This window comes from Chenopodium album, chromosome 17, assembly GCF_948465745.1.
Source record: "Chenopodium album chromosome 17, dcCheAlbu1.1, whole genome shotgun sequence".
Taxonomy (NCBI): domain Eukaryota; kingdom Viridiplantae; phylum Streptophyta; class Magnoliopsida; order Caryophyllales; family Amaranthaceae; genus Chenopodium; species Chenopodium album.
The window spans coordinates 22,294,796-22,366,884 of NC_137850.1; the positions used below are offsets into that span (position 1 = coordinate 22,294,796).

Consider the following 72,089-nt stretch of genomic DNA (forward strand, 5'->3'; position numbering starts at 1 on the left):
TCCTTGAAGTCAGGAGGTGGTATAGACTCTAGAACCATCTTTGAGGTACTCTCCCCATAGACGGCGCCAAATGTTTTGGGTGTTTTTGTCCCTCGGGAGAGTTACGACTCGAAGACTTGTCTGGTAGCGCCTGTACCTGCAAAATAACGGAGACTCCGGGGGGTTGGAGCTCCACCTCTGACGATCAAGTTAGAACGTGCAGGAGAGAGTAAAAAGTGTGGTTTTCGAGATCAGGTGATTTCTCTGATGTAAGAGAATGTTAGGAATATTGTAATAAATGTATATGTTCCATAAATGGGGGAAATCTCCCTATTTATAGGGTCATTGGGAAAAGTGTGCCCTTACGTAGGTCATATGACCTAGATTTTGTGGGTTGCCCCCGTTTTGGCGGCTTTTTGGGAATTGGCCCCTTGAAGGTCGTCATTCCTTCTCTTGACAGTGGATTCCACGTGTCATTCTGCTATTGGCCCCATTTGGACCAATTCTGGGTGGACACGTGTCCTGTTTTAACTTGACCACGTGGCGGGGTAAATTTCCACAAAACAATTGCGAGTGTGGTCTTAGCTCAGATTTTCTTCCGCGATGAGTCGGACTCATCAAAACCCAGCAGTGGTATCAGAGCCTTGCTCATTTATTTTTATTATCACATTTTTCAAGGTATTTTTATTGCTTAATTTTTCTAGTTTTATGTTGATAATTAGATTAGTAGCTCGGTTTTATTAATTTTAACCTCGTATTAAAGTTGTCTTCAGCCCAGAACCTAGATTTACGCCAAAAATAGTGAATTTTGGGTGGGAAAGGTGTTCTTTTTTATTTGGCCACTTTGCACTCAATAACCACAAGGTCATCATGCGGCCGGCGGACTTTGCCCTGGTCCTTCTTAGTGATGACAACTTTTGGGAAGGCGGTGGTGCCAGACGCCTGTCCCTCTTTAACAGAATTGACCGTCTTTCTCAAATGGTCCTTGGTGCCCCGCATGGTCGGGACACCTCCAGCGAATCCGCCTGCTATAGAGTAGACCAGCTCCTCATCGGTGTCAGAACTACCAGCAGACTGGGGATTCTTTTTAGAGGACTGCCCCGGATTCACTTTGGAAGTCACTTTGGATTTCACATAGGACTTCAACACTCCTTTGTCGGCTAGACGGTCAAGCGTCCGCTTGAGGCTATAACAGTTGTTAGTGTCATGGCCGACATCCTCATGGTAGTAGTAGTGTTTATTTTTGTTCCAATTTTCAGAGGAACCTTTCATTGGATTCGGCTTCTCTAAGGTCAACCGATCCTTTATCTCCATGTGGATGGACTAGTTGTCCTTGTTAAACTCGTACCTTGGAACGTACGGTTTAAATTCTTTCTTCTTTTTCTGGGCTGGCTTACCAGGGTTATCAACCGCCCAAATCTCTTTTTTCCTTTTTCTCTCTTCAGGCTTTTGAGTCGGTGTAGCAAGCCGACTCTCCTTCTCCTTGTTAGAACTTTTAGAGTCCGACTGCTTATTTGAGGAGCAGAGTTCGGTCGCCTGTATATAGGCTTCCGCCTCCATCAGGGCTCCTTGAAGGGTAAAGATTTTTTTGCGGACGAGGTCGAACTTAAAAGTCGATCCATCCTTCAGATTCCTTGAAGAAGCCTGTATAGGCTACCTCGTCAGACAACCCTTGAATCTAGATTCTCACCAGATTGAACCGCTTGACGTAGGAGCGCAATCCTTCTCTATCTCCCTGCTGCACATTGCTCAAGTCGAGGCTTGTCTTCTTTGAAGGGATATTCATAGAGAATTTCAAAGCAAACAAGAACGCAAGCGTCATAAAGCTATTTATGCATCTAGCTAGCAGGTTGTCGAACCACTGTTGGGCTATGCCCTTTAGGGTAGCTGGGAAGCAGCGACACCAAGTGGCATCATCCAACCCCTGTAGATACATAAGGTGGGTGTATGCCAGAAGATGATCTTCTAGGTTGGAGGTACCATCATAGGTTCCTACTAACACATTCTTAACCTTGGCCGGTTGTTCGGCCTCGGCTATCTCCCTAGAGAAGCGCAGAGGGTTGTTCTCCAAGGCTTTGCAGCCGAAGCTGCCAGTCCATAGGCAGGTAATTGTATGCCACCTGTCCTCCGAAGAAGGCAGGCTGGATGTAGGGCAAAATAGGCGGCCTGTATAATGGCTAGGACACATACTGTGCTGAATTGATTACATGGGGACCCGTGTGGACGGAGAGGCCGCCTAATGAAGTCCCACGTACAGATTGTGAATTCCTCACCGAGGTATTCTTGAAGCTATCTGGGTGAGTCGACGTGGATGCCGACTCAGATAGTTGCTGGTTCTTCTTTTGCTCAATGCAATGTCGAGCATCAGAATAGGTCTTTTTGCTGCCGTCTAGCTGCACATACCGGATGGCCTTTTTCTTTTCCGCTTCTGGAAAAAGGAGTTTGGAGAGATCAACCAGGGGCCGAGCCTTCTCCTTCGTAGCAGGGTGAGGGGTAGGTTGTCGGTCCTTGACTGACTTTGCTTTCTCAGCTTAAGCTGGCTTTTTGGTCGACTGCTCCTTTCTAGGAGCAGCCATCCTCTTAGTGATCAATTCCTTGATTTCACCCTTGAAACTTGTCATGAATTTCATGAGCTCGTCTCGGGTGACTGGGGCTGATCTTGCCGCCTGCGTCTGATCAGACGGCTGTCCAGGGGGCTTGCTTGTACCCGCCTGGTCACTGTTCTACTCGCGTGTGTCATTGGGGCCGATGCGTTTAGTGAAATCAGGGGCCATATAGGTTTTGACTTCATAGTTGCCATCAGAGTCATGGTCCGCACGGACCTCTCCATCAACTGGAGGTCTGTTGGTCTCTAGAGGCGATACAAGTTCTTGTAAAACCATCTTCGAGGTACTCTCTCCACATACGGCGCTAAATGTTTCAGGTGCTTTTGTGTCCCTTGGGAGAGTTACTACTCGAAGACTGGATCCAACGAAGCCGCCTGTACCTGCAAAACCACGAAGCTCCGGATTTTCGGAGGTCCGCCTCTGAAGGTTAAGTTAGTACGGATTCGGAGTAAAACGTGCGGAAAGTAAATATCTTCTCGGATTCCGAGATCAGGTGTTCTCTGTTTTCGAGAGTAATAAATGATGTAATGACTAAGATGTGCCCCAATAAATGGGGAAATCTCCCTATTTATAACCTAGAAAGGTTTGCCCTGTCCTAGGGTTTGATGACCTAGGATTTAAGGCAGTGCCGTTTTCCAGCAGCCTTGGGATTTGGGCCTAGAAGGCTGCTAATTCCATAGGCCATATCTGCTTGCCACGTGTCGGCTCCTGAGAGGTCCATTTGGAGGCCCTCCCAGGTGACACGTGGCGAGCTCTCATTATGCCATGTGGCGGGGTAGAGATACCCAAATCACATTTGTTTTATGTTTATTTTTTAATTTTTGATTTATTGTTATTATTTCTAATTACAAAAATAAATAGCTGCTAACCATTGTGAAGGTTGTACGTAGCATAGATGTTGTAGCTTATTTTAAGTAAGAAAATAATGATGTGGCAATTGCTAGCTACAAACACATATAGCTAGCCATTGTGCATGCTCTTGGTAACACAATAGTGAGATTAATATGCATTAAATGGGTGTTTGGCGCCTAACTTATATCTCCCGCTAAGCTTTTCTTAATGGCGCTAATAGGGGTGAACATGGTCTAGTTTGGTGCTGTTTGAGTCCAAACCAAACCAAACTACAAAATATGGTTTTGTCAAATTTTCAAATCAAACCACAGTAGTATTGAAACCGGATCAAACCAAACCGTAATAATACAGTTTGGTGCGGTTTGGTTTGCGGTTTATGTTGAGATGACATTTTTTTCTTATAAAATTGCTTAATAATACTTCATTAACTTATACTAAAGTTTAAATAATTAGCCAAATGGATTAAACTGTATTAAAATTTACAATAGAAATAACGATTATAATTTATTTTTTATTTTTTTAATATATAATAATTATTTTTATTTATTTAAAAATTATATTAATATTAAAATGCGGTTTATTGGTTTACGGATTGGTTTGGTTTATAATTTTTGAAAACCAAACCAAACCGTAAACTGTATTTACAAAAAATTCCAAACCAAACCATATTTTTATAAACCGTAAACCAAACTAAACCGCTAAAATATGGTTTGGTCTGGTTTGGTTATGGTTTAGACCAAACTCTGTATAGCCCTAGGCGCCAAAGCTCAAATAGCCCCCCCCCCCCACCCCCCCCCCCCCCCCCCAATTTTCCTTCTCTGTTTTTTGGTTAGCAGTGATGGCGACTTAGCTTCTTATTGGAAGTTTATGTTTACCCCACATAAACCAAGTTTATGTATAGCATCTCTCCTTTCAATATTACGTAAAAAGTACTTACGAGAATTAAGTGGGATTAATAAACATTATCTATGTAATTTTGGCTTTGCCTATGGTATTCTCTCAGTAGTTAGATATTTATAATATTAATTAGAGGTTAAAGTCAATACATTAATCAATCTTTACCTTATTGAGAAACCAATATTTAAAAAAAAAATAAAAATTTTGTGTCATCAAGTTCAAAACATAAATTATTTGGATGTGAACAATTTGTTTTTTTTAAATATATTTGTGATAAAAAAATGGTCAGAATGTAAGGAATACAAAGTTGTACTTACTAAATTTCAAGCCTTGCTGTAAAATACAGTGTTTCACTTGACTTAATGATTGGTGTAATTCCATTTACTCATCTTCATGAATTAATGATGAAATTAAATCCGAACTTGCACTAGGTCTTGAACTATCAGAATTAAATTTTTTTGTAAATTAAGTGGGAAACAAACTCGACCACTCTATCATAATGAGTTTTGTAAGCAGTATAATATAATTCATATATTTTGATAATGCTAGTCCCATTTACGTATATCGATGCAAATTTTTGATCGCAAATATCTTTAATCTTACCCTCGCAAAAATTATAAAATTTAGATATTAATAATGTACTCATCGAAATGAATAAAACTAGATCTTATATGACTACGTTTGTTCATATATATATAGAGAAATTTAGAAGATTTCCTCTAATTTTTAATAATCAAAAGATTCTAAATAAGAGTAACATACAAAAACGAAGGGAGTAATATGAAACGAGTTTAGGAAACCCAAACAGCGAAGAGGATAATTTTGGCCCACAAATTAAGCCCAAAAGATAACTCCTTTGCCATATAAAGTGGTATCAACTCTGATCCTTGAATCTAGAACTCACATCAGTCACAAATTCATTCCAATCTACTGTAGTTCTAGTGGCCAGATAGTTAGACACCCAATTTTCAGTCGTGTTTAGAGAAGCTAAATCATGATTTTGATCATCTAGATTTTTACATATATAATTAAATCAAAATATTTAAAGCACTTCTTAATCCACACTCTAGGGTTACCACCATCAAAGTTCAGGATTATACCCCAATTAAGGCCGAAATACTCGTTCATCAGATCTAAGTGTAGGCACACAATCCTTCATTAGCTGCGTCATCCTCATGAGATCCTCAAACTTTTGGTTAGATGATGTAGTATTATGAGCTTCGAATTTTTGTTCCCTGCTAACCTAGCTTCCTTCTTATTTACTCGGGTAGTGACGGTAGAAGCCAGAATGTGTTGTAGCAGAGTTGAGCAACGGTGACTGTGATACCACTGATAAGGTTGCTTTCATTATCTCGTTTCTGATTATAGAAACCTAGAGAAATGATGATAGAGGAGAAGAAGAGAGACCGGAAGAAGAAGAGTAACAGATTAGAGAGAGAAAGAAGAGAGAAGATAGAGAGAGATATAGAGATAGGTTCAATGTAATTAATTTCTTAATCTTCAATTACAGCTTAAGCAGTATTAATATGCTTGATCACACTTCATTACTGCCACACAAGCTCTAACAGGAAAGACTCCCTCTCTAACAAACTGAAAAAACGACAAAATTGCAAAATTAACAAGCTTAACAAACGTTTCCCGCCAAAAACAACGAAATTGCAATGCTCTTTTTAATGCTCTTATTTTTCATCTATAACATACTATTGATGTATCAATTTAATTTGGCTGAATTGTATCTGCTTATCCGGACACCACATAAACTAAGTCCACGTGTATCCTTTCTCAAGAACAAGATATACCAAATTTTTATTTATGTTTCATTGCTTATGGATATGTGCACCACAGGCATCAATAGCATAATTAACATGGCACAATAAAGTACTTTATCTATTATTTTTTGATTATCTCTAAATTTGAAATTTTTTTTGGGCGAAAAATGATCAGTGTAAAAATTAAAAATGACATAGGGGATAACTTATTGGTTGGCACTATAAATGCATGAACCATATATAAGACATATGCTAATCATTATCAATGCATAAAGTATATCAATCTTTGTACAAACAGCATATATTCCCTTTGACATTGAGATCGATTGTAACCATTAATTGATATTCTTCATCTTTTAACAATTCCCTACCTTTTTATTTTGCTTTTTTTTTTTTTTCTCTTTTTTCAATCTACAAATAGTCAAATACTCTCTTATATGTTATGACCCTCTCACCCAAACTAAACACGTATAGTTTCTAGGAAGAAAATCATGAAGATTCACTCAACTCCTACAAACTCCGGCAATCCCTACATCAAAAGCAGTCCGGCCTCGCCGCCTATAACAGCTGCAAACACCCTGACCTCCCTAGGCCAAATGCTCGAGTCTGGAACCAAAAAGGTCGAGAGTTTCGCTGGTAACCTATTCAACCACTTTCGAACCGGGCCTGGTATTACAACCGTCGCTGCATCCCGGTTAGATCATGCAGCATGGTTCGTAGTCAGGGGCGGGTCTGAGCATGTTTTTCAAAAGGAATTCGGACATATTCCTGGTGAAAATCTTAAAAAGTCACACGCCTGTTATTTGTCCATAACGGGAGGACCCATATTGGGGACTCTATTCGTGTCAAATATACGAGTCGGATTCAAGAGTGACGGTCCGGTTTGGACTGGCCCGGGTTGTGGACCGGGCCAGTGGGTGTACTATAAAATTGTCATATTTGTCAATCAAATTGAGGCTGTTAATTCGGTTACAAACCATACAAACACGATCGAGAAATATATTGAAATTGTTACAAAAGATGGGCATGAGTTTTGGTTCATGGGATTTATTTTGTATGAGAAGGCTATTAGCAATTTGAACGAGGTCTTACACAACTGTAACAATGAATTTGTTAGAGTTTGTTGAATGATTGTTGCAGTTTGAAGAGGAAAACTACTAAGCAGTTCATATAATATAATCTCTATGTTCTGTATCTATCAAAAATTTTAACATTTGATTTATATTCAAATCAGCTCACACTATTATCATTGTAAGTTTACTTCATAGTGTATTTATAGTACAATGATCATTTTAGTAACTTTTCTTCTGCATCACACTGTTTATATAAAATCCTTAGTTATTGTTTGATCAAAACACACCACTTTAACACATAGTTTAAGGAAAATACTCCCTGATGTTTAAAAAATGCACCATATATATACCCTTTAAAACTTTCATACACCGTGTACTTCGGAGGTTTGTAAAATATATGCATCAAATACCCCTAGATTCGTAACAATTGTTAATTTTGTTAGATTGAAATTCCCTAAGCATCAAATTCTATTAATTATTATGGTATAATAATACTGTAATACTAAAACATTTATTTATCAAGTAAACTATTAATAAAGTAAATTCTAAAACCCCGAATTTTAGGATTTAGAATGATCAATAGAGTTCAAATTTTGGTGTAATTTATGTTTTCAAGAAGTTTTATAGCATATATACAATGTATTAATAGGGAGTTGATGTGTGGGCATGGTTTTAGTCTGATAAGTCAATGATATGTGCATTTGTTAAATGATTAGGGTATTTGGTGCATTTTTTTTACGAATATCAAGGATACATGATGCATTTGAAAGTTTTCAGTAGACACGGTGTATTTTTCTAAACCTTATGAATACATGAAACTATTTTCCTTTTAAAAAGTTCTTAATTTTGACTTTTGCGATATTCATGCATCCCAACCGATGCTTATTATGCTTTATAAATAAGAACTATTATTTCTGTCTATTGCAGCAAAAAAGTCAATTTTACCCGTTTCATATTGTAACCTTTGCTCGATTACCCTCATCCATCTCATTTTGTGATCTTTGAGAAAGAGGTTGACTGAGACTTCGCTTTTGAGTAGCATCATTGCATCAACAAACATTTATTTATTCATTTTTTTTGTATACTAAATTGAAGCTAAGAAAATAATTTAGCTTTGTAATATCTAATTCTACATGAACACCAGTTTTGAAATATTTATGACCTTGTTCACTTTTAACTTATTTTTAATTACTTGTTACTCATAATTGTCAAAAATTGAGATTAGATATCAAAGCATTTAATTATCATTTGTTATTGATATATATCTTTAATTACGTCTTAAACAATATAAGAATATTACTCCCTTTATGTTTTAATAAGTGTTACACTTATCAAATGCGACCGTATTTAAAAAGTGTTACACTTCCTTATTTGGATAAAAGCTAAACTTTAATACTCCCTCCATTTCACTTTGTTAGTCCCCTTTGGAATCATTCACTTAAAATAAGAAGAGGAGGAATCTTAGTAATTTGGAATTTGATTACATATTTGTAATTAATGTTTTGTCTTTTTCCTATTTTATTTGTTTTATATATGGAAATTGGTTGTAATTAAGCCTATAATAAATCTTGATTAGAATAATTTGCCATGTTATCAATCCATTAGCACATATATTAACCAATTAAAATCATTTGACTCTTTAAACACCCAATTAGATTACTTATTATTCACATATTATAAAAATAATTCACCCTATAAAAATAATTTATTCCATATGGGTATATCATTTTGAAATGCCTAAAATAGTATATGGGACTAACAAAGTGAAACGGAGGGAGTATTATATCTCTCCCCTCTCATGGTCCCCACTCAAAACCACTAATACCTTTTTATTATTTCTTTTCTCTCACATTCATTTCTTTTCGTACATTATTAGCCCCACTATCTTTGTTTTACAATTTTTAATTCTCTAACTACCCCACTTACCTTTTATTTTATTTAAGTCAATTAAATTGCCTAAAATTGTTTAGGGTATACCCCTAATACGTGGTCCAATCCCATAGAGACACGTGGCCCAAATTAAAAGGAAATATGTGTCCTTATGAAAAGATGACACGTGGAAACCCTAAAAGGAGCACCTGAAAAAGAGAGTAAAGGGCCTCCTGATCAGTAGGCCCAAACCCGAGAAAGCCGCAAAACGGCGCCCCCTATGACACGTGCCTTCTCCTGATTGTGCCGCCAATCAAAGCACAGAATTCTAAGGTAGTAACCCTAAGGGGGCACAATTCCCCACCTCTATAAATACCCTGATCATTTATGATGGGGGGTGGATTGTGACATAACATTAAAAAGAGCATTAAGAGCTCCAACTTCTCTCTACTTTCTCTCTCTAGCTTTTCCGTTTTCCGGTTACTAACTTGGTCGTTGGAGGGGAATATTCCGGTAAACGGAATATTCGTTATTTTGCAGGTGTCCGAGTCTATTTGTCCGAAGCGTGACTAGTATCCCAGGGAATCACAAAAAATCCCGAAACATTTGGCGCCGTTTGTGGGGATACTCGTCCGTTATGGAATTAGATGGTCAGACACCTAACTCCTGCCATGTCTAGACGGACATGTAAAGAATTTGATTACAACAATCAATACCAGTGATCCTCTGACTGCCTCTTTCCATGAGGCCGAGGATCCTCTAATGACTGCTGGTTCTCTCCAGGTTTCCTTTAGCAAACTCCGAAGAGAGCTTGAGAGTAAGATGCCTTCTACTTCTAGGCAACAGCCCAGGAGAGAAGGAGAAGGCCCTTAGAGGAAAGCTTAGAGCAAGGCGGCCAATGCCGAAGATCCCCATTTCGCCGACCTAGACGGTCACCGAGGGTGCCACGGACGAATGTGTCTACGCTCCTTGAGAAAACAAAGTCGGCTGGGGGCAGACCAGACAGCCTTAGAAGGATGTAACTAAGCCGTCTCGGCGTTGGAAAGATGCGAGAGATTACATTCGGCACAAGCAGCGTAAGCAAGAAGCCTATTCGAACACCGCTTCCACTCCAACCATGCCGGATGATTTCTCAAACCACACCTTTTCCAAGCATACCAACTCGGCCAGGACCAGCAGAAGTCAAGCTCATTGTACCCAAACTCCAATTCCAGTTGTTCAATCGCTTCAGTATCAAATGCCCTAGAATTTTAATGCAATTCTGCCACCTAATCCCCTTGTCTACGGATAGTACGGGCAATATGGCCAGCCGTACGACCAGGCAGCATACCTGGCCGGACCGGCCGCATAACCTCAGCCCATTGATTGGCAAATGTGCTTGTTAAATCTTGGTGATAAGCCACCTCTGTTTTTCTCAAGAAATTCTCAACTCTCCTCAACCAGCGAAGGCGAAGAGTGTAATTGTGGGTGCCTATGATGGTACGGGGTACTCAGAAGAGCATGTCACCTCGTACAGAAATCTGATGTATTTAAAAATTGTGGATGATGTCACTTGGTGCAGATGCTTCCCAGTCACCCTTAAGGGCGTGGCGTAGGATTTTAATAGTCTGTCAGCCGGATGGATCAATTGCTTTACAACTCTTAGTTTGTTGTTTGTTGGAAACTTCTCCTACAACATACCTCCCCGGAAGACTAGTCTTAACTTGGCAACTATCGTCCAAGGAAAGTACGAGGGGTTATGTTCGTACGTCCAGAGGTTCAATTAAGAGAAAGCCCAAATTCATAATTTGTCGGATGAAATGGCCTACTCAGAGTTTCTTCGGGGATTAAGGCATAATGGTTTTAAGTTTGACTTTGTCAGAAAAAAGGTTCGGACATATGTAGGTGTTCTACGGGAAGCCGAAGCCTATAATAAGGCGGCTGATTTTTGTTCACTTACAAAAGCAGAAGTACCGGCCAAGGAGGCTGAGAAGAAGCAATCTACTCAGCAAGACTCGGCCGGTAAAAAGAAAGAAGGAAACAACAAAAGAAAAGAGGTCTGGGTGGGCGACTGCCGACAGAGGAAATCGAAGAAAGTTAAGACGTACGAACCCCAGTACGATTTTAACAAAGACTATTATTCAATTTTGATGGAAATCAAAGACAAGTTCGAGTTTGAGAAGACTCGGCCATTGAGAGGATCGGCCAAGTACAGAAACAAGAACAAGTACTGTCAATACCACAAAGATGTGGGGCATGGCACGAACGACTGTAACAACTTGAAAAGGTTGCTACATAAGCTGGCCGAGAAGGGCATGATCAACTCGTACGTCATGAAGTCTAAGAAGAATGATAAAGAAAAAGATGATGGAAATAGCACTAATTTAGGGTTCGTGGCCGTTATATCAGGCGGCTTTGCCGCAGGCGGCCTGACCATGAAAGTAATTAAGCAAGATGTTTAGAAGTTTGAGAATGTGATGCATACTGAAGGGGTGAAGGAGGAACCTTTCCCGGAATTGACGGTTTGCGAGTCATACCGAGGCAAGATTAAAGCCCCTCATAATGATCTTATGGTATTCATCATGAAGGTTGCCAACCTGAAGGTCGGCCGAGTGCTAGTAGATACTGGCAGCTCGTCCGACATAATCAGTCTGGGATGTTTGAAAAACTTGAAATTTCCAGAAGACGCCCTCTAGGATATTCCTCATTCGCTTGTTGGATTTGGGGGGAGTATTATCCACCGGGTCGGACGAATTGACGTTCCTGTCCAATTCGGGAAGAAGAGAGAAGGAAGGGATGTGGTTGTCCGCTTCCTAGTGGTCAAAGAGCCTTCAGGCTACAATGTTATCCTCAGTCGCCCCACTTTAACAACAGCTAAGGCAGTAATTATCCCCCATCTGATCCTGATGAAGTTTAAGCGGACTGACGAGAAGATTGGTTCCATTCATGCAAACCAAAAAATGGCAAAGGAATGTGATCAACTAGCCGTGAATCCAACTGCTTGTGGATGAGGAAAATCGTCCAAGCCAAACTCAGAAGAAGGGTCACTCCAACCATACCAGGTCGGCCAGAAACGCAAGTCGATCAAAAGAGAGCATGCATAGCAGTTAATGACCGTCAGCCGGCTAGAAGAGTTGAGGCCACAACCGGCCGGCGATCATAATGACGTAGTGCTTGACCCCAACCAGCTTGATCGGACGGTCAAAGTGGGCATTATGGCTATGGGTTTGCTTGGAGATGACTTAGTAAAATTGTTGAGAGAATTCAAAGATGTGTTTGTGTTCGAAGTCTAATAAATGTCAGGCATCAGTCCAGATCTGGCCGTTCACAAGTTGGCCGTGAACCCGACTTTTAAGCCTGTCCGGTAGAAAAGAGAAATCATGGAGAAAAGAGGAATCAGGTAGCTGCAGCAGAAGTAAAGAAGCTGCTGGACGTAGGTTTCATTTGGCAATGTTTCTACCCTTATTGGGTAGCAAATGTGAGAATGTGCGTGGATTATACTGACCTCAATAAGGCATGTCCTAAGGATAGCTTTCCCTTGCCTAAAATCGACCGACTAGTTGATTTAACGGCCAGACATGCCGAGTGGACAGAGGAGGCCAAGGAAGCCTTCGTACAATTAAAGAATCATCTGCATACCCTTCCTCGGCTTGTCAGTCCACTCAAGGACGAGAAACTATACATGTACCTTGTAATTTCATATCACTCTTTAAGTGCTTTCCTACTTGTTGAGAGAGACGACCATCAGATTCCCGTGTTTTTCATAAGCCATGTCTTGTATAATGCTGAGTTGAGGTACCCACCCATTGAAAAATTTGGGCTGGCAATGTTTATGGCATCGAAAAATCTATGGCCATACTTCCTTGCTCATTCAATTGTGGTCTACACAGACCAACAACTGAAGAAGCCGTTCACGACATTGGAGGCTAGTGGCCGGATGCTTAAATGGGCCATAGAATTGAGAGGTTTTGACAACACGTTCGATCCTAGAAAAACAACCAAGGGACAAATCTTTGCTGATTTTTTGGCTGAAATGACACGGCCGGACCTACAGCCGGCAGGGGATCAGATATGGAAAGTTTTTGTGGATGGAAGTGCAACAGCAACAGGATGTGTCGCTGGTATCATTTGTCAATCTCCAGAAGGAGATAAAATTGAGTACTCATTGAGATTTCAGTTTCAATCCTCCAATAACGAGGCCGAGTATGAAGCCCTTCTTGGCGGCCTTAGAATGTGTAAGGCGGCCGAGGCAACAAAAATTGATGCTAGTTCAGACTCCCAGCTGATAGTCAGCCAAGTAAATGGCGATTACGAAGCCAGGGATCCGGCTATGATGAAGTATCTTCAGATGGTGAAAGAAGAGGCCAAGAGCCTAGAACATTTCACGCTACAATAAGTTCCCCGGTCGGAGAATCACCAGGCCGACGCATTCTTCAAACTGGCTTCCTTAGCATCATGTGATACTCCCAGATCAATGTTTTGGGAAGTCAAAGAAAAGAGGAGTATTGATGTTGAGCCTATGCGAATCATTTACAGAAGCTCTACCTGGTTGGATGGGGTGATCTCCTATTTGAAGGATGGAACACTCTCGGACGACCCAAAAGAGAGTTGGCTGATGAAGAGGAAAGCGGCCTGGTTCGAAATGATGGACAGGGAATTGTTCAAAAAAGCTTTTATGAAACCATACTTGAAATGGATCACGTCAGAAAGGGGGCATGATGTGCTGGACGACCTCCATCAAGGACAATGCGGTTCGCACATTGGAGGATAAGCCTTAGCTGAGAAAGTGACCCATCTGGGGTATTACTGGCCGAGTATAAATTCGGACGCCATGGAAATGGTGAAAAGATGGGACAAGTGCCAGAGATTCGCAACCTTCATCCAGCGCTTGGAAAATAGCTTATCGTCCATAAGCAGTCCACTTCCCTTTGCAAAATGGGGAATTGATATCTTGGGGTCGTATACCCCTGCAACTGGACAGAGTCAGTGTGTGTTAGTAGCTGCGGACTACTTCACGAAAAGGGTCGAATCTGAGGTCGTCCGTGGAATCAAATATCATCACTTGTTTTGGTGTGCAACAGTTAATGGTGTTCGACAATGGACCATAATTTGAAACCGACCAACTCAAAAACTGGTTAAGTTACCAGGTTTCACACATTGTTTGCCTTAGTCGGACGCCCACAGGCCAACGGCCAGGTTGAAGCTTATAACAAGATGATCTCCAACAGCATCAAGCGCAAGCTTGAGAAAGCAGGTGGCCTATGGGCTGATGAGTTGGTCAATGTGTTATGGTCCATTCGTACCACTGCGAAAAGTTCAACAGGGGAAACCCCATTTTTTCTGGTTTATTGTGCTGAAGCCGTGCTCCCAATTGAGATGTACGAGCCTACTTTCCGAGTAATGTTATATGATGAATCGGCCAAGTGGGAGGCCTTAAATACCGCCCTGGACTTTCTTCCATAAGCTTTAAGGGAAATGCGGCGATTAGGCACAAAATTATCGTCTAAGAATGACGAGGGCATATAATCGCAAAGTGTTTAAGCGGCCGTTGAAGATGGGGGTTTTGGTCTTGAGAAAGATGGAAGCGGTAAATCGAGCCAACGAAGACGGAAAACTAACTCCAAAATGGAAAGGGCCCTACCGAATCAAAGAAGAAGTGCGGGATGGTACTTACCGTCTCGAAGCCTTAGATGGTCGTCCTATTACTCGTACATGGAATACGGACAACCTGAAAAAATATCATGTTTTGAATTTCCTAGCCAAAAGTTGTATATTCAACTAGGCCTTAACGGCCGAGCAATGTAACTAGGTGTCACGGTCCGGGTGTTTTGACACCGAATTGTGCGGCGCTCTCGAGTCGGATAGTGACAAGAACGCAAGGCTAGAGCGGAACGGGTACGTGGGCACACAGCAACACGGGCCAAGGGTATTTCAATAAGGCACGCGTCTACAACGGGTGCGAGGTCGGGGCTTGTGACGGCCGATATTTCGAAGCGGGCACAAATGGGACCGATAAGACGGGGCGTCTTTTGTGGTTCTTGGTTTGGAGGAAATACTTTAAAACAAGGTAAGCACAATATTTATAAAGTCTTAAAACAACAAACAAGTCTTAAAGCAAGATGCAACTGGGTAAGGAGCTTAGATTGATTCAACCATTCACTCCTTAAAGAGCTTTATATTTATTGCATAGAGAAATACAAGTGAACACTAAAACTACAATAACAGAATAATTCTCCCTAGAGTCTAGAAATTAAAAAGAAAGGACTTAGAAGGTAAAACAAGGAAAAGGGAAGGGGATACATAGAGAAAGAGGCGGATTCTAACATCCTCCCCCACTTAAGCTGTCGACGACCTCGTCGACTTACAAAGCAAAAACATGCAATATCAATCCTCTGTTGTTGGAGTGGTCCTTGTCCTGGTTCTGATGTTGGCGTGGTTTCTGGTGTTGCGGTTGCTGTCCTCTTGATCTGGGGGATAGGGCTTGAGACGACTAACGTGGAAGACAGGGTGTATCTTCATCCACGCTGGGGGTTCAACCTTGTAAGCATTCTTCCCAATCCGTTTAGTAATGCAGATGGGGCCTTCATATTTCCTGATTAATCTACGATCTCTCCCTCTGAGGAACTTCAGCTGCTCCGGTAGGACCTTCACCATTACCATGTCCCCTACATCAAACTCTTGTGGCCTTCTGTTTTGATCAGCCCACTTCTTCATTCTTCTTGCTGCCCGCTCCAGGTAAGCGCGAGCAACTTCCATGTTTTGTTGCCACTCTTTCTTAAACTCTTGGGCTTCCCGACTTCTCCCTTCTTCTAATGTTGTTATGGTGTAAGGTAAGAGAGGTTGTTGGCTCATCACCAACTCAAACGGACTTCTGTTGAATGCGGAGCTCTTTTTGGCGTTGAAGCAGAGTTGAGCAATGTCAAGAAGTTTCACCCAGTCTTTCTGATTGGCGCTGACGAAATGCCTCAAGTATTCTTCTAAGAGCCCGTTGAATCTCTCTGTTTGCCCATCAGATTGGGGGTGGTGACTTGATGACATGTTTAAGTTCGACCCCATTAGCTTGAATAACTTTGTCCAAAATATGCTCGTGAATCTTGTATCTCTATCGCTGACGATGCTTTAAGGCAAACCCCAATACTTCACAATGTGTTTGAAAAATAGCGCCGCTGTCTCTTCAGCACCGCAAGCCTTTTACACGGGGGTGAAGGTAGCATACTTTGAAAACCTGACGATCACCACCATTATAACCGAATATTGATCCACCTTAGGTAGACCACTTATAAAATCCATAGATAAACTCTCCCACGAACGCGTCGGAACGGGTAGAGGGTCTAAAAGGCCTCCAGGCTTCTGGCGATCAACTTTGTCCTGTTGACAAACCAAGTAGGTTCGGGTGTAGTTGATGACGTCTTCCTTCATTGCTGGCCAATAATACCCCATGGACAGCAAGCTTAATGTCCTCTGTCAACCGGGGTGTCCGGCCCATAAGGTATCGTGGCATTCTTTCAAAAGCATCCTCCGCAGGCCTCCCGTCTTTGGTATGAATAGCTTGTTGCCTTTGGTGTAGATGAGGTCACCGTCCATCCAGAAGCATCTTGTCTTCCCTTCTTCAATCAACCCATTGATGGTGCTCGTTATGGGATCTTCGGGGAGGTGTTGTTTAACCTGTTCCTTTACTGATGTCGAAACATTGCTGGCGGCCAGAGGGGACAACTTCTACACTGAAGCCAAGTCAGCCCGCCGACTCAAAGCATCCGCTACTCGATTACTGGCTCCTGTTCCTTAGTTAAACTCCATTTAAATCAGCGAGCACTTCCTGCCATCGTGCTTGCTTCCCTGTTAGCTTTGGTTGGGTAAGGAAGTGGTTTGCTGCAGTATTGTCTGTTCGAACAAGAAACTTGGCTCCTAGCAGATAGTGCCTCCACCCTCTCAAGTAGTGGACAATAGAAAGAAGTTCCTTTTCTTGAGCAGCATATCTTTTCTCGGCTCCGCTTAGCTTTCGGCTCTCATAAGCGACCGAGTGGCCTTCCTGTAGAAGGACCCCACCTAGCGCAAAATTTGATGCATCAGTCTCAACTTCAAATGGTTTGTTGGTGTTTGGAAGAGTTAGGATAGGCTCCTTCGTCATCCTTAAGCTTGAGAAAAGCTCCATGCTGCTCGTCTGCCCAACTCCATTTTCTGTCCTTCTTCAACAAATCTGTGAGGGGACTTGCGATTGTCAAATATCCCTATATGAAACGATGATAGTAATTAGCTAGTCCCAAGAAAGATCTTAACTCTGAAACATTCTTTAGTGCTTGTCAATCGCTGATAGCTTTGATTTTCTTCAAATCCATTCTGATACGCCCTCAGCCGACAAAATGTCCAAGGAAGCTCACTTCTTTTTGCGCAAACGCGCATTTCTCCCGCTTCACGAATAAATGATGTTCTCTTAATTTCAAAAATACTTTCCTCAAGTGATCCAGGTGGTCTTCAAGGGTGCGGCTAAAGATCACAATGTCATCCAAGTATACCACTACAAATTTATCACGGTACTCATGGAAGACTTGGTTCATCAACGTGCAGAATGTTGCTGGAGCGTTAGTCAACCCAAACGGCATAACCAACCGTTCAAAAGCTCCATATCTGGTGAAGCAGGTCGTCTTCTATTCGTCTCCTTGGGGAATTCGAACTTGATGATAACCCGACCAAAGATCTAGTTTGGTGAAATAGATAGCATTACCCAGTTGGTCGAATAGATCGGCCACCAAAGGTATGGGGTAATGATTCCTCACCGTCAGCTTGTTTAAAGCCCGTTAGTCGATGCATAATCTCAAGCTCCTATCTTGTTTCTTCTAGAATAGAACTGGTGCACCAAAGGGGGCTCTAAAGGGTCGGATGAACCCAGATTCGAGTAACTCATCCAACTGTCTACGCAGTTCCGCTAATTCGGGAGGTGCGATTCGGTAAGGGCTCCGCGTAGGAGGTCTAGCTTCGAGCACCAACTCTATGGTATGATCGATGGTTCTCCGAGGAGGGAGTGTTTTCGGGAGCTCTTTAGGGAGGAGGTCGGCAAACTCTTCGAGTAACCTTTCCATGGAAAGAGGAAGTTCTGTCGCCATCTCATCTTCCTTCATCGAGAGAGTTGCAAGGAATGTTGGCTCATTCCTCTTCATTCCCTTCTTGGGTTGCATCGCTGACAAGAGGGGTCCTTTCTGACCTTTCCCCGCTTCAACTTGTGAGCATGTTCGTAAGAGACAAGGATGGGTGCCGGCAACAAGTAAGGAGCCCAGGTGGAGCATCGGAACAGCTTTGCTAGCATGGAGGAAATCCATTCCTAACACCATCTTGAAATCATCCATTGCCGCCACGATGAAGTCGAGTAAACCACTCTAGTCTCCAATTTTGGCTTTCACGTTCGTTAGGTACCGTAGATCGAGCGAGCTTCCGCAGTGATTGTTTTCATACGACCCCCGCCGTGTACTACTTTCAATCCCAGCCAGCTAGCAATGTCTTTGGTGACAAAGTTGTGGGTGGCTCTAGTGTCGACCATAGCTTGAACTTTTTTTCCATTAATCAACACTTCTACGTACATCAATTCATTCGGGGGGTGCTTAGCTTCTGACGTGACTGAACTCAGTCTTGAGGGTTCCTCTTCTTCATTCTCATCTTCCTCCTTACTTCCTACTTTCTCATGATCGCATGACATCGAGGAGAGTTTCTTCTGAAGTTTGTCGATTTCTCCTTTGTGGCGGCACTCAAACCATTTGTGAGGCCCGCGACAAAGTATACAAGTGAGGGGCTTATTCCACGAGGTGGAGTTGGAGGTTGCACCTTTGATGGCCGACGCGAACGCTCCATTTCTTCGAGAGTTATCTCCCCCACTTTTGTATCTGCTTCCCACACTGTTAGAACTTACTTAAGAGTTCTCGGTGCTGCTCTTTGGGGTACTTGATGCTGACCCGTTAGCTCCTTTTTTCTAGTTTAATCCCTTATCCGACGAGTAGTCCATCAACCTTTCAACTGCGGCTATGTCCCCGACAAGGTGTCTATCTTCTGGCGCCAAATCTCTCTCTGGGCCCAATCCTTCAATCCCCGAACAAAGTTAAACAACCGGTTCGTCTCGGATATGTCGTGGATCTCCAACATGCATGCAGAATATTCCTTCACATACTCCTGAATAGAGTTTTTGTGTTGCAAGGTTGCCAACTTGGTATGGGCCACGAATTCAGTGTTCTCCGAGTAAAATTGGGCTATGAGTTCCTTCTTTAGATCCTCCCAAGTATCTACCGACATCCTCTTTGCTTGTATGTCGGCATACTTGGTTCGCCACCAGAGTTTTGCGTCGTCCACCAAGTACATTGTGGCCGTGTCGACCTTAAGATCATCTTCTAATTGGCATATGCGGAAGTATTGTTCCATATCGAAGATGAAATTATCGACTTCTTTTGAGTCTCTCGTGCCATTAAAGGTCCGAGGTTTAGGAGGTTTTATTTTACTTCCACTCCCCCCGAGTCCTCTTTGAGCACGCATCAAGGTAGCACGTTTGTCCTAAGCTTCGTCCGCTACTCCTTGAACGAAATTGAGTTGCTCCGTCAACCCATCCACCGTTAACGCAACTCTCTCCAATTGCTCAGCTTGTTGTATCTCTATATCTTTGAGCTTAGGTACTCATTCTTCGAGTATAGCCTAATTTTCTGACTTGCATTCAAGACAGTCAATTCTTTCTTCCCACGTATCAGCATGTTCAGGCATCATCATGCTTGGCGTCTCTAAGATGAGCCTTGGCTCTGATACCAACTATCACGGTCCGGGTGTTTTGACACCAAATCGTGCGACGCGCTCAAGTCGGATAGTGACAAGAACGCAAGCCTAGAGCGGAACGGGAACGTGGGCATACGGCAACACGGACCAAGGGTATTTCGATAAGGCACACGTCTACAACGGGTGCGAGGTCGGGGCTTGTGACGGCCGATATTTCGAAGCAAGCACAAGCGGAATCGACAAGGCCGGGCGACTTTTGAGGTTCTTGGTTTGGAGGGGATGCTTTAAAACAAGGTAAGCACAATATCTATAAAGGATTAAAACAACACACAAGTCTTAAAGCAAGATGCAACTGGGTAAGGAGCTTAGATTGATTCAACCATTCACTCCTTAAAGAGCTTTATATTGATTTCATAGAGACATACAAGTGAACACTAAAACTAAAGTAACACAATAATTCTCCCTAGAGTCTAGAAATTAAAAAGAAAGGACTTAGAAGGTAAAACATAAGGAAAATACAAGGAAAGGGAAGAGGATACATAGAGAAAGAGGCGGAATCTAACACTAGGCCTTAATGGCCGAGCAATGTAATTAAGTCGTATGGCCACAAGCAATGTAAAATTTGACATTATTAATGAAAAGTCAAGCATTGATATTTAAATTCTTGCCATTTATTGAGTACGTTTACATTGTTAAGCTGAAAAGCCGAATGCAAATAACAATAAGCTGGCTTGCAGCAATGCTGCTCGGCCACCAAAATTAAACATAACAGCCGCCCGAAAAGAGAAACTAGTGCTACTTGCAACATAGCAGCTCGGTTGCCTCTAAAAATAAAGGGGCATAAGGGGGTGGCCGAGTAAAAATTCACCAAAAGCATACCAAAGTTGAACAACTCGGTCACACCCACTCGTCACACCCACTCGAATGCCTAAGTACTGATATGTCTATTTTATATAGTAATTTACCCCCGTCCTTTGGTCATATTTAGGAGTATTTTTGGCTCTTTAAAGCCACTTTTATTGCTAATGTGCGCTTTATAGTGTTTTCGTAGTTTTGGTAGCATTTTTTAGGAAGTTGCACCTTTGGAGCATTTTCCCGGGATTATCTGGAGCATCTACGAGCATTAGAGGAGTACGACCATCTCTTGTAGCCCAAGGCCGGTTAGAGTCATCAAACCTGTGATTAAGGGCTCGGCATATGAGAAGACGAGGTTATAGATTGAGTATTCAAGCCCCTTAGAGGAAATTTGGATTGGGTTAAGTATCACGGCCCAATCATTAGTCTATTTGAAGCCCAAAGCATTCGCCCGTCCGAGTAGGGCCTCGCCCGAAGGCGCGCCCGACCAGGTGGGGCAAAAGAGGAAAAAGGGCATGCTTCACCCTGTCTCGCGCCAGACCAGGCGCGAGAGAAGCGTCCCTGATGAAAAAGGCAGGCCCAATCGGGCGCGTGTTTCTGCAGGAAGATTAAGTATCGGTTTACTTTGTTTTAGCTTAAGATTTTCTAGCTTAGTATAAGTAAGTTTTTGTTAAGTGAGTTGAGGACGACTTCTCACTCTCTTTCTCTCTCTAACTTTTCTCTCTCCCCCCTTTATAAAACTCTTAGTATTACTTTCTCTCTTGTTTCTCTCTCTCTACAACTCTTGATTTAATTCAATTCATTATTTCCGTTAACTTTGGTAACAATTTCTTCCCTTTTTATTTCAATAATTTATTTGTTTTTTTCATCATGTTTTGCTTAATTGCTTTGATTAGTTTAGATTTAATTATGTGTGAGTAGATTTTTATTCTAGGGTTGTGGGGATCCATAAATAATATGAAGGGGTAATTTATTGTTATTGATTGTCAATGCTTGATTAAATTCCTATTGATTGTTTTAATGTTATGCAATTAGATTAGGCCTGGTTTAATTGTATGAGTTAAGCAATATTGATTCGAGATTCAAGAGATGAGAATTGATGTTTAGGCTTAGTTTCAATAGGCAGATTAATTTATAAATGGTTAAGTCAAGATTCGAGAGATGTGATTTAATACCGGTAGGTTAACTCTGTGATTGTAATACGTAGCGAAAGCCCTTTATGATTTGATTAATTGATGCATTGATGATTGATTGTTATGTTTTACCCTGGAGTATTATTTATTGATGAACCTATGCCCTAGGTCTTTTATTCATTGATTCTCCCTATTCTTAATTCTTTTAGTTTCCGTTAATAACAACTATTTGGTTACTCAATAATTTAGATTATTTAATTTAATTAGGAATAAATTGACTCGTTTCCCTGTGGTTCGACCCTTCTTCCCTATCTGCATAGTTAGAAGACTTAGGAATTATTTTTTACTACGTGATACGACTTTATCCTGTCAAAATTGGCGTCATTGCCGGGGAAACGATTTTATTTTTATTTCTGATTGTTTTTGTAGTCTAGATTATCCTCTTTCATCCCAGAGAACGTGAGTTCTTTGGGACAGTTCTCATATTTGTCGTCTAGTTCTTTGTTTATGCCCAGGTGTTTCAGATTAGGTTATATCTCATTCGATCCTGAGATTGAGCGTTCTTTTCATAGACAAAAGAATTTGAACAAGCAAATACAGGCAGGTTCTAGGGGTGATATTCCTAAAGACCCTCCATCTAATTTTAGTGATTCGGAAGTTTCTTCAGAACTAGAATCAAAGATGACAGGAAATCCACCTAAAAAGCTCAGCGATTATTCACAGCCGTCCCTGACGGATTTTCCCCACCTTTCTCCAGCTCCAGATCTTGAGGGAAGACAATTCGAGATCAAACCCCAGTTCATAACGATGATTGAAAGGAAGCAGTTTAGTGGAGCTAAGGGTGAAGACCCAAATCTTCATATTGCCGATTTCTGTCAATATTGCAACACTATTAAACAAACTGGGTTACACAGGACCAAATCAGGGAGATTCTTTTTCCCATTTCTTTATGTGGAAAAGCTAAACTGTGGTTTAATGGTTTGAATAGAACTGCACTTGGTATTACTGACTGGAAACTCTTGCTTTAAATTTATATAATAAATATTACCCTGCAGAAAGAACAGCTTTACTAAGGAGTTTAATTCAAAACTTTGCCCAAGATCCAGATGAAACTCTATATGAGGCTTGGGAAAGGTTCAAGGATCTGCAGAGAGAGTGCCCCCACCATAATTTAGCACAGTGGCAGTTGATCCAAGCTTTATACAATGGGATTGGAAATTCATCTAAAACAATTTTAGATTCCGCAACTAGTGGGAAATTTATGAATCTTAATGTTGACGATGCAGGTCATGTTATCAAAGATATGGCAATTCACAATTCCCAATATGGGAATCCAAGAGGTTTTTCTAACAAGGGGAAACATAGAGTTGATTCTGTATCCTTTGTGCAGGCTCAATTAACCTCTATTTGTTAGAAATTAGATAATCTTAGTACTGATAATGTAGCTAATGTTTCTGCTATTAATAATAATTCTAATAATGCTTTTTGTGAAAAGTGTGGAATTGTAGGTCATTGGGAATAAGATTGTAGGAGTTCCGTGGAGCAAGTTAATGCCTTTCAAGCCTATAGGCAGAATGACCCATACTCCAACACATATAATCTTGGGCTCTGGAACCATCCTTATCTTTCTTACCGGAGTACCAATGTGCAAAACCCTCTACCCCCACAAAAATCACAACAACAAGCACCACAACAACCACGGCAGAAATATTACCACCCCAACTCTAGCCAGAAAAATACTCCTCCACCTACTGACCCTGCCTTGTCAGAAATTAGAGCGATGCTAGGAAATATGCAAAAGCACATGGAGAGTAGGGATGCTCAAATTGACTCGATCTTAGCTCATAATAAAATCAAGGATAATCAAATTGCGCAGATTTCCTCTACTCTACAAGCTCGTCAACAGGGAGCCCTACCATCGCAGCCAGTAAAACCTACAGATCAAGATTTTGCAATTACCCTGAGGAGTGGTTTACACTATGATGAGCCTCCTATGCCCAGAGATGATGAACCTGTTTTAATGAAAATTGTTAATACTGATTTTGTTATATCTAATGATTTTAACGCTAGCCCTGTAGGGCTCCAGGGTAGTACTAATATTTCTGATGCTACATTGGAGGGTACAACTCCAGGGAAGGTTGCAACTCAAGAAAAGAGTGGCGATGTTCAAAAACTAGTTATCAAACTACTATTCCACAATAGACAACTGAAGATTAAATTGGATAAGCAGATTGGTAAGTTTCTGGAGATGGTGAAAAATTTACATGTAACAGTTCCTTTCACAGAGTTAATTACACAAATTCCTGCGTATGCTAAGTTCATGAAAGAAATATTAATGAGGTAGAGACAGTCGCTTTTACTGCGGAATGTAGTGCCATACTACAAAATAAATCTCCACCTAAACTAAAAGATCTGGGTAGTTTCTCTACTCCTTGTCATATTGGCAATCTAATGATTGATAATGCATTATGTGATTTGGGTGCTAGTGTTAGTGTTATTCCATCGTCTGTGTGCTCTAAGCTAAATATGGGTAATATAAAAGCTACCAATATTACTCTACATATGGCCGACCGTTCTTTTAAATACCCTTTAGGTGTTTTAGAACATGTTCCTGTTAGAGTAGGTAAATTTTATATACCTGTTGATTTTGTTGTTCTTGATATGGAGGAAGATTTGTAAACTCCAATTATTCTGGGTAGACCATTCCTTCATACTGCAAGAGCAATTATAGATGTGAAAAGTGGTAAAATGACACTATCAGTAGGGGATGATAATATTATTTTTAATTTGAATAATGCCCCTAAATGCCCCATGATAGAGGAGAAGTGTTTTAGCATTAATGTGGTTGATAATAATTGTTCTAATAAGCCCCAAGCTCTTGATAAAGATCCCTTGGAGGCGGTATCTTGTGTTGCATCTTCTACAGGAAAAACTAATACATGGAAAGAGGAAGTGGATGCAATAGAAAGAGCTCTATATTGTGAAGGGCTTGGTTTTGAAGATGAGAAAGTGGAGAAAAGTGAGCAGGTTGTGACAACAGAGCTCGTAATGAGAGTCCTACCTGATCGAGTGACAATAGCTAAGTGAAGTGAAGAACCAAGGCAAATTAAGGCCAAAGAGGTGTCCCTTGCAAGTAGTATTGAAGAATCCCCAGTTCAAACCATGGACGCATCACCCGACCGAGCGCGAGGGGAAGAAAAATTGTGGCCTAAATTCCGCCCGACCAGGCGACCATCCGCCCGACCGGGCGCAAGGAGAGGTCCGTATACGACAAATTTTTCCCGACCGGGCGATATGGCGCACAACCGGGTGCGTGAAGGAGCTAATCGAGGACACAAAATCGCCCGATCGGGCGAGGAACCACCTGATCGGGCGCGAGGTTAGCAACTTTGTCCCTGTTTTTCGCCCGAACAGGCGAAGGGCCGCCGGACCGGGCGCACCCCTCCTTTCCTCCCGTTCTGTTTTTCTTCTTTCTTTTCCTTTTTCTTTCTTTTTTTTCTTTTCTTTTTATCTTTTTCCCTCTTCACCTTTTCTCTTTCTAAAACAGGTGGCGCTTAGCCATACTAGGCTAATCCCTGAGTCAATGAGGACATTGTCTGATCTTGGCTAGGGGGAGATTTTTGGATATTGGTATCTTTCTTCTTCTTTTTCTTTTATTGGTTTTTTTTTTGTGTGCTTATTATAGTTTATATTTCTTTTTAGTATAGATTTTATTACTTTGAAAAAATTGAAAAAATACAAAAAAATTGAAAAAATAAAATACAAAGATACATTCCAACGAATGATAAATCATGCTTCCCTGAGCCCCATACTTAAAAATTGTTTTTATTCTTGGTATATTATGATGAGTATTGTGGATAGGTTAGCTATGATTTGATGTTTGATTGCATTGGACGCCTTAACATAAGTCAATTTTGTCCAACTACTTGTGAATATAGTGCTTGACTAGTTGATTTGGTAAGGAATTGTGTGTTAGTTCCTGGTATGTCATTGAATTTGAGTATTGATTTGCAACTTTGAGTAATATTTGTATGACTCATTATTATGCACATTGAGGAGGACGAAGGCATTTGTTCTTTTAGGTAGCATTCAGAATAATTTAGATACATTTGTTCCCTTCTTGCTACCCATGTTGTTACCTTGACTATTTGTTGTTTATTAGCCACATTACAAGCCGATTTTTGCCCCATTGGTTACTAGTCCCAAGCTTGGCTTGGGGGAGCTATTAGTGAGTGACGTGAGGGAGTTTGTAGTGTGCTTATTATTTGCACAATTTGGGTGGTTATGAGAAGTTGTTTGTTCTTGATTGTGGTTTATTTTTTACGATTATGTGATGAGTGTCATTTATGGCACTCATTTGTTCTCTTTTAGGGTGATTTTAGATTGCTTTTATAGCTCTTTTCATTCCTTTTTCCTTAGTTTTGTTCTTTATTTCTTTAGTTTGTACTTTCCTTAGTTGATTTTCTATTTTCGTGTATTTCTTGGTTTATTTTGTCTTTTTCCCTTTTATTTATTTGTTTTCTTTCATTTTCAGGTTAAGATCGTTGTCCAAGGATTCCCGAGGTTTCTTCCCGGGTTTTGCATTGATTGGGATGCTTAGTGTCTTCCATTTGAAACCCAAGTATGGAGATGTGCAAGTTCCAAGTTTCCTTAGGCCGTGCATTCAATCCGTGGGGGAATCAATTTTGGTGTTGAACCCACCGTCAAGGTGTTTAGAATCTTCCATGCTCCGTGTTCATCAAGCACACCAAGTGGAGCGCACGAGGACCGTCAAATTGAAGGGGAAGAGAGTTGTCCTGCTCCCAGGTGCGGGCGCGCGCGATAATGGCGCGGCCGCGCAGTGTAATGGCGCGGCCGCGCGGTGCTATGGCGCGGCCGCTCCTGTTGCTCCCCCTGTTCCATACCCTCTTTTGCGCGGCCGCGCATCTTCTTGAAGAAGGCCGTGCCTGTACGAGTCTATTTTGGACGATCTAACCAACTTCTCTTTGTTAGCTTTACTATATATAGATTTTTCTTCTATTTTTAAAGAGAGAATGGATTAAGGAATTCATTAGAGAAGAATTTTAGAGAGAGAAACTCATGGTTGATGATTGATGATTGATTCTAACCACATTTCCTTTGATTTCATCAAAGTTTGTAAGGATTTCTTTTACTTTAATGCAATCTTTAGCTTTTGATTTCAATTGTTTTGTTGATTGTTCAAGTTTATTGATTAGTTGATTGAATTTATTTGATTGAAATGATGATGATGATGATGAATTTGTTGATTTACTTAGTTTTGATTTCGATTTCTTCCATGGATAGTGAGTATTTTACTTGCTAGGGATGCGGTGAAGCATGTTTGAGTGATGGATCATAGCTAATTGGGGGTTTTTAATTGATTTAGCATTGTGATTAAATTGGTTGATTGATTTTGTGCATGTGTGTGATTAGTTAAAGAGTAGCTAACTTTAATTGTCATACTAGATTGCATTGTGTGCCTACATTGATACGGACCATTGATTTGTAGCTCGCATTTGTCGATTGATCTTGGTTAGTGACGTTCCTAGTTAGAGTCTTTCGTAGTTGGCGCTAGCTAGACCTCTAGGAGATAGCTTGTTGAGATTTTTTGATTGCATTGTCTATCTTCCCTCGCAATTCTCGAATTAATTTATCTCCAACCCGATTAGTGTGTGTCCATTGCAAGTACATGTGGATCCTAAATCCCTAGTGTCTTGATATATTGATTTACTTGGTTTGATTAGTTGAATTAGATTACCTACACCACCATCTTACCTTTTGAAGTAGCTTGACATTGGCCGTAGCAAATTTCCCCCCATTCCTAGTGGTTCGATCGAACTTGCCCTATTACTAGGTGTAGGTTTGGTTATAAATTTAGTTTGATTGGAGGAATTTTAGTTTCCAACGACCTAGAATCCACCCTCCATCAAAATGGCACCGTTGCCGGGGAACGGTGTAGTTGTTTGCTATTGTTGTTGAGTTTATTTCATTTTATCTCAAAATACAAAAAGATTTTTCTCTTTTAGGCTGCACTTGTGGCCGTGCTACTAATTTTTTCCTTTGAGATTGTGTGCAAGTGAACATGGGAGAAGTTCCAAGGGTTGCTTTGAAGGAGTTGGGAACTCTCGGTGCAAATAGGTATGAGAGCGGTATTACTCCATCAACAACTCCAGAGAGTGACTTTGAAATAAGGCCAGCAATGATCACTTTGATAGAGAGGCGATAATTTAGTGGGGCCAAGCATGAAAGCCCACTAAATCATCTCAAGGAGTTCGAAAAGTATTGCAACACTATCAAAGTGAATGGAATTTCCCAAGAATTCATCCGCCTCAAGCTTTTTCCCTTTTCCCTCATAGGGCGTGCCTTGGAATGGCTAGATAAGGAGGTCAAGCCGAATTCTCTAAGGACATGGGACGAAGTGACCAAGGAATTTCTATCCCGTTTCTTTCCTCAAAAGAAAACGGCGGAGGCTAGAGTTTTGATTCAAAGTTTTAAGCAAAGGACTAGTGAAAGCCTCTATGAAGCATAGGAGAGGTACAAAGAGTATCAAAGAGAATGTCCTCACCATGGAATTCCGACTTACCAAATCATTTAAATCTTTAATTGTGGTTTGATTCCTTAAGGGAAGTCCAGCCTTGATGCCGGAGGCCCAATCATGAACAAGACGGAGGAAGAAGTTGTGGACGTGATAGACGATGTAGTAAGGCATTACATGAATTGGAAAGAGGGTGAGAAAGAGTCAACAAGCAAGAGTAGCTCGGTTGATCAACTTAGTGCCATCAATAAATTATCCACACAAATTTTGGACCTAGGGAAAGAGGTGACTTCTATCAAGACTAAGCTTGAGAATGCTTCTTCACAAGCACCAATTCTTCCCTCCCAAATTAAGGGGAGAGGTACACCTCCTTACCCTAACTCTCTTACCTCTTCTTGTTGCATGATTAGTGAATGTTAGGTTTGTGATTTATGTGGATTGAATGATCATGACGCTTGTATTTGCCCTAATGCTTCTTATGATGGATGTGATGACTATGATGGGAATAGGAACTATCATCACCAAGGAAATTTTGACAACTATAATCAAGGGAGTGGTTATAGGAACCAAGGAAACCAAGGTTTCTGTGGTAACTATAACAACCAAGGTTATAGTGGTCAAAATCACGGCCAAGGATATGGGAATCATAACCAAGGTTATGGTAACCATAATCAAAGTTATGGCCAAAATCAAGGTAGGGGTAATTTGAGTATCCAAAGTGGGGGAAATTTTCAAAACAATGCTCAAAGAGGTCCCCCACCCGGATTTACTCCAAAGACCCAAGGCCAAGGTGATAATTCCTATGTTCAACTATCTTATTCTATGAGTAGTTTAGAGAATGTCATGGAAAATCAAATCAAGGTGTTGAATGCTCACATATCGTCTAGTGACAAAAGGTTTAATGACATGATGACTCATAGTAAGATGTTAGAGAACCAAATTTCTTGATTGGCCAATATTTTGATAGAGCATGCTAGCCCCTCTCCTTTACCCTCACAAGGGATTGATCCTAAGGAACTGGTCTATTCTATCACCACTGAAGTGGTAAGGTCCTTGATGAAAGTGCTTCTAAGAAGAGTAAGGAGGGTGAAAAGGAGAGTGATTCGAGCGAGGGGAATAAGCATGATGAGTCTAGCAAGATGAGTAAGAGTTCTAATGAGGAGACAAAGGAGAAAGAGAGGAAGCAAGATGAGGTTTTCAAACCGAAACTTCCCTACCCCCAAAAGTTCAATAGGCACAAATTGGATGAACAATTTGGGAAATTTATCGAGATGCTTAGGAAAATTCATCTTCTATTCCTTTCACCGATGTTTTGGAACAAATGCCAAACTATTCTAAATTTCTTAAGGAAATCTTGAGCGGTAAGAGAGATTGCAATGTGGTTGAACCGGTGAGTTTGGGGGAATGTTGTAGTGCCCTTATCCATAGTGACTTACCCCAAAAGTTGAAAGACCCCGAGAATTTCTCCATCCCTTGCAATATTAATGGTAAATTGTTCCAAAATGCCCTTGTGATCTTGGTGATAGTGTTAGCATCATGCCTTATTCCATCTTCAAGAAACTTAAGTTAGGTGAGCTCCTTCCAACCAACATGACCTTTCAATTAGCCGACCGTTCTATTAAGTTCCCAAAGGGTAGAGTTGAGGATGTCCCCCTCAAGATAGGAGAGTTCACTATCCCCGTTGACTTCATTGTGCTAGAGATTGCGGAAGATGACAACATTCCTAGCATTCTAGGGAGGCCATTCTTAGAAACTTCGGGTGCTTTGATAGATGTGAAAGGTGGTATGATTACTTTGTGTGTTGGTAATGATAAGGAAAGTTTTAAGCTCAAGTCGATGCATGAGTCTCTATCATATGTGCAAGGAATTATGTGCATAAATTCATTGCCTTCGAATGTTAATGATTCCATGTTTGAGTCTTCTACTAATGATATGCTTGTAGCTTGTGATGATGTTCCTAAAAGTATTGAAAGCAAGGTTGTTAGTGAAGAAGACAAGGACCCCTCAAAGCTTGAGAATGAGTTTGAAATGCCTTCTTGGTTTGAGCTTTCTATAAAGGATGACGAAAATAGTTCTTCAAGTGGTGAACGTGTGGATCTCAAAGCTCCAAGGAAGAAGAAATCAAGGAAGAAAAAGAGATTTTCCAAGAAATATAAAAGGAAGTTGAAGCCTAAAAGGTTTGATCCGGTTTCTATGATTCAAGATGACATGGCTCATGATGTGATTTTTCCCAAGCTTTGCAATGATTTTACCCTCTCCACCACTTTGGACAAGGTGGTGTTCTTTGACCCTCCATGATTTGGAAGAAGGGTCGAGCTAAGGACCTTAAGCAAGCGCTTCCCGGGAGGCAACCCGGTTTTTCTAACCCTTTTCTTTTTATTTCTATTTTTCTTAATTTTCTTTCTTTTGTTTTCCTTTCTTTCACTTGTATTCTATTTGGATTGATAGGTTAAATTCATGGGAATTGGATTATTTCAAGCGAGCATGAGCAATGGAAAGGTGTTTCGTGTTTTTGATGAGAATATGTTCGATTTTATCGAATTTTGAGGTGAAAGGGTAAGATACCTCGAGATTGAGTTGATTAAGATTTCCGACAATTTTGGTGAATATTGAAGGTTTCAAGAGGTTTGAGTTGAATTAAGGTAAAGGAGAAATTGATGTGCAAGTGCGCTCTCGTGCTTGCGTTCTCGTGAATTTTAATCATGAACAAGTGATTTTAGAAAAAAAAAAATTATGTGATTTTTGGTGATTTTTGGTCTGCCCCCCTCGTGGGTATCACTTGATCAAGACGCTCGTGAGCGTCGATGAGAGCGCGAGCACGAGAGTAAGCACAAGAGGGAGCAAGCCCCCCCCCCCCCTAGTAGTGTATGTGCGCGCACGCACCAGCAGGGCAGAGTTGCCTTCTTCTTTTCGAAGAACCAAGCAACAATTTCAAGAAAGGAAGCCGCAGTGGCGCGGGCGCGCCAGGCAGAGGCGCAGTCGCGCGAGACACGGGCGCGAACGCGTAGCCAGGTCGCGTGGCCGCGCACCTGGGCAGCGGCGAGCTTCTATTTCCTTTCTTTCTTCTTTCTTTCCCTCATTTCCCCTCAACCTCATTCTTGCACGCACGACCCTCATTCTCACTCTAAAGAACCGAAACCCTACCTATATTTCTCACATATTTCATCATCAATTCATTGAAAATCCATTAAAAATCAACATTTTCCTTCTATAAATTCATCCTTTACAACAATAATCATACTACTTTCTTCCATTTTCAATCTCAAATCCCTTCCATGTCTTTTCTTTCTCTCTTGATAATGTTGTTGTTGTGATGATTTCTATGATGATGATGCATATTGTTTGCTCCCATGAATCCAAAGCCCTTTTATCCAAAACCCTTGAATCCAAATACCTTAAATCCAAATCTTGTAGTTTAAGTGATTAGTTGCTAGTTTAGTGTATAGTTCCTTTAGTTTTCTTTGCTTATTCTTACTTTTTGGTAGTTTACCTTGATTTTTTGCTTTGTAGTTTCTTTTTATTTAGTTTCGCTTTCTTTTATTTTGTTTTGAAGTTACTAACCGTTTTCTTTGTTTATAGCTCTATTTTCTATTTTTCTTCTCTCTTGACTTTAATGATATGATGATGCTATTGTTTCTTAGATCTTAATGAAGGTGGTTGATCTTTCACCTTATTTTTTTTTCGCATTGCTTGGAAGCCCGGTGAGATCTTTCTTATTTTCTTTCTTTTATTTCTTTACTTTTCTTGGATGCATAGATTAGGATTAGTTTTAGGAGAAGTTGAACGGTTCGAGGATGTATGCTTGTAACACCTTAGAGTGTTTGGAATCATTGGCGATGTTGCCAATTGATCACTTGTATGACGATTGGGAATTACGTGTTATACTTGCATCTTTGTTCCTTTCTTTATTTTCCTACTCTTCCTTTATCTTTGTTTTCCTCTTTTCTTTATTTTTCTTTACTTTTCTTTCTTTTCTTTTCTTTTCTTTTCTTCTCTTTCTTTATGCTTTTGGTTTGTATAAAGTTTTTGAGGCTTTATTTTTCTTTTTGTTATCTTTCTTGTGAATTGGACTATATACCAACGGACTTTTGCTTTTGAATGAACATCTTCCTAATTGGTAGTGGTATACACGGTTTGAGAATATGCGTGGTTGATTCTAGGATGGCGTATGCTAAGGTAGCATGTCTAAGAACTAGGGAGATCATGAAACCCGATTCTACTTGTTTGTGGCATGTTTGGTAGTTGCTTCCTATAGTCGATTTGACGCCAATAGTGAGTTTTTGCTACATCCATGTGAGATTTACAATTTTTCAAGCCTTCTACACTTACTTGCATGAGCGGCATGGATCCTTGACTATTGCGGATCTAATCTAGAATCTTTACTCATAGTTCTCAAGACCGAGACCGAACCATCTAGGGAGGACAAAGACATCTTTTCGGGGTGGTAATTTTTCTTTTCTAGGAAAGTCTTCATTATTTTTGGTTTTTGGGTTTACATTTACCTTCTTGATAACCATTTGAGCCTTTTTTTTCCCTTCTTTTCAAGCCACATCTTTAGAATCTTGTGCCTTTTGTTTCATTTTTGTTCCATTTTTGGTTTTTGTGAAGCAAATGATCATGTTATTGGAGATTGTGGTATATGAGTTTGGGTATTGGTTCTTATTTGTAAGCAAGCTTATATTTTGTATATTTTGTGAATAATGGCAAGTGAATAAATGGAAAAGCCGTCCAAAGTTAAAAAAGGCAAGGACATTCAAGTACAAAGTTGAAAAAGCCGTCCATAGTTAAAAAAGGCGAGGACAATTGTTATGACTTTGAAAAATGCAAAAAATATAAAAGTAAAAAATGAGAAAATGCAAAAAATATTTTGATGTGAATATTTTCTCCCTTTTAAGCATTGAGGACAATGCTTCATTTAAGCTTGGGGGAGAAGCGTTTACGCCTTTTCTATATATGATTGTGAGTATAGCTTTGAATAAGCTTGGGGGTGTTAGTTTGTTTTTGTTTGGTGATTACTTAGTTATGAGGAGAAGGTTTGATCACCCTTTTGCTTCACTAATTAGGAATACCACCAAATTCTAAATTTTAAGCCTACCCTCACCCTTTTTGCCCTTATGTTACAACCTTTGAAAGTCCTTTTGACCTAGAGGTTGAGTCACATATCGGGGGAAGGAATTATGAGTTATAGCCTATGGAGAGGGAATGCGTAGTCAAGACGTCGAGTAGCCTAAAAAATGTTCTTTTCCGGTTCCTTCGAGGAACTATTGAGATGCTCACTAGAGGGAGATTTGAGATGCTCACTAGAGGGAGATTTGAGCTAGTAGGGAGAACACGATAAGATTGAATGGGATGAAGGTGGATTGTGATTACTAGTTCTCTATGCTTAGCATATTCTATGTTTCAATCAACCTCGGATATCTTGGAACGTGCATACCCTATTTGCTTAATAAAGTTGTTTATTCATTTGAAGTGTAGTCATTTTGTAAAGTCCAATTCGTAAAGGTTTTGATTTTACTTTTCTTTTAATTTCTTTTACTTTTGTGATTTGCCTCATGTTTGTTTGTTGAGAGTTATGGGTTAAGCATTTAGGAAACTTTTACGAGACCTCACTCGTCCTCATAGGTGACTTTGGGGTTTAAAGGGCTTGTTGTAGCTAAAAACAATCGTGATTCCTATGATAGTGAGTCTTAGTGTACATTCTCATCTCATGTCTTTCTTTTTCCCCTTTGATTAAGTCTTTCATCTCTTTCTTGCTTGCTTGGTTTTGCTCGAGGACAAGCAAAATTTTAGCTTGGGGGAATTTGATGAGTGTCATTTATGGCACTCATTTGTTCTCTTTTAAGGTGATTTTAGATTGCTTTTATAGCTCTTTTCATTCCTTTTTCCTTAGTTTTGCTCTTTATTTCTTTAGTTTGCACTTTCCTTAGTTGATTTTCTATTTTCGTGTATTTTTTGGTTTATTTTGTCTTTTTCCCTTTTATTTTTTTGTTTTCTTTTATTTTACGGTTAAGATCGTTGTCCAAGGATTCCCGAGGTTTCTTCCCGGGTTTTGCATTGATTGGGATGCTTAGTGTCTTCCATTGGTAACCCAAATATGGAGATGTGCAAGTTCCAAGTTTCCTTAGGCCGTGCATTCAAGCCGTGGGGGAATTAATTTTGGTGTTGAACCCACCGTCAAGGTGTTTAGAATCTGCTATGCTCCGTGTTCATCAAGCACACTAAGTGGAGCGCACGAGGACCGTCAAGTTGAAGGGGAAGAGAGCTTCCCTGCTCCCAGGTGCGGCGCGCGCGACAATGGCGCGGCCGCGCAGTGTAATGGCGCGGGTGTGTGGTGCTATGGCGCGGTCGCACCTGTTGCTCCCCCTGTTCCGTACCCTCTTTTGCGCAGCCGCGCATCTTCTTGAAGAAGGTCGAGCCTGTACGGGTCTATTTTGGACGATCTAACCAACTTCGCTTTGTTAGATTTACTATATATAGATTTTTCTTCTATTTTTAGAGAGAGAATGGATTAAGGAATTCATTAGAGAAGAATTTTGGTTGATGATTGATTCTAAGCACATTTCCTTCGGTTTCATCAAAGTTTGTAAGGATTTCTTTTACTTTAATGCAATCTTTAGCTTTTGATTTCAATTGTTTTGTTGATTGTTCAAGTTTATTGATTAGTTGATTGAATTTGTTTAATTGAAATGATGATGATGAATTTGTTGATTTTCTTAGTTTTGATTTTGATTTCTTCCATGGATAGTGAGTAGTTTACTTGCTAGGGATGCGATGAAGCATGTTTGAGTGATGGATCATAGCTAATTGGGGTTTTTGATTGATTTAGCATTGTGATTAAATTGGTTGACTGATTTTGTGCATGTGTGTAGTTAAAGAGTTGCTAACTTTAATCGGCATACTAGATTGCATTGTGTGCCTACATTGATACGGGCCATTGATTTGTAGCTCGCATTTGTCGATTGAGCTTGGTTAGTGACGTTCCTAGTTAGAATCTTTCGTAGTTGGCTCTAGCTAGACCTCTAGGAGATAGCTTGTTGAGCCCTTTTGATTGCATTGTCTATCTTCCCTCGCAATACTCGAATTAATCAATCTCCAACCCGATTAGTGTGTGTCCATTGCAAGTTCATGTGGATCCTAAATCCCTAGTGTCTTGATATATTGATTTACTTGGTTTGATTAGTTGAATTAGATTACCTACACCACCATCTTACCTTTTGAAGTAGCTTGACATTGGCCGTAGCAAATTTCCCCCCATTCCTAGTGGTTCGATCGAACTTGCCCTATTACTAGGTGTAGGTTTGGTTATAAATTTAGTTTTATTGGAGGAATTTTAGTTTCCAATGACCTAGAATCCACCCTCCATCATTATGAAAGTTGAATTCCTTGTGAAAAAAATAAAGCATGATAGTAGAAAAAAAAAAAAAAAAAAAAAAAAAAAAAAAGCGTTTAATATTCAAATGTTCTAAGTAAAGGTTGATCAAAAGAAAAAAAAATGATGTGTTTTAATGAAGAAAAAGATCAAGTTTGATAGTTTAAAGTTTGTTTATTCACTCAAGTGTTACATTATTATATTTTTATGAGTGAAATTGTAAGTGTTGGGAACGTTTGTTAAGATTGGATTATTGTTTGGTGAATTTTTGGTGGAGTTGAGTTATGTTGGAGGTGATTGGTCATTATTTATTTTTGACCTTGGTTATATTAGGTTTTGACTCCCCTTAAGCATTGCTTTTCTCTCACATTTTCCCAAATGTATCCTACCCTCTACCCTAGCCTTACATTACAAGCTTTAAAGACCTTCCGGCCTTTGTGCATAGAGTTGTGTGAATGTGAAATTAGTTGTTAATCAATGCAAAGGATGATTTGACATATTTCGAGTCGACTATTTAGGTTGAGCGCATGTCTTTTAAACACAAGAGTGTTGTGAGTTGGGAGGGCATTCTTCACATAAAGGGGTTGGGATGGAGAGTGATCGGATACATTTTATATCCGCCACATAAATGAGAGTTGAGTATGTGGGCACTAGTCTTGAATTTTATATGCTCTTGTGGTTTGATCTATTTGACAATTGTTAGGGAGGATGAGTGATTGGATGGATTTGATTGGTTGGTTTTGATGCATACTTGTTGGATTTGCCTTGAATTGGTTATACTTGTTTTTTATCGATTTGGGGTGAAGTATGTTTTATTTGTTCATTGATGAGCTCTTTTCTTTGGGAAAAGCAAAGGTTTGGCTTGGGGGAGTTTGATATGTCTATTTTATATAGTGATTTACCCCCGTCCTTTGGTCATATTTAGGAGTATTTTTGGCTCTTTAAATCCACTTTTATTGCTAATGTGTAATTTCTAGTGTTTTCGTAGTTTTGGTAGCATTTTGTAGGAAGTTGCACCTTTGGAGCATTTTCCCAAGATTATTTGGAGCATCTATGAGCATTAGAGGACTACGACCATCTCTTGTAGCCCAAGGCCGATTGGAGTCATCAAACCGGTGATTAAGGGCTCGACATATGAGAAGACGAGGCTATAGGCTGAGTATTCAAGCCCCGCAGAGGAAATTTGGATTGGATTACGTATCACGGCCCAATCATTAGTCCATTTGAAGCCCAAGGCATTCGCCCGTCCGGATAGGGCCTCGCCCGAAGGCGCGCCCGACCGAGCGGGACGGAAGAGGAAAAAGGGCATGCTTCACCCTATCTCACGCCCGACCGGGCGCGAGAGAAGCGTCCCTGATGAAAAAGGTGGGCCCGATCAGGCGGTGCCTCGCCCGATCGGGCGCGTGTTTCTGGAGGAAGATTAAGTATCGGTTTACTTTGTTTTAGCTTAGGATTTTCTAGCTTAGTATAAGTACGTTTTTGTTAAGCGAGTTGAGGACGATTTCTCACTCTCTTTCTCTCTTTAACTTTTCTCTCTCCCCCCTTAATTAAACTCTTAGTATTACTTTCTCTCTTGTTTCTCTCTCTCTCTACAACTCTTGATTTAATTCAATTCATTATTTTCGTTAACTTTGGTAACAATTTCTTCCCTTTTTATTTCAATAATTTATTTGTTTTGTTCATCATGTTTTGCTTAATTGCTTTGATTAGTTTAGATTTAATTATGTGTGAGTAGATTTTTATTCTAGGGTTGTGGGGATCCATAAATAATATGAAGGGGTAATTTATTGTTGTTGATTGTCAATGCTTGATTAAATTCCTATTGATTGTTTTAATGCTATGCAATTAGATTAGGCCTGGTTTAATTGTATGAGTTAAGCAATATTGATTCGAGATTCGAGAGATGAGAATTGATGTTTAGGCTTAGTTTCAATAGGCAGATTAATTTATAAATGGTTAAGTCAAGATTCGAGAGATGTGATTTAATACCGGTAGGTTAACTCTGTGATTGTAATACGTAGCGAAAGCCCTTTATGATCTGATTAATTGATGCATTGATGATTGATTGTTATGTTTTACCGTGGAGTATTATTTATTGGTGAACCTATGCCCTAGGTATTTTATTCATTGATTCTCCCTAATCTTAATTCTTGTAGTTTAGTTTCCCTTAATAACAACTATTTGGTTACTTAATAATTTAGATTATTTAATTTAATTAGGAGTAAATTGACTCGTTTCCCTGTGGTTCGACCCTTCTTCCCTATCTGCATAGTTAGAGGACTTAGGAATTATTTTTGACTAGGTGATACGACTTAATCCTGTCAAGTACCTTATCCAAAAAGGGGGCACGAGAGACCTCGAGTAGAATGTCAAGCAGGGGCATCCCCTAGCTAAACTATTTGGCCATGGAGTCCAAACGGACAATGAATCCATCTGGCCCTATACTGGACGGACGGATCATCATTAGGAAAGTCCCTAAAAGTGTCGACTACAAAGTTTGGCAAGGGCATCTCTATTCCAGCCGTTTGGCCAAATAGCCTAAAGAGCTAATCTTACCATTCGGCCTCAAAAAGGTCGAAGGGAAGAAGAATGGGAATTTCTTAAGGTATTTGCTACCCAAATAGGGCAAGGACATCCCTAGGCATACGAACCCAACAAACGGAATTTTCCAAGTTGAGAGAATACTTGAAATTTCTTGAGTTCGTCCGAGCAATAGCTTCAACGGACAACTCAATCAAAGCCAAGTAAACGTACGGTCGTATATCTAGTTTTGATTCGGCATTCACCTAGTCCAAGGGCAATCATTATTATGATTTGATTAACTTACTAGCCGCCATACCCTTAAAGGCATGAAGTCTACTAAATTAATCAAACCTCTTGGAATATGGACTACACGAACGTCGAATAAAGGGGCATACCCCTAGTATTCGTACGAACAAGCATGAATAAGGTTTGAAAGTTGCTGAAAATGCTAAGTATGAAAAGCAAAAAAATGCATCAATTAAAACCGCTCAAACAGGCGGCGAAATTAAATATCTTACAAAGACCGCTCAAACAGGCGGCAAAAATAAAAATTGTTCAGCAAAAACAGAGACAAACATAAAAGACATGAAGCTTGAAAAATAGCTGCGGAAGGGAAGAGCTCTTTAGGAAGCCGCCTCAGTACCATCTTTGCCATCGGCCAACTGCTCAGTGGCCGCATCCCTTTTGGCCGGCTCCTCCTCCTTGGACGGCTCATCACCATCGGCCACCTCTTCCTCTTCCTCCCCGTCCTAGTCCTCCGACTCACTTTGACCAGGAGTCTCGACAAAGGGAGAGACCAGCAACCCAACAGCCTTCCATTCATCCCTCATAGTGACGAAGTCCAGTCGCCTGGTGAAGCGCTCCAGGCAGTATCTGCCAAGGGAATCACAAAAAACCCCGAAACAAAAACTATGTGCCAGTCAAAGTGTAACACTTATTAAAACACGGAGGGAGTACAAATTTGAAAAGTACACGAAAAGACAATTCTACTAAGATTCAATTTGATATATATATATATATATATATATATATATATATATATATATATATATATATATATATATATATATACACTTAGAAGCTACATTAAAATTATAACTAAATAAAAAATAAATAAAAAGTCAATGTTTAGCCAAATTAATACCATTAAATCGACTAGGCCAAACTAGAACAATTCAAATCATATCAGACAATACTAGACTATATCTATAGCACCTCCATTCAAGTGAAGAGAACAAATTCATAATTTTTTTTTTTTTTTTTTTTTTTTTTTTTTTTTTTTTTTTTTTTGTGAAGAAGTCCTCCCAAGGCAAAGAACAAATTCATAGAATATAAAACATATTCCTGGGCCTCAACCATCAGCTTAAGCTTTTGGTTGAGTTGGTCCTCTAACATGATATCAAGAGCCAACGTGACACAAAGGTCACGGATTCGAATCTCATCCACCCCTCCTTTAAAGTGGAATTAATTCACACCAGGTTTGGGTGGGCTTGTGTTGCATCCACATTTCAAGCCCAAAGGGCCTTTCATGTGAGGGGGAGTGATAGAATATAAAACATATTCCTGGGCCTCAACCATCAGCTTAAGCTTTTGGTTGAGATGGTCCTTTAACACAATTCAACGTAATTTTAAGAACTTTTTATTTAAAACACCAATTTAGCAAAACTTCCTATAACTTGGTCTATTAGCCTCTTAATGACTCACTATGAAATTGATGTTAATGATCTAGATACTTCACGAATCACAACTCACAATGCACAAAGTCACAAGTGATAAATAGCAACGGTAAAATGCACTCATAACTTTCAAATAGCAACATGAAAGTGAGCCCCTTCTGGTCCACCTATTCAAGTACACGATTCCACACATCTTTTTCCCATTTATATAGCACACAACATTCTTGATTCTTACTCCACTAATTCAAGCCTTGTTTAAACGTTCAACGTCAACGATCAACTCTTTCAAACAATCATGAACAACACCACTACCATGACCGTCCCCGGTAACCCCTACCTCCACGCTTCCCCCGCACCACCGCCATCATCATCTTCCGACACGTTTAACAATCTTGGACGTAAACTCGAAACCGCCACCAAAAAAGCTGAAACCTTCGCTGGTAACCTCTACAACCACCTCAGAACCGGACCCGGGTTAGTCGATGTTGCCATGACACGGATCGAGCATGCAGGTCGTGTCATCGCCGATGGCGGTTGCCACAATGTTTTCCAGCGAGAATTTGGGGGTGTCAATGGTGAGAAGCTTAAGAAGACTTACGCTTGTTATCTGTCCACCACTACCGGGCCGGTGATGGGTACACTTTATATATCGAATAAGCGAATAGGGTTTCGGAGTGATTCGCAGGTTTGGAGTGGACCAGTTGGCAGGCCGGGTCAGTGGGTTTATTACAAGGTGATGGTGATGTTGGATCAGGTGTTGGCTGTGAACCCGTCATCGAATCCGAATAAGCCGGCTGAGAAGTATATTGAGATCTTGACTAAAGATGGACATGAGTTTTGGTTTATGGGGTTTATTTCATATGATCAGGCTCTTAAGAATTTGTACAAGGCTCTTCAACATTGTAATTGATTGTAATTTATGGATCTGTTGTACTGTAATTGATTTAGTTGATATATGAAATTTGTCAACTTTGTATGCAGAAAAAAAAAATATCCTTGCTAGTAATTTGTCAAATACTCTTAGTTATACAACCGTGTGAGATTCTGGTTGATTTGAATGAAAAAGTTTTATCTGTGAACACGACAAATAGATCTTAAAGAGACCGATCAAGGCAACCAGCATAACAACTAACAAAAAATTTCTTGGTGCTCTGTTCAAATTTTTGGACAGCTGAAATATTTGATCAAGGAACCAGTGAAGATTGAAGAGCAGTTAAGACAAAGTTAAGCCTGTACATGAGCAAAACAAATAAGGTCTTCTAACTGGAAAACATATGCAAAACAAACAAGGTCATCTGTACATGAGCTTTATACCGAAAACAAGACCCAAAAGGACAGCAGACTAGCTGACACTATAACATTAAGATGGCTGCAAAAAGATTGATACATTTCACCGGAAATGAGAAGGATGAATGTTAGCCATATATCTACTCATGTCCTTTACATTTCATTTGGTGTACAACACAACTATTTCACAGCAAAACAGGAACCAGCACAAACCTTCTAAAGCATGTAACTTTCTCCAGTAATCAGCCCAGAATCATGTAGAAACCAGACTCTATGCCATAATTTTAATAATTAATATGAATCATGAATTAGGCTTTTCTTCTGAAAATCTAGGAAGCTGAACAAGAGAATTGACACGAGTTACCCCTTCCAAACCAGACCAATTCTGATCTTCATTTAAAACAGATCCCACAGTAGGTACTACATCAACAGGCAATCTTCGGAAAGAATCATTCTCTTCTGATGATCTGACAGTCATGTTTCTTTGGAAAGATGGTTCAGAATTCTGACCATCATCAGATTCCATTGCTGCACCAGAATGGATGCTTTGGATTGTCACAGAAGAAAAGCCTTGTTCATCATAATCTGATTCTGTATCCATTTTACCATCCAAAAATAAACAAACAACAGCACAGTCATCCATCTTTGAGGTGGGGTATTTGAGTTTCCATTCACGAGCAGCGGCTTCAACCAGTACACGTGCTGCTGATGCTCTGGAGGGAGCTGTGGATACTATTTCTACCACTTCCTCATTACTCAATACATCCCAAACCTGGAAAAAAAAAGACAGAAGAAACGATATAAGTAAACCTATTTTCAGGAGACCAAAACATGTCATGGCATGTTGCAAGCAAGTTACCCGTATGTATTTTTCCCAAAAAGATCAGATAAACATCACTTATCTCTTCTTCCAGACAACTAGATACAAAGAAACAACAGAATTTATATCTGGCAATCAAACAAGAGTTGAATACATGTCAAAAACTACAAAAACTCTCTTCTTTAAATGAAGTTCCCCATTGCCTCGAGCAACAGTAAAATATAGGATTACATACGGGTAAGAAATCTTAGGTATCATACAATTTCACTGTATGTAGGTCAACTGTGCCAGTGTTTGGTTAGAAGAAAAAAAACTGTCCTCATTCAAGTTGGAAGGAAGTAATTACCAAGTGGGTACAGTTAATGAAAGGGCTGAGCAATCAACAACTTTAATACGAGTCTACTTCGATGAAAAACCAAAGCTTATTTTATCCACTTATACCAAAGGTGATCATGCCAAATATTTGCACACCAAAGGCCCAAGCCCCCTTTTCCTGTTTACCTCCCAAAATTGTTGCGTATGATGCTAAAGTAGAATATTTCTAGCAAATTTGTGCTCATGCAAGAAAAAGAATTACGATTTAAAGCATGTACCACTAGAAGACTTTCCAACAAGAGTAATAATTGATAACAATTGAAACAACAATGGGATCAGCTTCAACAATTGAAATGGAAATAACAATGTAAAAAAGTTATTTTGAGCTACATCATATAGGTGAAGATAAGTGAGAAAACAGCTATCTGAAAGCATCTGTATTTTAAGAAATTACAAACCCAATGGCCAATACTAAACCTTAGAAGAAAAGAAAAAGGGTCGTAGCACACTTCTCTAGGACTCCAAGCTCACAAAAATATAATTGTGCTCGTGTTTGAAAAGGAGTTGGGTCTTGAACAGTTGAACCATGTACCACCATATGGCTAACTTACAAGGACTACAACCAATCAGTTCTTCAACTTGCTATATATGAAGGGACCAGCATCAAGTATAGAAATACCCACAAACAAGGTAGTCTAACTGTCTAAGTGATACACTCGTATAAGAGAGGAAAAAAAACAACAAAAACAAAAGAAGACAGAGAACAGCTATATAAATGCACCGGTCTTTGTGGGGCTTCCAAAACCAAGGCTGATACTCAACCTCATAATCCACAAAGTACACATTCAGCACTACTCTTAAACTACAAGCTTACACAATCAGCATAATATGTGTTAATCTGGTCTCCGCAGGATGAAATAGACCACCACTTCCATCCACATTTTCATTGTATCACAGTAGAGCCAAAAGGCAAACATACAACACATCACCAGTCCCCATTTATTAATATTTTGGATCTTGGGAATTTGGCTTTGATTCAATCATATCAAATTTTTAGGAAGATTGGGCTTATTTCCATGACAAAACAGTCTTAAATTATACAAATGCCACCAACTTGGTACAGCACAGCAAGGGCATGCAACCACAAAATGTAGGTTTGATCACTTTCTGAGAAACTAAATAATCATCAATCCCATCTTCGTTCCAATCATATCCAAGTTGTACAGTCTTCTATTAGTTACAAGTTACAAGAGAATTGCACAAAAGCAGATTGGAAACCAAACCAATCTACGATATTAAACCTATTTTTAGTAATTTCATCTATGTAAAAAAGTGCATTATATTGTGATTACACATTAAAAGGAGCAAAACAGATCAAACTTTCCTAGTTTACTGTAGACAGAATGAATTGAAATAAGTTATCCCTTAAAATATCCGTCCAAGGCTTGGAATGGCTCTCCAAAGTGATTTCAAGATAGCTCTAAAGAAAACTTCAGACCAACCAAGGAAGGATTAAGCTTAGAAAAATATGATTTGTGATGAACTTTACAAAATAGAAGGCATATTCATGACTTTCAACAAACCTAAGTTTGGAATGAACGTAGTGAGAATCTTGCTTTCTAAAAAGAGATCCCAACCTGCAACTGCTAGATCGAAACCATTTTCCACAAATTTTCATAAACTCAGTTCAGAGTTGCAAATTAGATCCTTAGTCTGAATTCCCTTACTCAATACTCACTGTCAGGGCAATAAGATTATAAACTTGATTTCATTGAGCAAGTGACGATGTATACTAAATATAAAAGATAAATAGGAATGAACTTGAGGACCAGCACAACTATAGTTCAAAATCCATCAGTAGCGCATTAAAATTCACCCAAATATTTGTTTAAATTGACAAGATGCCAATTACTATTTCCAAAAACAAGTCTCAACATCTATTCTAAAGATGGGACAACAGAAAGTAGACAATAGTTCATCAAATCAGTGCCATTGAAGTGATTTAACAGGTAGTACATTAGTCGTATTGTGAATGCCAGGAAACAAGACAAAACCACACTTACCCCATCAGAGGCCATTACGATGAACTGATCTTTATCTGTCAAAGTTACATGAGAAAATTCTGGTACAGAGATAACCCCGTATTCCTTTAGACAGAAGTCACCAAATGCTCGTGCCATTGCTAGCCCAGGAGCATCATCAAATGGCAACCAAACTCTAGGAACTTCAGGTTCATCTTGCAATGCAAACACCCTACCCTTGCACCGTTTTATCCTTTCGGCTTCCCCTACAATGAAGCTTTCACAACAAATTAGATTTGCTCCAGGAGGACAAAACCAGAATTTTACACTAATACACACTTACTCGGTAAATCTGGCTTCAGATCAACAGTTAATTGGACTGCTATCAAAGCATCATTGCTGTCCTTAGACCCCATGATTGCTCGTGAATCACCAATGTTTCCCATGAACAGATTTGAACCCTGCAACCTCAAAAAGATTTAAATTTGGGGATAAAATCCAAAAGTATCAATAAAATAGAAGATTATAGACAATGACGCACTTGTTTCACAATAGTTACAGCTGTGCTACCACTGCAAAAGCAATCCACATTAGGATGCGATCTCAACTCTTTATCCATAGCCTTGTATGACTTAAGAAAAACATCCCTCCACACTGAGCTAATACTATCTTCAATTGAACCATCTTTCTCAGCTTCTACACCCTCAGATTTAATATCGCCATTACAACAAGCACCACTTGGCCCAACTTCCTTTGTCTGGCAAGCGTTTATAAATGACAACAACTTTAACGGCAAAGCATCCCTCACTCTACGAGCAACAAGATGGCCATGAGGCCCATGCCCATCAAATACACCACAAAATGTCACATCATCTGCCATGAAATCCTGCAACACAAATAATTCAAGTGTTAGCTATTGAATAAAGCTCCATGTGTATAACAAGAGAAAAAAGAAAAAGTTGAAAGTATACTCACTTCCCACACTATCATGGCATCCTGGTTTATCCCCTTGCGACCCTGCTGAGTGAATATACATGAACTACGACTCTTCCCATTCATAAAAATCCTATTAGGTATTGATGACAGATGTTGCAGTGTGGCAACATGGTCAGAGAAAGTTCTCTTATTCCTCTTCCGGCCACACAATCCCATCCCTAAGCAAGAAGATGATGACACTGCTTCTCCATTGCTCCCACTACTACAAGTGCTCTGACTACTAGTTGAAACACAACCACCCATTTGCTCAAGCCCCAGAAACCCAACACATTGGATCAAGTCCAACCAAGGAAGAATCCTCCTTTAATTTCCTCCTACAACGGATCTAAACACAAATAAGTATATTAACATAAAAACTCAAGTTCAAGATTACTCCAACATAAAGAGTACCCACATTTTACCAAATCCTCGAATACGGAACTAACAACACACCACGCGTCAAACCATGTACACTAATAGAAAAACTACGACTTCTCACTATTCAATCTTAAGTAAAATTTGTTGATCAATTGGACGATACGTTCACTGGTGACCATACCAACCAAACAAACATCGATCACAATGCCAGCATTAAAAAAATAAAACCCGAATAATTTATTCAATATAACAATAACGACACATACAATCAAGTAAATATAAACAAATCTCCCCTACTAATTAAACAACAGTATCAGTATTATATTACTCAGCCATGTGACCAAGCATTTAGAATATCAACCAGAGTGTCCTCATCATCTTGTCCTTCATGCAATTCGCTAATTCGATACGAATAAAATTTTCCCCAATTGTTTTTGCCAACAAGTAGCAGTCAAAATTCCTAATTTTAAGCAAACCCAAAACCCCAAAAGTTGGAAATTTAAACAAAAATACAATTATATACTATTCCGTACTAATGCCAGCAAAGATTCAACGGATAATTCCATAAATAATTAGACAAGTAAAATTGGTTCAAATTACAATAAATCTAGGGAAATCAACTAACTTGCTAATGTTCTTCAACTCCTAGTCCAAAAAATTATAATTATATACTCATAGCAAAGAAATTAAGCAAATAATAATAATAAATAAGAAATTGATAAGATATCATACCAGTTAAATAGTGCAGGATATTCAGAACCCTAAGAAGGGTAGATTCAAAATTGGAAACTGAAGATAAGAAAAATTGAAAAGTTAGAGAGAGAAAAAAGGCGCAAAAAATGAAAAAATAAAAGTAAGAAAAAGACGAATAAAGTTGGGATTTATTGTCAAACAAAAACCACTAAAACCGAGAAAAAATAAAAAATAATTAAATAAAAAATAGGAGAAAAGACACATGAGATCCACCATTTGAAAAACAAACACCCAGAAAAGTTGAGAAGATGTAAAAGGAGTCAAAAAATGTGAATATTCAGAGAAATTCAACAGTTTAAGAAATAAATAATAAATGGAGGAGATAAGAGAGGAAGAAGAAGGAGAAGGTTGGGAGGTAATAAAGAGAGAGAGGTGGAGGAAGGTGGTGAGCATTGATTGTGAAAGCAAAGCAGAAAGAAAGTGTGAAGAGAGAGTGAATGAAGAAAGAAAAGGGGTAGTTACTGTTAGGCTGGACGAGAGAGGGAATTCATCATGTTTTGATGGATGGATGGGTGCGATACATAATGTAATAGACAGATATCCAACCTTTTTTTAAATTTAATTTTGTTGCACTTCATTGATTTGGTTACTAGGGGTGTTAAAATCTGACTCGTTCTGAACTTCTGATTAAGTCAGATTAATTAACATATTGTTAAAAATAATTCGATTTGAGATACTTTTTTGTAATGATTTAAGTATGATTTAAACTTGAAATACACTCAACTTGATTATACACTAAGTGTGTTAAAAGCTGATTCATCCGGACTAGACCCGATCAATTAACTCAGTGTTAAAAAATAATTCTAATTTGAGATACTTTTTTGTAATGATTTAAACATGACTCAAGCTTGAAATACACTCGACTTGATTAGACACCGAAGAACTTGATTCGGTGACTCGAACTTGCATCGTTGTTTGTCTATTTTTGTTTGCACCATTCAAATACAAAGTTGTGCAATTACTTTACTTCTAGTTTTTGTGTTGAGTTTTAGGAAAATAAAGCCCTTCAATTTTTAAAATTGTAACGTTGGACATTCTCATGCTTGTCAGTGTATATTTACGATTTTACACCAAAATTATATTTAATTACACTTTAGTAAAATTATAAAAAGGTACTCCATTCGTTTTCTTTTGTTTGTCATACTTGGAATCTTGAAAGATTCTACTGGAGAAGGAATTTAGTAATTAAGTAGTTTTTCTATACTTCAAAATATAGTTACGTGAGATTTTATTATATTAGATTTGTCTTGATATTTAGTTTCTAAATATACTTTTTCCACAATTTTTATTAAAATAATACATAGCTTAAGATATTTTAATGGAAAAATGAAAATAAATAATTCCACATTTGCGTAGTCTGATAATAACAATCCCACCTTTTGATTATTACGAGGCAATCCCACTTTTGAGTGTCATTTTCTTTTAACAAACTTTTTTACCTACAACTTGTTAAACAGATTAAAATGTTTTTTTTTAATCCATGCATCACTCAATAATTGGTCAAAATAAAAAATAAGTTTAAAACAAAAACAAAAACAGGTAAAAAAAATTTAAAAGAAAAAAATCCACCACCACCAACCACCCTCAGCCACCGTGACACCCTAAACCCACCATAAACCGGCCGGCCACCACCCTAAACCCTTGAAAATGGCCGGCTTGTACCCCCCAATACCAAAAATCACCCCCTAACCCAAATCAACCCCCTAACCCAAATCAATCCCCGAAACCACCATAACCACCACAAATCAACCAAAGCCACCACCCTGAAAACCCGCCGAAAACCCCACCTAGATGTCGAAACCTCGCCGAGAACCCCATCCAACCGTCGAAAACCCGCTGAGAATCCCACCCAACCGCCGAAAACTCCATCCCAACCCCCTTAACCACCACGAAAATCCCCACCCTAGCCCCGAAAAACCCCCTTAAACACCCTATAAACGCATCCTTGTTTCCCGCCAGCCATTTTCGGAGGTAAAGGAGGGTGGCCAGCCGGTTTTAGTGGTGGTTGGGGTAGGGGCTAGGGTTTCACGGTGGGGGTTGGTGGTTGGGCTTTTTTCTTTTCTTTTTTATTTTTATTTTATTTTGTTCTTTGCTGTAATTTTTTATTTTTTATTTTTTTTGCTTATTTTTTAATTAAAAGAATGAAATAAACCTATTAAATTTTGACACGTGGCACATAACCTACAAAAACCAGTCACTAACAAGTCAGGGTCTGTTAAAAGAAGATAACATGCAAAGGTGGGATTGTCTCGTAATAATCAAAAGATGAGATTGTTATTGTCATACCACGCAAAGGTGGGATTATTTATTTCTATTTTTCCTATTTTAAATACAATACTGTATTGAAAACCATGTTGATACCAAATGGGACAAAATTTTTAAAACCAAAGTGTTTTGGGTAATTTTTACCTAAGCCACGTGGACCACCCAGATGGCGACACATGTCAGCCCCATGATTAGTCCAAACTGGACCTATCCCCGCTTGACACGTGGCGTTCCCAGAATTCAGGAGAAAAGGTGGCCTTCATGGCCCAAATCCCGAAAAAGTCGTAATTCGGCGTAGCCCATCATAGGTTAGAGTGACCTAATCAGAGGCACATTTACCAATGCCTCTATAAATAGGGAGATTCTCCCCATTTTGGGGCATCTACAATTCATTCATTATAACCTACCCAACATTCTCTTATATCAAAGAAAACACCTGATTTCGGAATCCGAGAAGATCTCACTTTACTTTTTCGCACTTTTTTACTTTCTCCAACGCGTTTTAACTTGATCGTCGGAGGCGGAGCTCCAACCAACCGGAGTCTCTGTGTTTTGCAGGTACAGACTGCGCCGGACCAGTCTTGGTGATGTAACTCTCCCGAGGGACAAAAACACCCAAAATACAAAGGAGTGTAATTTTGAACAAAGACGAATCTAAAAAAAAACTCACGTTATACTTTTCCTCTGACATATAAAGTGTAAAATACGGTTAAAGACATATGTGTGAATAACGTAAAAAGTTAAATGTTGTAATTAATAATGAATGAAAGAAATATACAGAGTGTATAGAGAGATTGATATGTTGTACAATTAATTAATATTCACACTAGTGCAAAAACTCAAATTGTTGATTGCATAATTCCTCCATTTTTTTTAAACTGTAAAACATACCAAATGACCAATCTCTCCATTGAAACAGATGTTATATCAGTTGGAAATGCAAAGAGGCAGAGGAGTTTGACCACGCGCTAATAAAAAGGGTAGAAAGAGAGAGGGGGAATGAGAGTTGAAGTGGATCAGTGACTTCCCCCACACACAATAAGCTATTCAATGAACTTCAACTAGTTCAACAAACACAGCATCATATTAACTTTTTTATGGGTTTTGGAAGATAAAGGACAAGTTTTTCGGGATATTGGTAGCAAAATTATTACGAAGTATTTATTAGGTCCAAAATGGTGTGTCTAGTTAAAATTGGACATGGTAAGACTAAGAAAAATTACACATATAGAAGATGAAAATGGGCTAAGAAGGATTTCGTATTTTCGTGATCATAGCATATGGGCTGATGATTTGGGTTGTGATTTTGATCGAACCAATAAACCTCCGTTTCATATTATTTGGAATGATTTGACATATAGTGTAACTAAAAAATGTTTAATCATTCCAAATAATATAGAACGAAGTAGTCGAAAGTTGTAAGGATAATAATGTAATGCGAGGTACATTCTCTAGTCTAAGATATCGTTAATAAGATTTTGACTAAGTGGACATATATTGAATCAATCAAAATGTGATGATAAAAATAAAATTTTCTTTGTTATAAATCTATATCTATACTAGTATATTAAAATAGGATTTTTCGTAGAGAAGGTATTGTGTCAGTCCAGACTGACGAAATGTTTCGTCAATCGGGACTGACAAAATGCGGATTTTTGATATTCTCAATTGGCGGGATGGTATCCTCTATTGGCTAGATGATATCCTCTATTGGCTGGATGATATCCTATACTAAGTGGATGGTATTTGTAGACACCAAATAGTGTCTCCCCAAAACCAAACCCAGTGATGAGTACCTTTCACGTCATTGAATATCGAGCAAGGTGAAATGTGAATAGTCTTGTGAATTCTTCTATTTTTCAAAATGTTTTAATAAAAATAATTCATTTCTGTTTTCGAAAATCATTCATTTCGTATCCTATTTATGAAAAACGTCCAATACAGTTTAGTATAGTCCATAATCAGGGTCCAATAATTGTGTATTTGGATGGGGCTTGAAAAGACTTTTCCAACGATATATTATAAGCCCAATTCTAAGTTATAACGAGGAAGTTATGGTCAAAATACTTAACTGAGTCTAAACGCGTTTGATGTGCGACCCAATGATCATGTGGAGGGTCCATTAATATTAAGTATATTCCTAAAAAAATTAGGATTAATTAGAAGCTTATATAAGTTTCTAAAAGATCATAATTATCTTTTTTTGAAAAGATAAGATTAAAGAGTTTGAAATTGAATAAAACTACACTTTTTGAAAGTCCTAATTCTATTGGAAATGAAAGGCGTTCAAAGACAAGCAGATATTATCTTTGTGCCTCATAATTTTTATCCAAATCTTAAATGGTTGGATATCTCTTGAAATTATCTTTCCAGTGATATATTATAATATTAATTCTGAGCTATAACGAAAAAGATATGAAAGAAATACGAAACTCTATCCAAAACTGACACTCTTCCAATATTTCGCCCATATATTTTATTTTACAAAATATTTTAATTTTATTCTAATTGGGTTGGAAAGTATACTTCAAGATCTTTCTAACGACATATTATATGCCTTATTTGGACTTCAGGATCAAAAGTTATGATAAAAACAAAATCCGTAAAAAAAACTGTTTTTTTTATCGCGCCGCGATAATCCTATCGCTCCGCGATACTTTTTATCTTGCCGCGTCAAAAGGAATTTTAATCCAATTCAAAAGTCTAACTCTTTTCTAATCGTTTTCGGTCATTTTTCCTTATAAATAGGAACAATTTTCTCCGTTTTAAACAATCAATAATCATCTTTCTATTCTATTCTCTCTCTAAGCTAGAAGCTATTATTCTTTCTCCCTCTTTCTAAGCCTTGCCTTTTCAAAAACACCTTACGTCCATCACGAGACTTAGACACATCTATCCAAGCTCGAAGTTGCTTTTGCCCTAGATGTGAAAGGTTGATAATTTTTGAGGGTTTGGTCCCAAATCCTTATTTCAATTATATAAATTAATTGTTTGATTTAATATTTTCCTTGAACTTACTAACGTGTGTATTGTTTTGATAAAAATAGATACAAGGCATCAAAGTAAGTAATTTGATATAGAAATCATGCTTAGATTATTTTATTAATTCCTAGTATCAGATTAGGTTGCTTCCTATTTCTTCTATCATGTTAGTATCATGTTAGGGCTAAAGCTTTAATTTTTATTGTTTAGCGACATGCTAAAATTTGTTATTAATCATGTTAGTATCATGCGTAGGATCTTGCTAATATTATGCTTTGAGATTGAATATTATCATGATGATGATGATTTGTTGTATCAATATTGTTATGTTGCTTGATATTATTGTTGTTGCTTGATCACGCCATCTCTTGCAGATTTAAAGAGAATTTGTACTTGAAATCACGCTTAATAAGATAATTAATAATTTTATTTAGGCTAATATAATTTTAATTCAAGTGATCGCAAATAATAGCGACATTTGTGCATTAATATTCAACCAACATAGATTAAATATGCTTAGGATTAATATATTGATTGTAATTGTATGTTAGTCAGAAAGCGCACATGAATATGAGAAGAATAAAGTAGAGGCCTATTTTTAAAGCAGATTCAATCTCTTTTAGGTTGGATTTGTAACTTCATCCCTGAATATCCAGTCATGGTTAAGGACCACTATGGAGTTAGCGATCTCATGGATCGTGAAGGGTGTAACCTTCACCCTGTGAACGGTTTACAAGTTCCTAAAACTTGTTGGTGACTCTTTTGCTCTAGCTTCCTTCCCTTTGGACGCCACCATGCTTAAGTGTATGGTCATAGTGGGGCTCAAGTGTGGGATGCTTGAAATATTCCCTACAGTTTTTGGCGACTCCACTGGGGAGGATTTCTATTTTAATTACTAAAATTTATTTTGGCAATAATTTAGAATGAGTGGATGAGACTCGAAAAGTTCTAAGTATTCATGTGCGTAATTTTGATTGATATTATTGGCATAAGCATAAAAAGGTCCGCATTGAAAAGACCATCTGTAATGCGTAAAAAACATAGGCTTTTTTTTACACGTAGGAAATTTGGGAAATATCTTTCACAACTAGAATTGAAAAAACGTTGCGAAAATCAGAAAATTCAAAGAACATAGAAAACTGCTGAGGCATGTAGGAACTGTCGCTGAGAGAACATAGCCCATCGCAGTGCGATGGCTCTGTCGCGACGCGATAGCAATATCGCGGCGCGACAAGGCCATCTCCTTACGATGGTCCTTGTTTTCTCGTGACAAGTTCTTCCAATACCGAGCCAGACGTCTGCCTTCTTGCTTTGACTGGTTCTAGTACTGTTTGGCCGATTTTACTTCCTGATTGAGTTTTTCCTTCTTTTATGAAACCCATATGTGTTCTACATATGGCCATAACCCTCTGGGAATTCACGCTCCATCTACCCAATTGAACGCTCATTGCAACGAAGGGTACATCCGAGTTTGTGAATTCACCAAACCATGGAAGCAAGTCTAACTTGCGGGGTCCCATCCATACACGCCAACCCTTCCAAAGGTAAGGCTTCCGCGTGATGCATCCGGACTCATAACCATGGACCTTCTTTTGACTACTATAACCCTTGAACTTTAGAGAAATAGAGCCATGGTTAGGTTGAAAACTCATTGCATCATATTGTGACTACTTGACTACTTGTGCATCTCTTGCTTGTGCATAATCTTTGTGTGATTAAGCTAACCGTTTGTTTGAATTGTGATTATAAATATGCTTAAATGAACTAACCAATGACTTAAGGACTTTGCTTAATTAATTGATTAATTAATTCAAACTAATAAATATGCCTAAAAACGAGTCATAGTCCCTTTGAGTCAACCGGATTTTTATTATTCTCGTATACTACACAAGCGTCAACTTGTTTTGGTCATAACCAGAGTTCTAAAAAGAATTACGAGTCTTACAACATATGGATCTATAGCCCCGGATTTTATCTTTAATTTGACGTTGGTTTCGTCCGATTCGGAGTCATAGATCAAAAGTTATGACTAAAATATTACAGCCTGTCCAGTTTAGTGCATATACATGAGGTCTTAACTTAGTCTTTGTTTGAGTCTAATCATATGTCTAGTCACATGGTCATAACATCAGTCTTGAACATGTCACTTTCACTTAAAAGTCTTAGCACACACTTTGTGTATGTGTCACCATAATCATGTCTTAGATCCATGCACGAGTCGTCCTTTCCGTCATTTGATTTGGGGGTCCACTTTATTCCTAATTTCTTCCATATCATTCCCCTCATTCTTCCATGATCTGTTCCCATCTATTGCATGTTGAATCAAGTTTAAGTCAAATAATTAACAAAAAGTATTCATACTTCCCTTTCCACAACACTTGGTCAAGGAGAGAAGGGTATTTAATCAAAGACAACACCTTCATTCAAGTACTACTCTTCGATAAACCAATCCGTCAAAGAAGGAAAACTAAGAAAATGGCAACCCAACAAGAAGTTGATGAGTTGAGACAAAACATGACTAACTTGACCGAGATGTTCAAAACTCTCACTCTTTAAGTCAATGATCCTAGTAAACAACGACAGCTTGAGCGCATAGAAGAGAGCCTTAGCAATATTTCCAATGATTATAAGTATCAAGGAATTAGCTCACAAGGGGTTTCAGTGGACAAGGAACTTCTTCCGCAAAAGTTCAATACCAATGACATCCCTAAGTTTAAGCCAACTGATAATCCTTACTTCCATTTTAGAGCTTTTGAGACTATATTTAACATTAAGGCAGTTGATAAGAAGGCATTTCCTTTGCTATTCTCACTATCCCTTGAAACTGTTTGTCAACAATGGTTTTTCTCTTCTTTTGGGAAACCGTTACAAACGCTTTCATTGATAGGTACAAATGCAACATTCAAGTTGAATCCGACTACAGATAACTTGAGATGTTGAAACAAAAGGAAAACGAAGGGTTCACCTCTTTTTTCAACAAGTGGAGGGAAACTTCCGCTAAGATGATAGAGATTCCTATCGAAAAAGAGTCCGTAAGGATGTTCATTAAGAATCTCCAAGACAAATACCAAAAGCACTTGAAATATCAATGCAATTTAAATACCTTCAAAGCTGTTTACAACATAGGCATTGATATTGAAGACGTGATGAGTGTCATTTATGGCACTCATTTAGCCTCTTTTAGGATGAATTTTTATTGCTTTTATATCTCTTTTTCATTAGTTTTACTTGCAATTTTTCTAGTTTGTGTTTTTCTTAGTTGTTTTCTCATTTTCTTGCATTTCTTAGTTTATTTTGCCTTTTTTCCTTTACTTGTTTGCTTCTCTTTGATTTTAGGAGATTAGTGATGCTCAAGGAACTCAATGGCGTTTTCTCGAGGTTTACAAAGCTCAAGATGTAAGCCGGTTTCTCCCCTTAAAGCTCAAAAGTGAAAGAGTGCAAATGCCAAGTCTTCAAGGCCGCGCTTTCATGCTGCGTGGACATCAAAATCGGTGTTGAACCCACCGTGAAGACCTCTAGAGACTGCCTCCCCCAACATGTATCAAGTGGAGCGCACGGGAGCATCAACGACTGCACGAGGACCTCTCCTCTATTCCCAGCTGCGGGCGCGCAGACCCTGTGCGTGACCGCGCAGGTGGGAGGTGCGGCCGCGCACCTTCTCTCCCCTTGTTCCGTACCCATTTCTTTGCGGCCGCGCATTGAGAGGAGAGGCCGCACCATTTGGGGTTCTTTTTGGATGTCTAACTAACTTATCCATTGTTAGTTTTACTATATATAGAATTTCTTCATTTTTAGAGGGAGAATAAGCTTGGATTAGATTAGAAATAGATTTTTGATTGGAATTTTATAGAGAGAAGCTCAAGATTTTGGGAAACTTTGTTCTTAGATTTTAGAGAGAAACTTGGTATTTGATGATTGCTACATTTTGATCTTCATTCACTTTGATATTGATCAAAGTTTTGTAAGAATTCTTTCCTCTTTAATGCAATTTTATGTTTGATTCTTGATATATTGTTGAATTTCTATAGTTTGTTTGATTGTTGATATTTGGATTGCAATTTTGATATGAAATTGATGATTAGTTTTGTTATGCTTTTCAATTTAACAATGTGTAGTGAGTAGTTCCTTTGCTAGGGAAGTGGTGAAGCATGTATGAATGATAAGCTATAGCTAATTTGTGGTTTTTTATTGATTTGATGATGTGATTAAATTGATTGATGAAATTTGTGCATGTGTTTGATTTGAAGAGGTTTAGCTGATGGAAGGTGAATTCTAGGTCGTTGGAAACTAAAATTCCTCCAATCAAACTAAAAATATAACCAAACCAACACCTAGTAATAGGGCAAGTTCGGGTCGAACCACTAGGAATGGGGGGGGGGGGGAGGATGTTTGCTACGGTCAATGTCAAGCTACTTCGAAGTGTAAGAGGTAGTGTAGGTTATCTAAATTCAACTAAACAAACAAAGTAAACCAATATATCAAAACACTAGGGATTTAGGATCCACACGTACTTGCAATGAACACACACTAATCGGGTTGGAGATTGATTAATTCGAGTATTGCGAGGGAAGATAGACAATGCAATCAAAAGAGCTCGACAAGTTATCTCCTAGAGGTGTAACTAGCGCCAACTACGAAATACTCTAACTAGGAACGTCACAAACCAAGCTCAATAAACAAATGCGAGCTACAAATCAATGGTCCGTATCAATGTAGACACACAATGCAATCTAGCATGAAGAACAAGGTTGATCACTCCTTACAATCCATACACATGCACAAAATCAATCAACCAATTTAATCACAATGCTAAATCAATCAAACCCCCCCCCCCCCAATTAGCTATGGTCCATCACTAATACATGCTTCACCACATCCCTAGCAAGCAAACTACTCACAATCCATTAGAGAAATCAAGAACAAAGCTATGCAATTCATCAAATTCATCATCATCATTCCAATCAAACCAATTAAATCAAACAATCAATAAACTTGAACAATCAACAAAGTTATTGAAATCAAAAGCTAAAGATTGAATTGATGTAAAGAAGATTCTTACAAACTTGATCAAATCAAAGGAAATGAGCTTGAAATCAAACCAATTGTACCATCATCAATCATCAATCACCAATCTTCAATTTTCTCTCTCTACAAACCTAAAACCTAGAGTTTCTCTCTGTAAGAAAATCAAAACCTAATTCTAATTCTAAGCTCTCTCTCTCTCCCAAATGAAGAGAAAACTATAAATAGTAAAAGTAATAAAGGAGAAAGTAGTTAATCGTCCTAAAAGAACCCGTACAGGCGCGACCTTCACTTAAGAGGTGCGCGGCCGCGAAGAAGAGGGTACGGAATAGTGGGAGCAACAGGCGCGGCCGCGCCAGAGCACCGCGCGGCCGCGCCAGAGCACCGCGCGGCCGCGTCACCACACTGCGCGGCCGCGCCTGGGAGCAAGGCAGCTTTCTTCCACTTCAACTTGACGCTCCTCGTGCGCTCCACTTGGTGTGCTTGATGAACACGGAACATGACAGATTCTAAACACCTTGACGGTGGGTTCAACACCAAAATTGGTGCCCCCACGGCTTGAATGCACGCCCTAAGGAAACTTGAAACTTGCACAACTCCATACTTGGGCTTCAAATGGAAGACACTAAGCATCCCAATCAATGCAAAACCCAAGAAGAAACCTCGGGAACGATCTTCTCCTGAAAATAAAAGAAAACAAACAAATAAAAAGGGAAAAAGGCGAAATAAACCAAGAATTGCAAGAAAAAGGAAAATTAACTAAGGAAAATGCAAACTAAAGAAATAAAGAGCAAAATTAAGGAAAAGGGAATAAAAAGGTACAAAAGAGAATGAAATTCACCCTAAAAGGGATCAAATGAGTGCCATAAATGACACTCATCAGTAGCTAACCTTGATTATCAAGCTAGATTGCATAGTAGTTTTTAATGACATGAAAAATTGATTTGGAAGCTATTATTATCGATTGATCTTGTTTTGCGATTTTCCTTTGAAGTCATTTGTAGAGACATCTAGCTTAACCCTAGGAAATAGCTCTTTGAGTGATTTTGATTGCAAATATCGTTTTCCCTCGCATTGCTTGATTGATCAAATTCCCGACAAATTAGCAAGTTTATCGCGAGTGCATGTGGATCCTAAATTCCCTAGTGCTTGATATTGAATTCTATTTGTTAGCTTTGATTGAGTTTATTTGCTAGCTTAGACCAACCCTATCGTTTAAGATTTTGAAATAGCTTGACTAGAGACTTTAGCATATACCACATTCCCTTGGGTTCGACTCGGACTTACCCCTATACTTAGGGTTGGGTTTGGTTTTATAAATTTGGTTTTGATCGGAGATACTTAGAAATCAACGACCTAGGTTTCACTCGCGTCAAAAAATGGCGCCGTTACCAAGGAATGACATGGTTATTTGCTATTGTTGATTGAGTTTATTCCATTTAATTTGAAAACTACAAAAAGATTTTCTTTCTTTTAGGCTACATTTGTAGCCGTGTTATTGATATTTTCCTTTGAGATTTGTAGCGAAGGGCACGATATCGAAATTTAGTGCCATTTGATCCAGAAATTGAGAGGACCACAACAAGGATAAGGGTTGCTAATTGTTCCTCAAGCTCAAGTCCCACAAGAGAGGAAATCCATCAAGAAGAAGAAGAAGAACGAGAAAGCATGGGTGCTAATCCGAGAGTAGCATTGAATGAGTTGGGAACTCCGGGAGCTTATAGGTTTGAAAGCAGAATTACTCCTCCCACGACACCGGAAAATGACTTTGAGATAAGACCGGCGATGATTACTTTGATAGAGAGGCATCAATATAGTGGAGCCAAGCATGAGAGTCCCCTCAACCATCTTAAGGAGTTTGAGAAGTATTGCAATACAATCAAGGTGAATGGGGTTTCTCAAGAGTTCATCCGACTTAAAATTTTCTCTTTCTCCTTTATTAGACGTGCTCTAGAGTGGTTGGACAAAGAGGTGAAGCCAAACTCTTTGAGAACATGGGATGAAGTGACTAAGGAGTTTCTATCTCGATTCTATCCACAAAAGAAGACGGCCGAAGCAAGAGCTCTCATTCAAAGCTTCAAGCAAAAGCCAAATGAAACTCTTTATAAGGCATGGGAGAGGTATAAGGAATACCAAAGAGAGTGCCCAAACTATGGGATTCCCACCTATTAAATCATCTAAATCTTCTATGGAGGTATAAGCCCCCAAGGAAAGTCTTGCTTAGATGCCGCTGTCGGAGGCCCTATCATGAACAAAACGGAGGATGAAGTGGTGGACCTAATTGAAAATGTGGTAAGGTATCACATGGATTGGCAAGAAGGTGAGAGAGATTCGACAAGCAAAAGCGGTTCTACGGTATATTCAATCGACCATCTCAATGCCATCAACAATTTGTCCTCACAAATCTCAAACTTGGGAAAGGAGATGACCTCAATTAAAGCAAAACTTGAGAGTGCTTCTTCACAAGCACCAACTCTTCCCTCCCATAATAAGGGGAGAGGTACATCTTCTAACTCTACTCCTCCTTATACTTCGAATAATATGCCAAATGGATGTGTATTTTGTGATGTATGTGGGTCTTATGACCATGATGCTTTTAATTTTCCACATGCATTTGATAATTGTGATGATGTTGATAATAACGATTGTGAGCAAGTGAACTTTGTTTCAAATAACAACAATGGACAAAGATTTAATGGACCAAGGAACTTAGGGAATATAAATTCTCACAAACAAGGGAACTTTGATAATTATAACAATGGTGGTTATAGGAACCAAGGGAATCAAAATTTTCGAGGTAACTATAATAATCAAGGCTATAATAATCAAAGTCAAGGTCAAGGGTATGGAAACCAAAGCCAAAACCAAGGCTATGGTAACCATTACCAAAACAATGGCGAAAATCAAAACCGGGGTAATTGGAGCAACTGAAACCGGGGAATTTTCCAAAACAACAATCAAAGGGGACCCCCACCCGGATTTGCTCCAGGAACTCAAGGTATTGGTGAGAATTCCTATACTCAACCTTCATCTTCTAGAACCACCTTGGAAGAAATCATTGAGAACCAAACTAAGTTTCTAAACGCTTATATGTCGGTAAGTGACAAAAAGTTCAATGAGATGATGACACACAACAAGATGCTTGAAACACAAATCACCCAATTAGAGAACACCTTGAAAGAGAGTGTGAATGCTAGCCCTTCTTCTTTACCCTCACAAGGAGTTGATCCTAAGAAACCCATGTATTCTATCATCACAAGGAGTGGTAAAGTGCTTAAAGAGAGAGTTTCTAAGAAGAGTGAGGAAGGTGAGAAGGTGAGTGATTCAAGTGAGGAAAAAGAGCTTGATGTGTCAAAGAAGGTGAGCAAAGAAGCCCAAGAAGAAGAGAAGAATGATGAAAAAGTGCAAGAGGATGTGATCAAACCCAAACTTCCATATCCCCAAAAGTTTTTGAGAAACAAAATTGATGAACAATTTGGGAGATTTCTTGATAGGCTTAGGGAAGTTTATCTTTCAATCCCTTTCACCAAAGCCATGACACAAATGCCAAGGTATTCTAAGTTCTTTAAGGAAATCTTGAGTGGCAAGATAGAGTGCAATGAGATTGACTCGGTAAAGGTTTGGGAGTGTTGTAGTGCTTTGATTCACAATGATTTACCCAAGAAAATGAAAGATCCGGGTAATTTTTCTATCCCTTGCAAAATCAATGGAAAATTGTTTCAAAATGCTCTTTGCGATCTTGGTGATAGTGTGAGCATAATGCCTTATTCGATCTTTAGAAAGCTTAAGCTAGGTGAGCTTCTTCCAACCAACATGACCATACAATTGGCCGATTGATCTATTAAGTTTCCAAAGGGAAGAGTTGAGGATGTCCCCCTCAAAATAGGTTAGTTTACAATTCCAGTTGAATTTATTGTGCTTGAGATAGCGGAAGATGACAACATACCTATCATCTTAGGGAGACCTTTCTTAGCTACTTCGGGAGCTTTGATTGATGTGAAGGGTGGCCTTATTACTTTGAGGGTTGGTAACAATAAGGCTAGTTTTGAGCTTAAATCGATGCATGAATCTTTGTCTTTTGTAAAGGGAATTATGTGCATCAATTCACCTCACTCCAATGATAATGTATGCGTGATTGTTTCTTCGACTAACAATGTTCTTGAAGCTTGTGATAATGTGCCTTCAAGTGTTGAAAGTAAGAAGGTTAGTGAAGACAACATGGAACCTTCAAGGCTTGTGGATGAGGAGGTGATTCATATATCTTCATGGTTTGAGCTCTACCCAAAAGAGGATGAGATTGACTCCAAGAGTGTTGATGGAGAGAAGTCGTCCACTACAAGGAGCTAGAAGACAAAGAAGAAAAAGAGAGCTTTTATGATGAAGAAAATGCAGTTGAAGCAAAGTAAACTTGATTCGGAATTTTTCAACAAATGAGAGTACATCTAACAATGATGAGAAGTTGCCAAGGAATGACAAGAAGTTTGTTTCCTCTACCACTTTGGACAAGGTGGCTTTCTTTGACCCTCCATGATTTGGAGAAAGGGTCGAGTTTAGGACCTAAAGCAAGCGCTTCCTGGGAGGCAACCCGAGTTTCTAACTTTTTCTTTTGATTCTATCTTTCTTAGTTTTCTTTAAATTGTTTTTCTTTCTTTCACTTGTTTTGTATTTGGATTAATAGGTATAATTCATTCTACAAAAAAACGCGCTTATACCGACTGATTTTACCGACGGGTAAAATTTTAGTCGATAAAATAGCATTTACCGACTGATTTCTTGAACGGTTGGCAATTACCGACTATTTTGTAAATCGGACGGTAATTACCGACTGATTTATTAAAACAGTCGGTAATTACTGATCGATTTACTAAATAGTCGGTAAATACCGACTGTTTTTCAAGTTGCTTGGTAATTACCGACTGATTTTCGGTCGATAAACCATTGTATATGAATTTATAATAAATTGGCCTAACTTCAAAATCCGGCCCATTTGAGTAGTCTCACAACCCTAATATAAAAGTCACCCTTTAACCTTCACGCCCCCTTACTCTTTCTTTCTCTCTATTTCCCCTTGTTTCTTCTGTCAGTGCTCTCATTTCTTTATTCTTTCTCTCTCATCATTGTTTGTCTTCCTTCTCATATTTTCCAAACAATCTTCAAGTCTTTCTCTATTTCAAGACATAATCTTTACCCAATCATGTGAAAGATTCAAGACCTAATTTCTGGGTGAGTTATATATATTTTTTTCAATATTGCAACTTTTTTCGCAAATTTTTGGATCTAATTCTAATTTTTTATATTTTTTTTGTTTATTTTTTGGTTTTTATTTTTATTCCTTGTTTCGTTTTCAACTTTTGTATGGAATCAGATTTTTTATTTATTTATTTGTTTTATTTTTTTATTTCGTGTTTCGTTTTTAGTTTTTTTTATATAACTTTTAATTGAAATAATATCAGATCTTTCTTTACTACGTTTACAATTTTATCTCGTAATTTTTTTTAATAATGTTATTTTTTTTAATTTTTCGTTTTTGATTTGGGATTTCATTTTGAGTGATTTAATTGTTATTTGTTCTATATTTTGACATAGATCTGTATTATTTTTTCAATTTTTTAAAGTTAAATTTCGTATTTCAGAGAAACAAAAAATTGATTTTTGTTTTTGATTATTTTTTTAATGTTGTTGATTTTTTTTTGATATAGATCTATATATGTTTGATCATTCAGATCTGAGTTTTGTAATTATGGGTTGATATTATTTTCACCCTTTATTTTATTTTTTTTTTATTTTTTACATAATTCAATTTTTAAAACCGAGTTGATAAAATTTTCAACTTTTGCATTTTTCGATCTATTATTTTCTATTTTTTTCTTTCGATTTTTTATTTTTTATTTTTTTTTTTCATTTAGCACAGTTAGTTTTTGCATGTGTAAATCGGTTTGATCTTTGTTTGATTTTTTGTTTTGGATTTTCTTGACTGCCCAAATTTCAGAATTAATTTCTTTTTAATTTTATTACTATATATTGTCTTTTCATTTTTCATGATTTTTGTTAAATTTATTCACTAAAATTTGTGTTTTTGCAGGTTATAGTCAATAATGTTCAACATCAACAAAATTGGATTATGCTTTAGAATATTAGTGAATTAGATATTGTTGTAATTTGTAAATTTAAGTGTAATAATGTACAATTTATTTAGAACTATTTAAAAATTGTAAAAATTATTGAGTAATTAGTGAAGCTGTTATATAAAGTACAAAACATATAAATTAAGTACCTTATAAAAAAAATACGGAGTTACAGACATGTGTCAATATGCAGGCTTTTATTTTTTTTAATAGTCCTAAATGTTTTACCGACTGACTATCCGTCGCTATCTGCCGACTGTACTGATATCAGTCGCTATTTAGCGACTGATAAGCGGTCACTAAACACCGATTGTTTTAATTTCGGTCGGTAAATATCGACTGCTTTGGATTTGGTCGGTATTTACCAACAGATTAAAATTTAGTCGGTAATTCTTAAAAATCGATCGCTAAATATTTAGCAACTGAATTTTAGTCGGTAAATCTTTATTTAGCGACAAGCCTTTACTGGTCAATGTTAACCGACCAATTTCAGTCGATAACTACTCTAGCGACCGGTTTTGAAATTTTACCGACTGATTTTTTCGGTCGATAAAATGCTATTTTCTTGTTGTGTCATGGGAATCAGACCCCTCAAACGAGCATGAGCATAATAGGAAGGATGTTTCATGGTAATTGGTGAGAGTATGCTCGATATTATTGAATTTCGAGTTAAATGCGTAAGGTAATCAAGGAGGTAAGATTGGAAAAGTTGTGCTTAAATGAGAAGTAAAATTGTGCTTGGTGGGTCCATTATGGTGCTCTCATTAATTTGGGATGTTGAAACCACTGCCAGGCGTTTAGAAACTGATGTGTTTAGTGGGTTCAATAATCCCGGGATGATAAAGATCATAGAGCCCACAAATGAACGCACCAAGACAAGATTCAAGCAAAGAAGAGGAGCAGCAGGGGCGCGGGCGCAGCAGCCCCTGCTGCGCGGCCGCGCAGGTGCTCAGGCCGCACCTATTTCTTCTTCTTTCTCCTTTCTTTCCCTCATTTCTTTCTTACCCCCACCCTCGTCTGCACTCTCCCTTCTCCCAAACCAAAACCCTAAACCCTCAAACTACAAATTTCATCCTTCAAATCCTCCAAACAACTCACAAAATCAACAAATTCTTACTCAATTTTCATCATTTTCATCAAAAATCATTCTATTATCCTCCATTTCACCTTCTCCATTCTCTTTCCTCCATTGAAGAACAATTTGGGGATTTTCGTTTTGGTGGATTTTGGATTTTGGAGCTTGAAACTTGATTAAATTTGCTTCTTGTATGGTATAATCATTTTCTCTACCTTTATTTTGCATTATTACATCAATTTGTAGCAAGAATATGATTATGCGTACTTGTGAATAGTAATAGTATTGTTTTGGTTGAATTTGATGATTGATTGAGTAATTTGGTTGCTTATATGTGTTGTTTGTTGATTAAAATTGCCTTACATTGTGTTGTTGTTGATTGTATAGATTTACTGTGAAATTTGGTGGCTACTTGTAAAAGATTGAAATTTGGTATTTTTGGTAGTAAGTGATGGTTGAAGTGGTGGTTTGTTTGAACCAAGTGGTGTGTTAGTGTTGTGGTTGTATTGTGGTTGTGGTGGATTGTGGAGTTGTGATTGAATTTTGGTTGTGAAATTTGTGAAGCAAACATGTCAAAAATCATGAAAGCCCTCACTTCCAAAAAGAGAAAAACTCAAATAACAATTGAAGAGCCTTCACCCTCAAACACACCTTCATCCCAAACACAACAAAATAACGACCCTCTACCATTGCCAAAAACACGATTCGCCTACCCAAGCCATAAACCTCTTTGGACCGAATTCATAAAACGAACCATAAAGCCCTCATGGCACTATCATCAAGAGAGTATGATTAAATTGGGAATCGATGAGGACATGTGGGTTTTGTTCGACAACCTTCGGTTGGGTAGCTTTGTTAACAAATGCTACCGAACCTACCTTGAGCCGACTAGGGAGTTCTTAGCTTCATTGACTTCCATTCCGGTTGGCGACAAGGACTACCAAATTTCCTTCCAGCTCTTCAATGTGGTGATGACCATGTCTTTGGCCGAATTCAATGCGGCCCTTGATTTCCATTCGGGGGCGAATATCCTATTTTCCCGAGCATGAATATTTTGATTGGTTCGCCTAAAATACATGGTCGCGTGATATCTTGGGGTTGGATGAGTTCACCGCCCGTTACTCTCTTGCTAGTGAAATTATTCAACCGTGCCTTCGAGTGCTTCATCGGTTATTGGGTTACTCGATATTCTCAAAGCAAGACTTGGGAAAGATGTCGCAGGCCGAGTTGCATGTTCTTTGGATTGCAACTAGAGAAGAGTTGCGTGGATGGGTGAACTTTGGGAACATCTTTTTGAGAAATTGCATGGACATGCGTGGCAAGAAGTTGGGGGACATTCCATGTGGTACATGGTGACTAGATTGGCTACCAAGCTTGATTATGGTTGATATCTCCCTTCTTGTACTCTGGTGGGGGATGCCGACACTCTCTTCCTCGACATTAATCAACTTAAGCAAGTGCAATTCATAGCAAAGAGCAATGACGACAAGGTTTTTTATTGGTTATTAAGGAATGTTCATCGATGTTACCTTCCCAACCCCTCTTTGACTGGCCTCCCTCCACCGCCATGTTCCGAATGTTTGGTTTGTTCCCCTTAGCAACCACATCCTCGGTGAAGATGAAGACATGCAAGATGTTCTCAATGAAGAGCAACAAATCAAACAAAATCAACGTCAACGTCAACAACAATAACATCAACAATAACAACAAGAACAAGAGTAAGAAGTGCCTCACCCTCAACATCAACAACATCAATTCTCCATCCTCGACATGGAGGCTTTGAGTGCCCAAATGAAGGGCATGCAAGTTCGAATGAAGGGGATGTATGATCAAGACTTTGAGGCGATCTACACCAAATGAGAGACATCTCCGAAATGCAACAAGGTATGTTTCTCCAACAACAACAACTCTATGATGCGAGTGTTAACCGTGGGGAGATCACCCCCGCGGTTAACTACTCGTATTTCCCTCCTCAACTCGGTCTCGTACCTTCTTGGGGAGATGATGGGAGGGCAACCTACCCATATTGGCAAGGACCTCAAAGGTCCAACACCGAGACTCGCTCCTTTCCGGATGAGCACGATAACTATGATTACCGTGTGCCCGGTGAGAGCGACTATAGGGATGATCCTAATTACCCTTATGTCGATCCCATCCATCCGTTGCCACTAGAGTTGCCCGAGCAATTCGCTCCCTTGGCCCCTTAGCAACAAGATAACTTTAGAGGTCACTATGGTTGGCCACCCGGTTACACCGGGGGATGGGATCCTTATGGTCCCCCATCCGGCTTCTCATATGATAGGGAGGATAATGATGATGGTGCCCGGCCTAGTGGTAACTAGTTCCCCCTCTTTGTGCTTTTACCTCCATCCCTTTTGTTATGTGATCTTTTGTTTTGTATTGATGGGATGTTGAGATGTATTTTTGTTTAGCTTGGGGGGACACTAGTCTTATGGAAGGGTATCGGAGGCCAATTTAGTTGTTGTTGGATGTCCTTGATTTTTCATGCCTTGATGTTTTATATATGATTGCTTGTCTTGGTCTATGTTTGATGTTATTGAGTGTTGTTGCTTTCCATGATTATATCATGTCTTTCTTGTTGGGATTCTTTTGATGTTGATTTTGATGATGTTTGCTCTTTAATGATGAGTTGATGATTTTGCTCCCTTAAATCCAAATCCCTAAATCCAAAACTATTGAATCCAAATCCTTTCGATCCAAATGATTGTAGCTTTAGTGTATAGTTGATTTTGATATTTTGATTGATTTGTTTTGATTTTGATTTTGTAGATTAGTTTGATTTTGTTAGTTTGTCTTTTATTTTTTATTTTGCTTTCTTATTATTTTGTTTTGAAGTTACTAACCGTTTTCTTTGTATATAGTTCCATTTTCTCTTTTTCATTCTCACATGGTTTTGACAATTCATGCTAATGCTTGATTGGAGCTTCATGGAGGTGGTATTTTCTTTACCCCGCTTTTCTTAGCTTAGCTTAGATTCCCGGTGAGATCTTTCTTATTTCTCTCTTTTCTTTCATTGTTTGCATAGAATAGGATTAGTTTAGGAAGAGTTGAATGGTTCGAGGATGTTTGCTTTGTAACACTAAAGGTGTTTGGGGTCATTGGCAATGTTGTCGAATGATCGCTTGTATGACGATTGGGATTTATATGACATGCATGCATCTTTGCACTTTTCTTTATCTTTTCCTTTCTTTTCCTTTTCTTATTTCCTTTTTCTTTTCATTCTTTTCAAAAATGTAAAAACACAAAAATATGATTTTGAGGCTTTATTTTCATTTTCTTTTCATGTTATGCTTATGTTTTGGACAAAATATCATCCGAACTTTTGCTTTTGAATGAATGGTTTCCTATGTGGTATCGGTGTGCACGGTTTGAGAGTATTTTTGGTTGATTCTAGGATAGAGTATGCTAAGGTAGTGTCTTTAGAACTTTTGGGACCTTCTAGCCGGATTCTAATTGTTTGTGGAAAGTTGGACTTGCTCCCTTTAGTGAATTTGAAACTATTAGTGAGTTATTGCTACAACCATGTGAGGTTTCATTTTTTTCAAGCCTTCTACATATTTTTCATGAGCGGTACATGGATCCTTGACTATTGTATGCTTTATCTAGAACTTGACTCTTGTCTCCTGAGATCGCGACCGAGCCATTTAGGAAGGACAAAGACATCTTTTCGAAGTGGTGATTTTTCCTTTTCTAGGATAGTTTTCTATTTCTTTATTTTGGGTTTTCATTTGCCTACTTGCTACCATTTGAGCCATAAACGTTCTTTTTAAGCCATATCTTTAGATTTTGAGCCTTTTGTTTCATTCTTGGTTTTTGTGAAGCAATTGATCATTATTGTTGGAGTTTATGGTGGATGAGTTTGAGTATTGATTCTTATAATGTAAGCAAGTTTGTGTTATATATATCTTATGAATAAAAGGCAAATGCCAAGTTGAAAAAGCCGTCCATAGTTAAAAGAGGCGAGGACAATGAAATAGAGTGAAAAAATTGAAAAATGAAAAATTTAGAAAAAGCAAAGCAAATTCAAATGCTTTGGAAAAAGTGAAAAAATTGTGAAAAATGAAAGAGTTCAAAAAATATTTTGATGTAAGTATATTTCTCCTTTTTCTAAGCATTGAGGACAATGTTTCGTTTTAGCTTAGGGGGGGGGGGGAAGCGTTCTTACGCTTTTTGTATATATGTGTGTAATTTTGGCTTTGTATAAGCTTGGGGGTGTTGGTGTTTTTGTTTGGTGATTGCTTGATTATGGTGTTGAGGATTGATCGCACTTTGCTTCACAATTTAGGTATACCACCAAATTTTAAATTCTAGCCTACCTTCATCCTTTTCGCCCTTACATTACAACCCTTCTCAAGACCTTTTGACCTTTGTGGTTGAGTCACAAGTCAATGGAGGGAGATGTGAGTCAAGCCTATGGAGCGGTGTGCATTTGTCAAGATGTCGAGTAGCCCTAAATCTCTTTCTTTTCCGGTTCCTTCGAGGAATCATTGAGATGCTCTCTAGAGGTGGATTTGAAGCTAGTTGGGAGAACGTGGTAAGAATGTTTTAGATGAAGGTGAATTGTGTTTCATTAGTTCTCTATGCTAAGCATATCCTATGTTTCAATCAACCTTAGATATCTTGGAACGTGCATACCCTTATTGTATAGAAAGTTGTTTATTCACTTGCATTTGATCATTTGTAAAAGTCCATTTCAAAAGCTATTTGTTTGAATTTTTTATTTTACTTTCTTTTATTGATTTGCCTCATTTTTAACTTCAAGAGTTATGGGTCAAACTCCTTTGGATACCCTTACGAGACCTTACTCGTCCTCATTGGCGAATTTGGGGTTTAAAGGGCTTGTTCTAGCTAAAAACAACCATGATTCCTACGAAAGTGAGTCTTAGTGTACATTTTTATCTTCTTCTTCCCTTTTTCTTGTTTGAATAAATTTTCATCCTATTTCTTCTTGCTTTTGTTTTGCTCGAGAAAGAGCAAAAGTCTAGCTTGGGGGAGTTTGATGAGTGTCATTTATGGCACTCATTTAGCCTCTTTTAGGATGAATTTTGATTGCTTTTATATCTCTTTTTCTTTAGTTTTACTTGCAATTTCTCTAGTTTGTGTTTTCCTTAGTTGTTTTCTCATTTTTTTGCATTTTTTAGTTTATTTTGCCTTTTCTCCTCTACTTGTTTGCTTCTCTTTGATTTTAGGAGATTGGTGATACTCAAGAGAATCAATAACGTTTTCTCGGGGTTTACAAAGCTCAAGATGCAAGACGGTTTCTCCCCTTGAAGCTCAAAAAGTGAAGGAGTGCAAAAGCCAAGTCTTCAAGGCCGCGCTCTCATGTTGCGTGGACATCAAAATCGGTGTTGAACCCACCGTGAAGACCTTTAGAGACTGCCTCCCCCAACATGTATCAAGTGGAGCGCATGGGAGCAATAACGACCGCACGAGGACCTCTCCTCTATTACCAGGCGTGGGCGCACGCGACTTCAGCGCGGCCGCGCATGTGGGAGGTGCGGCTGCGCACCTCCTCTCCCCCTGTTCCGTACCTATTTCTTTGCGGTTGCGCATTGAGAGGGGAGACCGCGCCATTTAGGGTTGTTTTTGGACGTCTAACTAACTTCTCCATTGTTAGTTTTACTATATATATATATATATAGAATTTCATCATTTTTAGAGGGAGAATAAGCTTGGATTAGATTAGAATTAGATTTTTTTATTGGAATTTTAAAGAGAGAAGCTTGAGATTTTGGGAAACTTTGTTCTTAGATTTTAGAGAGAGAAACTTGGTATTTGATGATTGCTACATTTTGATCTTCATTCACTTTAATATTGATCAAAGTTTTGTAAGAATTCTTTCCTCTTTAATGCAATTTTCTGTTTGATTCTTGATATATTGTTGAATTTCTATAGTTTGTTTGATTTGATTGTTGATATTTGGATTGTAATGTTGATGATGAAATTGATGATTAGTTTTGTTATGCTTTTCAATTTTACATTGTATAGTGAGTAGTTCCTTTGCTAGGGAAGTGGTGAAGCATGTATGAATGATAAGCCATAGCTAATTTGGGGTTTTTGATTGATTTGATGATGTGATTAAATTGGTTGATGAAATTTGTGCATGTGTTTGATTTGAAGAGGAGTAGCTAACCTTGATTATCAAGCTAGATTGCATAGTAGTTTTTAATGACACGAAAAATTAATTTGGAAGCTATTACTATCGATTAATCTTGTTTTGCGATTTTCCTTTGAAGTCATTTGTAGGGATATCTAGCTTGACCCTAGGAAATAGCTCTTTAAGTGATTTTGATTGCAAATATCATTTTCCCTCGCATTGCTTGATTTATCAAATTCCCAACAAATTAACATGTTTATCGTGAGTGCATGTGGATCCTAAATTCCCTAGTGCTTGATATTGAATTCTATTTGTTAGGTTTGATTTAGTTGATTTGCTAGCTTAGACCAACCCTATTGTTTAAGATTTCGGAATAGCTTGACTAGAGACTTTAGCATATACCACATTCCCTTGGGTTCGACCCGGACTTACCCCTATAATTAGGGTTGGGTTTGGTTTTATAAATTTTGTTTTGATCGGGGATACTTAGAAATCAACAACCTAGGTTTCACCCGCATCAAGACGACCTTTTGAGATTTGATAATGCGAAAGGAAAGATGAACGACCATCCTTTTTCTTCCTCTCCCATTAATGAAGTACATGCTACAAACACCTCTAAATAGCGAATCCGAAGGTCGAAAAGAGTGTTCACTCCACTTGGTATGAGTTACGAGATAGCCTTCGAAAAGCTACACCACAAAGGACTAGTCATGCCCATATAACCTATCAAAGACCCAGTTCCAGAAGCCAGGCCACCTAAGTGGGATCCTAATAAACACTGTAAATACCACTAGGGAAAGGGTCACGATACTGAGGAGTGTCGGAAACTTAAAGAAGATATTTAAGACCTGATCGATGACAATAAAACTTTCGAGATTCTAGCCATCGTAGAAGATCAAATATCCTTCGATCCTTCTCTCCTTATTACACCTGTAGGTGAGCCCATGATCGAGGCAGTCTATATAACCTCTATCGATGAAGTGACCATGATTGAGGAGGATGAAGGAGTTTTCTTAGATGATACCAAGGAAAACTCGACGAGTCTAAAAGAAGACGATCATAAACTGCAGAATGTCATTGCCATGCTCTTGAATATTGATTTGGGTATTTCTACCCCACTACATGGCACAATGTGAGCTCGCCATGTGTCACCTGAGGAGGCCTCCAAATGGACCTCTCAAGGGCCGACACGTGTCAAGCAGATATACCCTCAGGAATTGGCGGTCTTCAAGGCCCAATTCCCGAGGTAGCCGCAACACGGCGCAGCCTAAATCCGTCATCAAACCTTGGGGCAGGGCACACCTTTCTAGGACCCTATAAATAGGGAGATTCCCCCAATTATTGGGACACCTTGCAATCATTACATCATTTATTGCTCTCGAAAATAGAGAAAACCTGATCTCGGAATCCGAGAAGATATTTACTTTCGACACGTTTTACTCCGAACCTGTACTAACTTAACCATCGGAGGCGTACCTCCGAACATCCGTAGTTCCGTTGTTTTGCAGGTACAGGCAGCTTCGTTGGATCCATTCTTCGAGTTATAACTCTCCCAAGGGACACAAAACACCCGAAACATTTAGCGTTGTCTGTGGGGAGAGTACCTCAAAGATGGTTTCACAAGAACCTGTACAGCCTCCAGAGACTAACCGATCTCCAGTTGATGGAGAAGTCCATAAGGATAGTGACTCTAGCGACGACTGCAAAGTGGAACCTATGTGGCCCCTGATGGGTTACTCATTTCTAAACGCATCCGTCCCAAAGACAGACGGAAGAGGAACAATGACCAGGCGGGTATAAGCAAGCCCCCTGGGCAGCTGTCTGATCAGACGCAGGCGGCAGGATCAGCCCTAGTCACCCTAGACAAGCTCATGAAATTCATGACAAGTTTCAAGGATGAAATTAAGGAATTGATCATAAAAAGGACGGCTGCTCCTAGAAAGGAGCAGTCGGCCAAAAAACCCGCTCAAGTTGAGAAAGCTAAGTCAGTCAAGGACCAATAACCTACTCCTCATCCTACTATGAAGGAGAAGGCTCGGCCCTTGATCGATCTTTCTAAAATCTGTTTCCCAAATACGGTAAAAAGAAAGGCCAT

General features: G+C 38.8%; 1 protein-coding gene, 2 non-coding genes and 1 pseudogene across 6 annotated transcripts; 1 reads left to right on the forward strand and 3 right to left on the reverse strand.

The window, feature by feature from the left end:
* Positions 1 to 22,821: 22,821 nt before the first annotated feature.
* On the reverse strand, positions 22,822 to 22,928 carry LOC145590443 (small nucleolar RNA R71). The gene has a single exon (XR_014102040.1). It is a non-coding gene; the product is annotated as a small nucleolar RNA R71 (small nucleolar RNA).
* Positions 22,929 to 28,222: 5,294 nt separating this feature from the next.
* On the reverse strand, positions 28,223 to 28,328 carry LOC145590449 (small nucleolar RNA R71). The gene has a single exon (XR_014102044.1). It is a non-coding gene; the product is annotated as a small nucleolar RNA R71 (small nucleolar RNA).
* An 11,843-nt stretch (positions 28,329 to 40,171) lies between these two features.
* Positions 40,172 to 40,768, forward strand: LOC145588740 (GEM-like protein 1 pseudogene; annotated as a pseudogene).
* Positions 40,769 to 41,108: 340 nt separating this feature from the next.
* On the reverse strand, positions 41,109 to 46,893 carry LOC145589527 (putative protein phosphatase 2C 52). Of its 4 annotated transcripts, none has more exons than XM_081646132.1 (7): positions 46,621 to 46,893; positions 46,387 to 46,443; positions 45,277 to 45,611; positions 44,843 to 45,187; positions 44,645 to 44,762; positions 44,344 to 44,567; positions 41,109 to 41,917 (listed from the first exon to the last, which is right to left on the reverse strand). In XM_081646132.1, exons 3-7 carry the CDS (start codon positions 45,538 to 45,540, stop codon positions 41,447 to 41,449), a joined length of 1,422 nt encoding a protein of 473 aa, XP_081502258.1. In that variant the 5' UTR covers positions 45,541 to 45,611; positions 46,387 to 46,443; positions 46,621 to 46,893; the 3' UTR covers positions 41,109 to 41,446. The 4 variants fall into 4 exon arrangements, with proteins under 4 accessions (XP_081502258.1, XP_081502256.1, XP_081502257.1 ...); XM_081646130.1 differs by having other exon boundaries at positions 45,277 to 45,622; XM_081646131.1 differs by lacking the exon at positions 46,621 to 46,893 and having other exon boundaries at positions 46,387 to 46,610.
* Positions 46,894 to 72,089: the final 25,196 nt, after the last annotated feature.

Coding starts and splice junctions, on each gene's coding strand:
- LOC145589527 (XM_081646132.1), bottom strand. CDS start 45,540: ATGGGTGGTTGTGTTTCAACTAGTAGTCAGAGCACTTGTAGTAGTGGG. Junction 44,568..44,644: donor TCTGAAGCCAGATTTACCGA/GTAAGTGTGTAT, acceptor GCTTCATTGTAG/GGGAAGCCGAAAGGATAAAA. Junction 41,918..44,343: donor TCGTAATGGCCTCTGATGGG/GTAAGTGTGGTT, acceptor TTTTTTTTCCAG/GTTTGGGATGTATTGAGTAA.